General features: G+C 41.3%; 1 protein-coding gene across 3 annotated transcripts; it reads left to right on the forward strand.

Moving 5' to 3' along the window:
- The first annotated feature begins 29295 nt into the window (after positions 1–29295).
- NAMPT (nicotinamide phosphoribosyltransferase) lies at positions 29296–59857 on the forward strand. Of its 3 annotated transcripts, XM_086474169.1 has the most exons (12): positions 29296–29369; positions 40720–40876; positions 42351–42454; positions 45820–45948; positions 46424–46582; positions 46922–47058; positions 49122–49347; positions 50551–50670; positions 53190–53207; positions 55944–56084; positions 56242–56376; positions 58050–59857. In XM_086474169.1, exons 1-12 carry the CDS (start codon positions 29310–29312, stop codon positions 58161–58163), a joined length of 1500 nt encoding a protein of 499 aa, XP_086330295.1. In that variant the 5' UTR covers positions 29296–29309; the 3' UTR covers positions 58164–59857. The 3 variants fall into 3 exon arrangements, with proteins under 3 accessions (XP_086330295.1, XP_086330286.1, XP_086330303.1); XM_086474160.1 differs by lacking the exon at positions 53190–53207; XM_086474177.1 differs by lacking the exons at positions 53190–53207; positions 55944–56084.
- The last annotated feature ends 4965 nt before the right edge of the window (positions 59858–64822 follow it).

Here is a 64822-nt window from a genome sequence, read left to right on the forward strand (position 1 = left end):
AGGTGCAGGCTGGCACGAGTCTGGGTCCTAGCTGGCTCTTTGGATGCAGCCATCTGTTTTGGTGATGAGAGAGTTTCACTGCACAGACACAAGCCAAATCATGCCAGAGGGCCTCCAGGCCAGAGAACAGGGTTTCATTTCTTAGTATAAACATAGCCTCAGCATCAGGAAAGCCTTCAGTGTAGCCTACAAACTCTCGAAAACAAGAAACACACAACAGCCTCTTCAGTAAAGTGCAATATGGATATAGTATGACTTTACTTTTTGCAGATCACAAGCAACTTCATTCCAGGATTGAGTCAAGGCAGTCTAAATGATCTCCCAAAAACTGTGAGTGATCGTTGCATCCTCAATTTTCATATGCAAGATTTTATTACTCTGGGATAAGCACCTTCCATGCCACGGAAGGGGATTCTGCATCTCCATAATGCCAAGCAATGACTTTGCTCACATCATCCGTCAAATTACTGTTGCTGCTCCTTCTTCTGCCACATCCATTTCTGCATCTCCTCCCATTTTGTACACAGCCCTAGGTCAAACTGTCAGACTCTGGCAGATCCCAACAGATCCTGACTACCATACATGTCAGGATTAAATCTAACTTTAGGGTTTAGGTCACTGAGATAGTAAAATGCTGAACGGAAAGTTCATCGTGTCTCTGAAAGGGCAGACTTTGAAACGGCATCTCTCAGGACGTGGAGTGAAAGCCAGCTGGATTCCTGCTGATGTGCTGAGCTCAGCATGGCGGAATTTCTTGAATAACAGGACGCACTCGGAAACTTGGTGTGGCTAAACCTAATGCCTACACTTGAAATGGAACCCTGACAAGGAAACAGGATTAAATTAAAATTAAGTCAATTTTTTTTGCATATCAGCTGGAGGCAAATATTCATTCTCACTTAAAAGTTGTCTGCCTACTCGTAGATAGTGCAGAAAAAACTAATATTTGACTACAGGTGGGAAAATCTCTCTTGGCACGACTTTTATTCTGCATCAACAAGTTTGTTTTTCCCTCTCTGAGCACTGCCCACTATGTCTGAGCAGAGCTGCAAAGCAGCGAACACTCTTTTACTCTGAAATCCCCTCTCCCTTCCCAGTTGGAACATGTAGCAGCTTCACCACTTCAGCTTGGTTTGGTGAAGGATACCATGAACGGTCAAGTGGCATAGGCTGCTTGTGGCCGGGGGCTCCGCGGCTGTGTTGTTCAGGCAGCCTGGGCAGGCTCTAGCCAGCCAGAAGCACATGTGGGGAAGGAGGATAGCAGCTCACACCCCTCTGTTTCCTAGCTGATGGCAGGAGCATTATTAGCTTGAAGACTGAGTATCTGGAAGAGTCAGGGAACAAGCCTGGAGCTTGCTCTCGTGTAAGCACATGTATTAAAAAGAGGCACCTCCATTTACTCTCGAAGTACCTAACTGAGCAGGTGGAGCATGAATCTCAAAGGGTGTTGACAAATAGCAAGCTATTGTAAAGGAGAGGCAATAAGCATTTGCTAACTTGATGGGATGAATAAAAACAATTCTTAATTCATTCCTATCTTTGAGAATCAAGTGCCTGAAAAGTTGGGCGTAACCTTTATGAGCTCTTAAAACTGACTGTAACTTCCCAAGGCTCGTGGAGAGTACATGGTATTGCTCACTGTCAGTCTAATAGGCAGCCACAAAATACCAGCAAGCCAGCACGGTGCCCGGCTGCTCCCCCAAGCCCTTTGGTGACCCTGCCTCCTATCAGGGTAGGTCAGCCCATCCTGAGCTCCATGCTGCTCATATCCATTGACCACAAGCCCATACCTCAGCACAACACTGCCACCATCATTTCTGTGTTGCTGCAGCATGGGTTGGCCCTGACTCCTGTTTACTTCTAAGCATGAGAAAGGGAGAGGGTACGTCTATATTTGAAAAATAAGAAATTGGTTTCTTCCACGCCGTTTCATTGTTCCAGCTCCTGATTCGGTTCCAGCAGCTTGTCATCCCTCAGCAAGGATAGTCCTGTGACAGAAACAAAGTCTCTTTGTTCGCTGTGGGTCCCTGGGCCCTTCTAGGACCCATCTCCCACTGAACTGCCTCAAACGCTTTTTCCTGCAGTAAGCTTTGAGGTGGTTCCATTTCATCCCACTTCCTTGGGGAGTCATCCTGCATAAAAATGCTGTAGCTCTTTTCCGTGACAGGTCCTTAAGATATATTATAACTATATTTCATACGAATGCAAAGAGGCTGGCAGCATTAAATTCAGATGGAGCCATTCATCACTGGAGGTTAGCAAGAATGAACATAATTTAACAGCATGATGAAATTCTTGTTCTGTTTTTGCTGGAACCCCAAAGATGTGGGTGAGAACTTTTATGGCCTGAGATCCAAACCTTGTCACTCCTGAGTAACGGTGGGCATAGCCCTGGGGGCATTGCTGGAAAGAAAGACTGACGTAAGATGCTAGTCTGACAATTCTGGGGGTAGCTGTTATTTTCTGAAACTTTTGCATCTATTTTATTTTATGCTGATCAAGAAAGCTCTGAGCTGAGACCAGATGGTACTGATTTGCTCAGGGTTATTGCTGGTCAAAACTAAACAGTGCTGTGCCCCATTCCCACAGACAGCTATTAAACTGGAGATGATTATTATTTATTCATTGGTGTTTCAGTGGTGTTCAGTTGGGAGTGAAGCCACTCTCAGCTGGGCACTGTCCACTTACACACACAGGGAGTTACTGTTCTTTGTCCCCAGAAACCTGAACCTGAAGTGAAAGCCCCAGATGCAGAGTGCCCTGACCTCAGGCTGTTATCAAATATTTCTCTCTACTATTTCAAAACCCATTTCTCAGCAATATTGTTTCCTCTTTTTTCCTCCCCAACTTGAGGAGACTAGATGTCGTATTACAGCAATGGCTGACCAGACTGGCTGAGAAGAAATCCTGCAAGGCACTGCTGAGGCTGCTGCAGATCTATTGCTGGTGTTGCTGGGAGTGGCTGCTCCTCTTTTCTGCATCAAAACATCCTCCGCCACGTTATCATCCAATCTAGGTCTCCTGCACCCATTTGAGAGCTGTTTGATTTGGTAAAACATTGGCTAAACTGCCTGTGGTCACACTCTTGGAGATGTGGCCCTTGGGCAGCTTTTTCCTCCTTATTGAGGGAAAGAGAAACTGCATGAGGTAGCGTTGGTAAAGAAACATTTCCCTGAAGCAATTCTTGATAAATCCACTACCCTTCTTGAAGTCTGTATTAAAACTACTGATTCTGAACACTATGGTCTAGCAGAGCTCAGAGGACGTCAGCAGCTCAGCGTCCAACATGGCACATCTGGGGAAGACCTGGATAATTCTTGGTGATGGGGGAAAAGAGCACTTCAGAAACACAAAATGTCTCTGAGGACCTGGAGAGCAGAAGAAACAAAGCCACAATGCAACCCTCATTCACTTTTGCAAAAGAAATCAGCAGAGTGTAATCTCAAGTGGTTTTGTGAAGCCATCTTGCTTGCTTTGTTAGCCTTGACTGCTTGATGAATGTACCTGTTGTGCTCCAGTGCATGACAAATCCACTGATGGCAAATACCAAGATGAAGAAAAGCTTAAAGTTAATGTAGTCATTGCCATAATAATTTAGACCCATTTACAACTCATTATAAGGTTGTCTTGCTACAAATGTGACAGAGGCCAATGAGTCCCTTAAAATGGTAGAGCTAAGTCACAGGTTTGGATAAATAAAAGCTCATCTGCAACACTGATTGATTGCTTTGGACAATATCACCATTTTTCCTGGGAAGTTTTATGATCTAGAATGAATTGGAAGTATGTTCTATTTGAATAAATTCTTTCTATCAGTAATCCAAGAACAGAGATTTCCAGATTCTGAAGACCAGGAAAATATCTTGGAGTGGCAGGAACTGTCAGACTTAAGTTCTAAGTATGAAACTCAAGTCTGCCCCATAGTTATAACTGTGGCAAAGCTGGGTATCAGGGCTGTGCCCCTCAGCACACCCAGTGCACTTTGGTTGTTAATTCCTTGGGTAGTCCAGGAACACCCCAGCTTGTCCTGAGCACAGATGAGATAGTAGGCTGGTTTGAGACAACAGACTGCCTTGAAAGCAGGTTTGAAGTCCTCACCACCTCCATAATTAATTGACACACAGGAGCTCTCCAGATGGGAATTTTGGACAGTTCTACATATTCCCCCAGGTACCGCATGCTGTAGTTCATCTTCTTTGTATACCTAAATGTGTATCTGTTGACTAACATCCTGGGTGGAGAGTCCCTGAGATTCTCATGCAGTTCTGCTGCTTTGGCAGTTGCAGAACGGATCAAGTTGTACATAGATAAGACATTTGCAGTCAGTACAAACTGTTCCTGTAGATGCAAAATTACTCATGTAGGACAGTCTTTTGTACACAGATGAGATATTTAAACTAGTCTTGTATGTAGCTGTCATGGACAAAACAGTACAGAGTCAGGAAATTTTACTTGAGTTAATTCGTTGCCAGGCCACGCAAGCTTCTGATTCCTGATGTGGACATCAAGGGAAAGAAGAACACAAACAGCTAGACAAGCACTTACACAAAACTCCATTCTCCCTCCTTCCCAGTACCAACTTCCCTTATTTTTGCTGCAGTTACAACCAGTCTGTCAAAACTTCTCTAGTAACAGGACGGGGGGGTGTAGGAAGTGGAAGTAGTGCACGTGATGGCTTTCCGCTGTCCTGCATATAACTGCTTCTGTCAGGCTGCACTTCTTGATTCCTGACACTCTTTGTGTAATGGTTTCCACTGCGCTGCACATCATGGCCTCTGAGGCTCCCTTCCTCAGCATCCCCGTGCTGTCATGCGCCTCTCACAGGTGTGTTTTTCATCATACGGTTTTCACTTACTTCAGGGCAGTCTGAAACATTTTTTGGCAGACAGCAGGTCATGGGGTCACCATAGGCAGGTCATGACTGCAAACCCATGCTACATACAGCCTGCAACATCTGCCCATTGCAGCAGATATGGTAAGAGGAACGGATTACGCGTAGGCATGCAGGATGGTGGGACAGCTTGCAACCGAGAACTTGTATGACCATTGCAGTGGGGACTCCCGTTGGCACAGGACAGTGAGAAACCATTCTGAGAGATTTGATTCCCCTTGTGAGAGTTACCTTACGATAAGATTGAAAGAATAGTTTTTATTTAAAAAAACCACTGTGTCACTGTCTATGCAACAGCGGGCTGCATGAGAAATGGTTATTAAAACATCTTTATAGCACTCCCTCTGAAAAATGTGCAGCTCAGCAGCTCTGTGTATCCCCAACGGCATGAACGTGAGGGTTAACTGCCTATCAGCAATTGGCTCACTTCAATTAGAAATTGTAATAACCATCTTAGAGGTAGAGCCAAAGACTACCAGAGCTGAGTTTTTTGTTTATGCTGCCAAATGAAGGGAGTCTGAAAAGTGGCTGTCTATCCATCGCTCAGAAAGCACAGCAAAGGAGGAAACCTGACAGCCTGATGTCTGCCGAGTAGCGTTGCTACTTTAGGATGAGTTTCAGGCCTATAATTGTCATGTGTGCATGCGTGCGTGTGTAATGGGGAATCTGCTGAGATTGCAGAATGGAAGTCAGAGCTCTACCCACAGTCAGACTGCAGTAGCTACCACCCTCTGTACGCTTTAAATAGAGATCTGGGACCACTGAGACTTACATAAAGTGTCTCAAACAATTCCTCTGTGTACTTACACTCTGAGCTGCGAAAACAGTCTCTTCATATCATGTAAGAGCTGCACAGGCCTAGCCCAGCTCTGCCCATTTTGGAAAAGGATTAAGAGAAGTTTAAGTGTCTGGGGGCAGCCTGCAGAGCTGGTGCGTCCGAATGGACTCTGTTGTTGTCGCTTCTGCTCAGAGTTTTCACACTTGATTGTTTTTCATACCAATGCTGCAAAGGTACAATGATTGCTATAATTCAGTCACTTCATTCTAAATAACTTCTGGCAGCTGTATTTGTACTTATCTAAATTTATAAAGAACAATGTCAACTTTGGTAGTAGTTACAAAGTCCTCAGATACCCTCAGATATTGCTGTCCATAATGAGTGCACTGTGAAATCTAAAGATTCTTTTCAGAATATGCTTTTAAATTAAGAAAGCCATGGCAGATTCTCAGGGAATGCTGTTTGCAGTGGCCAGGCACTTAATTTTAATGCTGATCCCTAATTCTACTTCGAGTAAATCAAAAGTACAAATAAAATTGTACTATTACACAATTGCCAAGGCAATCAGTTCTGCTGTCAGCAGATGCAGTGGTTAAAGATCCCCTTAATCACAGACACAGGATGCCTGAGTGATACACCCCTGGATAAGAGAATAAATACAAATGTGAAAGTGAAACATTGGCAAACATTTCACGTAAAACCTAAGTTATGTATTGTGCAAGAGGGTCTGAGTCATACATACATTATACTGTAATATTAAATGTTGTAGACTGAAAATGTCACCATTAGTACAAGTTCTGCCCCTTCATCAGGCAGAAACAGTATACATACATGCCACACAGTGCATTTTTTTTTACTATTACGGCAACAGTAAATATCTCCATTGAATTCCTATGTGTAATTTATCTCAGGAATAGATACGTGAATAAATATACATTTATTTAAAAAAATACCAAAAATCTATATTTAAAAGAATATAATTTTTTTTTTTTTTTTTTTTGGTATATGGATCTCACTTCTCCACACAGTTGCAAACTTCTACAATCACACCACAAAGACTTCTCAGGGGGACTCACATATTATTGATGTTTACCCCAGGGTAATTACTATCACTCCATGTGTATCTTTCATCTGTCAGATATAGTAAATCAAGATACAGTCTGCCAAATGAGGAATGCGTTTTCTCAAATTCCTTTCAAGACGCTCAACCTTTAACTGTTCTTCTCAGACACCAGAAGAAAGCAGCGTTCAGCCATTCAACAGCTGAGTTTTGCTGCATATATTCTCCCAAGGCCAAGAGAATGGAGATTCCTTGAGGACATATGAAGGTGATCTCTGACAATGTATTCTCGGCTGGCACGTACTTCAGCACATAATAAATACCTGGAATAAATCCAACTTTTGGGGGGGGAGTTGTATAAAGACTAATCTGATTCAGAATTCCTGTGCAAATGTTGATAAGTAAAATGGCATAAGATAATTTTAAATATAGGCTGTCTTCCTCACTCCTTCTGCACTCCCTTTCTATTATTTTTTTCCATAAACTGTATTTCAGTTCTGAAGTCCTCAATCACATTTTCATAGCACATGATTATATATGTAAAAATCTGGAAACTGAAAGGTTGTTTAATTTCAGTGTATGCATATGGGCTACACTAAAGTCCATGTAAGTTACTATATTCCTCCTGAAAGCCTTGGAAACAGCAAAGGGCAATATGTTACTGTAACTCGTGAAGGGTTGCAGCTGTCTATTTAATTAGTCTGAGATTGCATTTTTCCAGAGTCAGTTGAGTTAAGAAGCTGTGAGCTGTGGACTGGTAGCTGATGAGGCTGTCATACCATGGCTTCAAGGGATTTGAACCTTGAATCTCTCCACAGAAGCAGCAAAGCCTTTTCAAGGCTGCATATGAGCAATGTCCTGTACAAAAGAAGACTTAACACTGGTGTAGGTGGAGCCCTTAGCTCCATCAACCCCAACGAAGCATAGTTTTCGAGAGACTGAATGTCCAACCTTATGTAAATACTTCTCTGCTTAGTACCTGCTGAGTGCAAGTATTATGTACAGATTGACTGTACTCCTGTTATAAGGCGTGGGCTGCAGAAGATCTGGCTCAGATATTGCTTGTTGCCCAACTTCCCCACTACAGAGTTATCTGTAGTTCAAAGTAGGTTTCAGGCAATGTCAGGTCTCTCAATGTGATGGAAAACAAATGTTCAGCTAAACGTATGTTGGTCTCTGGGTACATCTTCAGCATGTGTTTACTACATGTTCGGAAGTGAACTGCTGGGCTCAAACTTCTGTCAAATTGCTATGTCTCACTGGCAGTTAGTGGGAGATTGGAGATCGTTATTTTGGTCTGGAACACTATCTAGATTGGGCATGTCTCCACTGCAAAGTGGCTCAAGAGCCCTTCCAGGAGCATTGCACCCAAATGGTGTGGACTCCTCTAATGCACACCATAAACATCATCCATCTTCTGCACATGGGTCTTAACAATGTCTTTAGTGGCATAGGATCTAGAAGTTGCAATGGGGTCCTGTCCTCCTGTCACACTCAGCGGAGTGTGTTTTGAGGTAGGTGAATCTTTTGTAACTTCTCTTTTAAAGGGTTTCTCCTCTGCATGGCAGAGATCCTTTGCTTGGCAAAGGTAGTGAGTTAATAACCCTCCTTGGTGAGTAGATTGGCAGCAATAACCCACTTTAACAGTAATAATATTTCACAGATCAGATAAAGGTAATGTCTCACAGATTGGAGAAAGCATGGCTTTCCCTAATTCTACCTAATAATATGGAGAGACAAGAAAAAAAAAAAGTAGAAAGAAAGAAAGAAAGAAAGAAAGAAAGAAAGAAAGAAAGAAAGAAAGAGAAAGCGAGAAAGAGAAAGAAATCACCACTCCTGGGGTCCAGTGACGTCTCACAGGTCTGGTCTGATCTTTGGTTCTTTGGTGGTGGGTGCACACCTGTGTCTTGATTAATTGTATTTTTATTGTTCCTTTTCATTAATATTTATAAGTCCTGTTCACAATATCCCCTCCTATTCTCGCTTTCCACGCTAATTGGGACACAGGCACAGTATACAACATTTTGGAGGGTCCAAGGGGGTTCTGTCCACTATAGATATGGGAGTGGACCTCCTCAAGTCCAGTGTACACCTGTAGATAAGAAAGTGGGCCTTCCCAAGTGCAGAAACACCCCTCTTCTACAGGGTTTGTCCGTTTGGATAGGGGGTGTTGGGTAGCTTGCTCCAACTGAAGCCCCCCTTTATCGATTGCCTCAACTAAAATTTCTGAAGAACACCACTCCACCCTCCTGTCTCCAAGGAGGGAGCACTGCTCCACCTTCACGGAGCTTGTTCCCTCCCTGGAGCAGGCTGTACTGCAAAGCACGCTGTTCTTAGGGCCAACACCTAAAACTTGCACTGTAAAACAGGTTTGTTCAAGACACATATATAAAATCTACAAAACATGTTGTTTAAGGCAAAAATTCAGACTGTCTTTCACAGGTCCCTATGGAATAAGTGACTTCTCCAGGAAAAAAGTGACACTGGGGCCTCTGGAGCGGAAGTCTGAAGAAAGTGTTCTAATGGCAGAAAACTCATTGGCTCTGATGGTTACTCTGCAGAAAAAGGAAAGTCTGGGGCTGGAGGCTCAAAAGCATGCTCTTGAATGGTCTTAAAGGATTTATCAATCCTGTTCCCACTCTTTAGACTGCTGGTGCTACTCCATTAGGAGTTGCTGCTCTGCTACCCAGTTCCTATGTGGCCAACAGGCACACTCTTAGTGGATGTGGTGCTCCCACTGCAGATCAGTGGCAAGTCAACAGACCAGTTCTGATTCAGGGTCCCTGACAGGTGAGAGTCACTAGTTTCCATTTATCTCTAGGCCCTGGGTAGAAGGACCAGTCACGGCAGCAGGGCAGCAGCCAGTTTCTCGCCACCTGAGTGAGAACCTTGAGGAGAGAACATGTGTGTCAATCCCTTCAGATTTCTGAAAACACACAATACAATGCACCACTCGTTTTGGCTCCCTACAGTGCCCTCAATGTCGAGGTCTACATTTTCAGTTGTGGAGCAAGAAACCTTGGAGAGACTTATTCATAAGTTGCCTGTGTTGTAAGAGGATTAGGCCATTGAGTGGTAAGGCTCTTTCAACATATCCAGCTCAGCAGCAGCCTGTGCTTCAGATCACAGAGAGAGGAATTGAGCAGGCACAGGCAAGGGGAGGGAAGGGAAGAGTCAGTTTATACACAGTATATGAAGGACACCATGGTAAATGCTCTTCTCTGCTGGGACTTTATAATCAACTCTAACTAGTGAGTGAACTGAGCACCTCTTGCTGATTCAGGTAGTCCTCTAGGAAAGAGGATGATGCCTTTGAGTACAGAGACAAAGCCCTTCCCACACTTGCTGTTCACCTGCCATAAGCTATGTTGTGACCCATCCAGACCTAGAACTTGTCTGGTCTAGTATGTTTCTGAACACTTCAACCAACCCTTATTGGCAGTCAAGTGGGGATTTGGCTTTTACGAAGACAGGATGTTATCTGAGCATTGAAGACTGCTGGGGAGTGACAGGAGACACCTGATGAAGTGGGCCAAGAGCATCTTTGCCAAAAGGCTGGCCATCCTGGTAAGAAGGGCTTTAAATCAGAAAGACTGAGAAATGGAGGTTATGACACACAGTTAGGTGAGGAAACAGGGGTTGGTAGTGGAAAGCAAATTATGCAAGTGGGTGGCAACAAGAGTGATGTCAGGAATGATAAGACAGGGCAAAAGGACACCCATCTCAAATGTATGTCCACAGCCTGAAAAACAAGCATGAAGACCTAGAGCACTACATGCAGAACTGCAACATCACTGGAACAACAGAGATGGGTTAGGAAAGCCAAGTTCAAGTAGAGTTGAAACTTGCAAAAGATGTGGAGGGTAATAAGAAGAGCTTCTACCACTACGTTAGTAGTAGAAGGCTGAACAAAGGAAATATGGGACCATTGCTGAATGGAGTAGGCTATTTAGTAACAGTGGACACAGAAAAAGCTGAGGTACATAGTGCCTTCTTTGCCCCAGCCTTCACTTAGAAGGTCTCTTGGGCATCTGGGCTGAAAAGCAGGGTTCAAGGAGGAGAACTATCAGAAATCAGGCCAGGGATGTTTTGCTAGAATTCAGTCCATCCAAGTCCATGGGACCAGACAGGTTGCACTCAATAGTTCTCAGAAAACTGGCCAACATCGTAGTAAGGCCACTAATATTTGAAAGGCTGGGGAAAGTCCCCAACAAGTGGAGAAAGGCAAATGTTACACCCATCTTCAAAAATGGCATGGTCAGTCATTTTCACAAAGGGAGAATAGTATCTAACCAATCTGATTGCCTTCTATGATAAAACAACTAGATTTGTGGTGAGGGGAGAGAAGTGATGCCCCTCACTTTGAGTTTAGCAAACAATGGCTCTTGAAGAAGGGAAGACCTTTTTTCCTTCATGTTTGTGCAAAGTTATCTGTTAGCTATATAGGTTTTAAACATATGTGTGCAGATGCATATTTGACTTATGGTAGCACATGCCTATATTACAGTAGTTAGTCATACATTCATCCAAAATCTTGCTTGCATAATTGTATGTTCAAAATGTTAGGAAATTCAGATCTAGTATGTCTTTTCTTCACTGTTCATACAAGAAACTGTGGTTTACATAACCTTCTTCAAAGGTGGCAACATCAGTGTCACATCTTGCTGTGAAATTTAGTTTATAGCTATTGCCAAGTGAAACTTGCTTTTGTTATTCTTAATGTCCAAATTAACTGACTTCTAAAATCATACAATTTTAGAAGAAGAAAATTTCTCCTATGAAAGATTATCAAGAAATATTTAGTATTGAAAGAGATTTGTATTTCTTCTCTGGTATCTTTTTTTTATTTTTCTAGTCTTCTGATCTTGATTGATGCTTTTGTCTTTCTCATCTTTTTTCCTTCACTCATGATGCCTTAATCTTCTACAGCTCAGGTCTGTGCAGCTCTACCCGGCACTTAGTGGCAATCATGCAAGTACAGATGCTCCAGTTTTTAAGGGCACTACTGGAGCAGAAACTTTTATTCATTTCATACATACCGATTACATACAACTTAACTGTGTGAACAGCGAAGAAGAGTCAAAATACTTGGGCTTTATTTAATTCTGTTACATTGATATAAAATAGGCATAAACATATTGAAATCAGTAGTAATTACTGCGATGTAAAACAGGTATAATGATTACAGAATTAGGCAAATTTAAGCCAAAATTTTCCCCTCTTCTGGTTTAAGTAAAATGGATCATCAGATGTGAACTCTGATTCAACAAAGGCAAAATACTTCATTAGCACAACACTTCAAAATGTCTTTTTTTCTGATCCATGTCCAGTTTGGTTAAATCCTGAAAATTAAATCCTTCAAAGATCAATAAAGACCTGTACATTAACAAATTTCTTTTAACATATTGGATAAAAGCAGATTTACAAATACTGAACAAAACCGCTGTATGTCACATTAGTGTACTGTATATCATATCAGTATCAAGCCTGTGACATTTAATCTGATTAAGCTTACAAGGACTGGGTTTCTCAGTATTAAAAACACCATCAGAAGCGGCAGTAGATTCTTATCTTCTATGGTCTAGCCAGTGGACAAAATGAAAGGTATGTTCTCTTACTAAATAGACTGCATTTTTACTTTACAAGTATCAGTCACTGATTATTTATGCCATTATCAGAAGGTCTCGTATTATAGAGTGAAATCGAAAATGTCCACGTCACTATATTGTCGTGTACAAATTGTTGGAAGGTGTTGCTAATGCCATCAATGCAGTTAGATTTTGAAAACATACCTTTCTTTAAAGGAAGGTTGATTACATACATTCCTTGGTAAATGCCTTTTTATGTACCTCACACAGATTCTTTTTTTAGGTTATTTCTCCAAGAACTGAGATTTTACATTTTTCTGTCTTCTACTGCAGTCAGATCAGGAGCCCAAAGAGATTTGAGATGAGAAGAATTCATGCTCTGTGGATGTGGGTTTATTACATTACAGAGCCTTACTACTTTTTTTTTTTTTTAAAGTAAGAATATTAATCCAGCATTCTGAATAAATTTCCCATGTCTTTAGCTTAATTGGAACAAAGGTCTTCAGGTTGTTTTTCACATGTAGTCAAACACTGCTGTGTGATTTTGAAAAGTCACTTCAATTCAGGAAGAATTTCCAAATATATGAGAAATTTTGATCAATAAGATGGTAATCAAAAAGAATGTGTTTTGTACTTCTGTATCAGTCTACCACCCTAAGATCTTAGAGCCCTTTGAACATCAAAGGAATGAAGCCTATAAAATATATCAAGTAGGTAACATTATTTTAATTTAATAAATTGGGAGATTAAGGCATGCACGTTTGTAACCATTTTTCAAATGTCCACTGCGTTTTTTTTGGGCAAACACTTTGTCCCAGGTACTGGGTTCAGAACAGTTTACAGCATTTAATTGTGTTCAGCCCTTGAATCTTTATTTCCATGTAGTCATCTGGAAGAGCTAGCATTTTTTGTGGTGCCTTTGTCACTGTGTGTACCTCATTCTTTGATCACTCCACTTTGTTTGTGTTCCTCCATGGCATGTATTGTAGCTCAAAGAAGCTCTCCACTCAGCAACTTGCTGCCAGGGCCCATTGGCACGGGCACTGCATTTTGCTGTTGTTTGCTATTGTTCCTTCTGTGGTTTTCTGCTGTTCTTTCTGCTATCTATATTCTTTTTCTTTGTCCAGTTTAAATGTAGGCTTCTACTTTTTGCTTTTTCTTCTTCCTTCTCCTCCTCAACCAAAGGTAGATGTCCCAGACTTCATCCTCCTACAGAAGGGAGACACGGGGTCTAGAAACAACATTGTTCATAGGAGGCTATGCTGAAACAGGGGAGAGGGCAAGTTTTGCAGCCAGGAGGACTTTCCTAGCAGTAGTGCTGGAAGGGAATGCTTATTAGCAGCATATTGGTTCAAGATTTAGGGCAGTCAGTCTATGGTCAAGGGCTTGTCAAAAATGATCTCACTTGAGATGATCAAGATGAAAGCTTTGACGAAGGGTTCAGTGTGGTGCCACATGTAGTTTGGCCTTCATCTAAGGCCTGTCATGGTAGAGGAAGCCTGGGACACTGGCTTGTCATTCCCATACAACGTCAAGGACAGTGATCTAGGCAAAGTCCACCCAATGGAATCAGGAAACAACTTCCTTCCTCTGTTACCACCACCCTCAGTCTTCATGCCATGGTTCTTGACTACTCAGAAACTTAACACGGTGAATGTACAGTTGGTTCAACCCTAAGGGAAGGGAGAATGAGTGCAACACATTGTGAATGCAAGCATTTTCTAAAGCTGTCCGAGCCATTCTCACTGCTGTAGACCACCTACAGACAGTAGAGCATACCGGGTTTGTTAAACAGGAGTTTCCCTTGTTTGGCATCAGCTGCAGAGAGCTTCTGTGCAAAAGCCACTACATCACATCAGTCACTCTGGTTAAGACTGTGTTGCAATAATTGTCTTGGTTGCATACGTTGCGATTGCAGTTCTGGGAGGAAAAATTGCTCTAAACAGCATCCACTTTCGTTTCCTGCAACTGGCCTGGTGTCATGGTGTTATGGTCAAAGTGCGATTGCAGTTACATTTATTCTTCTTACATGGGAAAAATCAGTGCAGCACCGTCTTCTGCATGCGCCCTTTTTTCCTTTTCTAGAACTTCCCGGGCTATAGTGACTCTTCTCCATCTTCCACTAGCCTTGGAAAATGTCTACCTGTTGTCAGGCCACACTGGCATTCCCAAGAGTCCAAGCAGTCATCAGCAGAACCTTTCCAATGGTATGCTAAAAGCAGGGGGAAAGGCTGGAAGAAATAGGTGCTTTCTGGTAAAACAAAGCAAGATAGGAACCTTTTAATTCTTCAGATAAGCGAGCCCCAGGATGCACACACAATTTTAAGTCAGCATGAGACCAGTCTGTGTTGGAGATAACTTCCACTAAAAGCCATTAGAAATAACTTTTCCAGTCCCTACCTGAACAAAGAATCCATGATGTGTCACCAGGCTTACTGGGAACGGGGCACAGAGGCAAAATCCAACAGCAATGAGAACTCCATGAAGTATATAGAAACATAGAATAATTCAGATTGGAAGGGAACTCAGGAGGTCTCAGAGTCACCTATGGGATCAGGCTGTGTTGCTCAAGGCTTTATCCAGCTGGGTCTTGAAATCCTCAGAGGACAGAGGCTCCACAACTTCTCTGGACAATCTGTTCTAATGCTTAATTGTCCTCATGGCGAAAAAGTTTTTTTCAATATCCAGTCTGGTACAAACTCTCTTATTGCAATTTATGCCTGTTACCTTTTGCTCTTCTGCCATGGATCACTCAGAACCTTCTCTTCTCCAGGCTGTAGAAGCCCAGCCTCTCCTCATGGGGCATGTGCAGCAGCCCCTTGATCATCCTGAACCTCCACTGAATTTATTCCAGTTGGTCAACATCTATCTTGCATTGGAGGGGTGCACATTGGATGTCGTATTTCAGACGTGGTCTAATGAATGCTCATTCTACTTGTGCTGCTCATGTTAATACACCCCAGGAGGCTATCAGCCTTTGCTGCCAGGGCACACTGTTGGCTTATGTTCAGCTTGCTGTCTGCCAAGACCTCCAGGTCTGGTTCAACAAAGCTGCTCTCCAGCCAAACACTGCCCAACCTGTATAGTTGCAGGGGGTTCTCCTGTTGCAGGTGTGGGACTTTGCACGTGTCCTAGTGGGTTTTCAGAAGGTTCTTCCTGGTTCATTCCTTTAAGCTGCCTAGGTCCCTCTGAATGACTGATATGCCCTCGAGCATTACTGTCTGGTTCTCCCTCCTGCCCCATCAATTTAGTGTCTTGAAGCTGAGATCCCTTCCTCAATTTCAACATTTTTGAAGACTGTTTTTAACAAAATACTTGTATTTATCTTAAAACAATTATTAATAAGTGTTTCCACATCAAATATTGACATTTCTACCTTTGTTTCTAACATAAAGAATTTTCATCACACACATAAGTTACCCACAAGGCAAGTATTTCTCTTTTCGGCCTACTCTGCTGCCAAGTATTTAATGTATTTATCATTATGATACGCCGGTAAGAGACAAAAGTGTAACATCTGCGTGTTACAGGGAAGGAACAGGCAGCAGGCTTGCTAACTGGTAAAGAGGACTTCAAACAAGATGTACCATCACAAGATGGTGATAACAGCTTGCAGCTAAGCAAGGGATGTCCAGGTAGTAAGTAGGTGAGACAAGGTGATGGGAGCAAGAGAGCCCTTGCGAAGGATAAAATGGGTGTAAAGGAGACACCTCAAATGCCAGTACACAAACACATGCAGCCAGAGAAACAGGAGCAGCCAGAGCTCTGCATCTGGATACAGAGCTATGACATCACTGGAATCACCGAGACATTATGAGACCAGTCAGACCAGCAGAATTCTGAGATGGATGGATGGACAGATGGGACAGACAAAGGCTCTCAAAGGAAATACTAAAACATTACCCAGGCACTCAAGGATGCCAGGAGAGCCAAAGCCCAGCTAGAGTTGAAACTTGCAAAGGACATCGGGGACCAGAGCTTCTACTGCTACATTAGCACTAAAAGAATAAAAAAATGTGAGCGTCCTGCTGAATGGGGTGGGTGATTTAGTGCCACTGAGCACAGATAAGGCTGCAGTACTCAATGCTTCCTTCACCTCAGTCTTCACCAGCAAGGTCTCCCAGGCTGTTGCGCCTAGAGAGAGGAGCAAAGGAGAACTATCTTCTCCTTGGAAGAGGATTCAGGCAAGTGTGTCTTGAGAAATCTTGACTCACCCAATGTGATCAGACCACACATGCCCTATGAGGTGAGCCTGAGCTTGTTTAGCCTGGAGAATGGTTTAGAGAGCATCTAATAGCAGTCTTCCAGTGCCTAAAGGTTGAAACAAGAAAGGTTCCAGCTGGATATAAGGGGAAGAGAAAAATCACTAGGAGGATAATTAAGCATTGGAACAAATTGTGCAGAGACATGGGAGAACCTCTGTCCTTGGAAATTTTCAAGACCTGACAGAACAAAGCCCTGAACAATATGGCCTGAATGCCTTATTGACCTGCTTTGAGCACCAAGCTAGACTAGAGCTCTTCCATGGTCTCTTTCAACCTGGACAGCTCTATGAACCATCACAGAGAGTTTGAGTTGCCTGAGATCCAGCAGGAAATGGTGGGAAAATAAATAGATTCAGGATTTGCCAAGACTTCAGCTCACCTTTTTCCCTTCCTGATGCATCTCCTCTCTCACCAGCTCACAATAACAATGTTTTTAGAGACTATACGTACACCACTGCATCCAGGAATATCCTCTAATTCCCAGGTCTGAATCTGGAATCATACCACCTCCTGACTGCATCTGGAGCTCTCATATCACTTTTATGAGACTGGAACTTCATAGCCATCCTCCTTGCCCTAACACTGCCTTTTGCACCATACTAAATAATCTCAGGTACATCTCTTGGAAAGCTGATAAGCTAGAAGAGATGCTAAACTGTATAACCAGCAGCCAGAACACCACTGTACCACACTGTGACTCAACATGTAAATTAGGACACAACTCCTCTGTTGATTTCCTAATCTACTGGAACTCCTGGGTACTTCCCAGTAGCTATGACTCCAGCACTGTTTGCATAAACAAGGATAACTGACCACTACTTCTACATATATATTTTCACTGTTGTCTTCTGGATCGATTATTTTCAATCTTTCATTTCACTCCCACTCTTTTCCATTGCTCCGTGCTAGTTAGTTGACCCTCACTGTCCTCTGAATGTTTCCCTTTAGGAGGAAAAGTTTTGACTCTTTAGTATTTCAGCATCAAACTGAACACTGTTTCTTGAGCTACACACCCAGACATTCCCCCCCTCAAACTTCCAGTGTTATATTTCCATTCTCTCTGTAAAAAAGACCTTTGGGATTAACAAATATTGCACAACTTTTATCAGTTAACTGTTATTTAAATCTTAAAAGCCTTCTAAATTTAAATCTTTTAATTGGAATCAAGTTGTTATCAAATGGTGTATCTTCATGACAGTATAATTTAGGTGACTGGATAATACATAAACCCTAATAAATATAAAGTGACACAGAAATAAATCCTCTCAACAGGAATACGGATTAATTTCCACTATAATGACCAGTATATAAAAGAGAGAAAGCATTACTATGTAAACCATAAAAGGAGGTATCTGCAGAGAAAAAAATACATCAGATACCTTCTGCCTCCCTGTCAAGAAGAAAGAAACTCCTGCTAGAAGCAGCAAAACGGGTGTTTTCGATAGAAAGACAAAATGAATGAGAAAATGAAAATATAGGGAAGGGATTGGTTCAATACAGTAAAATGAACAGAGGCCATGGAAAGGTTCACATTCCATTTGACACCAAGGATTGTTGCAAGCCAACTATTCACTTCACTGGGTTCATTGGACCACAAATTTCCCAAAATATTTGTGGAATGATTCTTACTTGTTACCTGATAAGCTAAATGCCAGATTTTTATAATTTTTTGCTAAAGATTATCTCATTTTCATGTTTAAAAAGCAATACTGCCAGAGTTCTGATTATTGTTTCATCCCAACTTCAGTGCTGTTTTGACACAAAAATCATACCTCTAAAAATTAGCAATCTCAATTCTCACTCCTGTTTCTGCTAACTTTTGAGATCTCAGGATCAAATTTACAGAGAGAGAGAAATAGAAAAGAACCTTGCTAATAAGCCCGGAGAAAGGACTAGCTATAAACAAGTGTGGATTTCAGGGGTGTGTTTTAATTATTTGGTTCATTTCTTGAGAGCACTGAGGAATAAGTGAGACTATAGGCAGGAATTGAATTTAGGGAGCTTGGCAAACCAAGAGGAGAAGCGAAGCTGACAAGAAAACACTGTGCTGGGGGCCATGCTGTAATTCAGTTCAATACAACTTACAGATTAACAAACTCTCCAAATGTCACCCAAGTGAAAGGGTAAAGCCAGACTCTACAGGTATTTGTTAGGTAGGTGTAATCCAAATCAAATAGTTCAAACTGGGATCCCACATTGATTCCTGACGCAGCACAAGCTGTTACATACTATGCCTGCCATCTCTCTTCCTACTACGCTTAGGCAGCTTTTCCTTCCACTTCTCAGCACCTCTTGTAGTCCCTCATAATTTGAGGTAATGCAGTTTTTTAATTTATGCATCAGTCTGATCTGTATTAAAATTGATGCATAAACTTCATCCCTGTCTCCTCCTGCCACAGTAGGCTCCGATCTCCAGTTTTCATTTCACATTTAATTACAAAGCACTAAATGAAAATTAGGTCAAAGGTGAGTAAAGTAGTATTTAACAGGAAAAAAAAAGACCTAAATCCAAATGTACTGTTCATAGAAAACTCTGTATAATGTAGTCAGTGCCTATTTGTTCAGCCCAAAGACCTTCTTGGTGCCTATCAGTTTAATTCTGTACATGCCCACAGCCTGACTGCTTCCGTGCCTACCTCTTCTCTTCAGCCCATCAGCATCCACAGACAACATCCCTCTGCTCACATCCAGAGAGCATTTCTAGGCCATGCTTCATGCACACTAATGGGATTAAGCTCTTCGCAAAATGCAGCTGCAATGTTTTTCCATGCGGAGAGTGAGAGCAGAAAACTGCCCACGCATTCAAAGCGCAGCACCGCAGAAAGGGGCCCTGCGGACACTCCCAGCCTGTGCCCTCCAGCACAGCTCCCTGCCCAGCTGGCTACGGGCGAGCCTAGGCTGCCTGCCAGCCTACCCAGGGCTGTGCACTGTGGAGAGAACTGAGGATGGATTGGGTCTGAAAGAGAGCAGAAGAAACCTGCGTCTCCTCTGTGCTATAAGGCTTGTGGGGCACTGCTATCTAGGAGGGTGCCTGCTGCTCCAGTGACTCTGCATTTCATATAAATCAGTCCACAGAGGTCTTGGGAAGCACAGTGCCCTGCACACAGTGCAAATATTGTGTAAACCCACTTTTTTTTAAAAAAGTAAATTTTTTCAGAGATTATTTCTGTTTGAGACATCAAGAAGAAAAATCCCCAGCTCCGCAAATGAGCTCACAAACGCACTGCTTCATCACTTCTACAACTATTCACCAAAACTGCCGATTTTAATCCTGCTCAAGTCAATGAACTGTTAACTCCTAAATTTAAGCACCTGGGTTTTGCTGATTATGGGTTTGGGCTAATATTCTAAATTCAACTCTTCTCCCTTCATTGTTACCTTAAAAAGCAAAAAAATACAAACCTAAATATAAGTTTCCATGAGGATTTCCCTGGTTTCAGAGGTGTTCTCCTATAAAATTCTATTTCCGTCTCTGCCCAGAAGCACAAGCCATGGCTCAGTCCAGCAGCAGTTTGCATGCACCAGCACTGAGTGAGCAGAAATGATCCTGCATCTGTATGCCGGGTTTTCTCACCTACAGCTAGGATGACTTAGCAGAACAGCCCTGCATCCTTATGCAGTACCACAGCTTCAGCCACAGTTACAAATACCCTTGCTGACTGCCTGAAATGGTCTTAATTTGTTTCCTAGTCAAACTATCATCTGTAATGAATTGTTATGAAAATGGACAATGCTTGGGGCTCTGTCCTGATCCCTAATAATGTAAACATTCACTCCTCAGGAACAGCAGGAGCAAGGTCTTTGCCTGATAAACCTCAGAGTTCTCCTCTAGAATGGTGCAAGGGAAAAAAAAAATCACATTTATTTAAACTTATAGTGAGACAAATTTTGTAACCTTGTGATTTTCTTTGCCAGAAAACTGTCTGTTCAGTACAGCTTGCCCTCCATACCGTTCTTTCTGAGAGCATAAATAAATTATTCTTTTTTTTCTCTCTTTAAAGAAACAGTATACAAGATCCTAAGCATACTAAAGTCAGTGGCAGCTCAAAGTGCTCACTGGAGAAGCCCTGCATGTTAAAGGATCAAGCCTAAGTAGAAAGTGTCTGAGCGTGTTAACAGAACCCCAGAGAAAAGACAGTTCAAGGCTGAAGTTCATGTGAGGAGACTGGTTGATGTCATAGCTGTGAAACCGCAATTCCTCTAACTGATCGGTTGTAGCAAAATGCTGAGTGTCTGGCCCTCTACTGCCTTTTAAAACGTGTTGATTTATGTTGTTTTGCTTCAGGTATTCTCCTGCAAAACCAGCATGAATATTACAGAAACTAGGCAATCACTAAATATATATAATCTTTCATGTTATCTACACAGTGAAAACAAAATTTCTCAGCAATCAGTGTTTCCAGGGGGTTCCAGGTTTTTTCATTATTTCCTGGGTGGGTAGCTAGAAATCAGATGAAGAGAAATATAACCTTCAGCTTGCTAGAATGAACATGAAGACCTGGATCATTAGAACTTCATCTTCTGTCTTTTCAAGTTGTACAACTGTCATTTCATCTTCAGACATAACTGTGGCAGGGTGGTTGAACTTTGCATGTTCTGCTACCTCAGTGGTGTAGCAGGTGTCGTCAACATTGCATTTTTAGTTAGACACACAACTGTACATCTCTCCTCCGTATTTGAATACATACTGTGTATTGTGAAATATACACAAAAATCAATCAGTTTGGCTTCAGGTCTCTTATCCCTCCCCCATAAAAACCTCAGTCACGCCCACAGACACTGCGCTTGCTGTTGTTACTGCTTTAGGGCAGAGGCTCCGGTTTGAATCAGTCCTCACCACGTCAGGTGGTAAAGACAGAACTAGAAATGGTCTCAGGTCCAAGGGACTCATTATTTATTGTTTTACTCCAGAGCAGTCAAACCTGATTAAATTAGAAATGTTATTCTAGACAAATGGCAGTAAAATCTTCACATTATGTCATAACATCGCAAATTCTCCGTTGGACAAACACTGATGAAGAAACTATTTAGAAGTACTTCTGAATCCTAAAATATATTTATTGGAAATACTTCACTCCTGTAAAAGCCAGATGCATTCATTATGATGAACTCTACTTGCCCAAGCTGAGCCTTAGGGCACTGTAATGAAGTGGAGGAAATTTGGCTTGGGAGGCAAAGAAAATACTTTGTGCTTACTTGACTTAAAAGAAAATGAAACCCAGCTGTTTGGATGTTTGGGAACCTTGATGTGTGGGCAAAGAACAGGTGATCCAGTCTAATATTCATGTCAGCTCCCTTCTTGCACTGCATCCCACACTCCACAGCCATCGCTTATCCGGCTGTAGAGGGTTATTTCAGTTGCACATTAATTGTGTGATGGACACATTCTGTATAGCTCAGAGGTTATTAATACAAAGTTTATTGGCTCAGGTGCAGCACTGCACAAACAAGGTTAAACAGCTTTCGGTGTTGATTCAGATCTGGAATTGGTTTAGTCACTTTTATATGATCTGGAACATGAAGAATAAGTTCTACCAACACAAGCCAGCTCCACTCACTGTATGTCTGGATCACAGTACAAAACCAGGAAAACACAGAAGTGCAACACTGGCACCTTTAACTTCAGGGAGCCATGTTAGGTTCAGCAAGCGCCTGCTCAGGAAGGCGTTTCTTGACCCAAGCTAGTGCTAGACAGATGCACTCAAATATCCATGCGCAACACTTACTTGCCATCCAGCTCATGAAAAAATGCAGAGCAGATCTACCTGAGTGGCTCTTTGTGGAGGGAGCCTCAGGACTCAGCCAAAGCTGGTAAACTGTGCTGGATCGGCAGTGACTACACAGATCTAGTCAGGCATCTCTGTGCCACAGGGCGTCCTGTGGCCTTTGTCCACCTCTATAACAGCACTTTCATGTTATCTCAGCTTCACATTAGTCTGAACAATGAAGCAATTGAACTTCTGTCACTCTTTGGAGAAGATGCAAAAACCTCAGTACTGGTTATGCAATGCATGCCAAGAAATAAAAATTTACATGCTGTGATACAAAGCCATACTCATAATCTGAAATTCACCTCTCCCAAAAATTAAAGCAAGAAGTCTCACAGCAGGTCTGGAAACCTAGTAATCTAACTCCCAGCAGAAATACACACATTAACTTCCAAAGATAAGACCTAATGGGGAGATACAGTTCTTAAGAAGGTATGAAGAAAAACTGACTTGCTGTGACTCAGTACAAAACCTGACAAACATTTGAAGGTTAGATGCTGAGGTGTGAATCTTGCTGACCCAGGTCCTGCAGTCATATAAACACCTCTTGGCAGTTGGTGTTCAGAAAGGAGGTGCTATGCCATGGACTGAACTTCAGTAGACAGACCATCAAGCAGTATTTCAACAGAATATTGGGGGGTTTATATATATATATATACACATGGACAGACAAAAAGATGTAAATATCAAATTACATATAGTCTAGTGTGATGGTTTATCAGAAGAATCTGTCATCTCCTGTAAATGGAATCTTGCACTGGATTTAACCTTGTCCTATATACTGCATAGATAAAGCAATTCCTCTTATTTTTCATACATGTTATGTCAGTTATTTATATAGACTGCATAGCACATAGTTTTTAAAGAGAGACTTCTACAGAAGCCTTTGGATAAACTGCAAGGCACAAATACTAGGCTTGCTTCATTCACTGAATATGCTTTAAAATGATGTGTCAGGACTTTTTATTCACTTCTATGCAAAATAATCTACCTCTCCATGATTCCTTGTGATTGGGACACTATTTAACAGGACTATTGATGGATATTCTTTATCAATGAGAACTAAATTCTTGAGCCCACTAAAATCTACTTAGATGATCTTAACCAATTATGCACCAATTAACTCTGGAGTCCCAGCTAGGTATCCAAGGTAAAAGAATGCTACAAGACCACAGAGGAAACACTGAGATCTTGCAGAATGGCATAGGATGGGAAGTTCATGGCAAGCACAAGAGCCTGCCAATTAATACCTGAATAGCAGTAACAGCTATAAATTTGTTCTAGCACATTCCCATCAAATCTGCTGTTATCTCAAACCCTTCAAGCCCCATGCTGGGTGCCAAAAAGGACTGTCGTGGTTTAACCTTAGCCAGCAACTACGCACCACACAGCTGCTTGCTCACTCCTCCCTGGTGGGCTGAGGGAGAGAATCGGAAGGGTAAAAGTGAGAGAACTCGTGGGTTGAGATAAAGACAGTTCAATAGGTAAAGCAAAAGCTGCACACACAAGCAAAGCAAAACAAGGAATTCATTCACCACTTCCCATGGGCAGGCAGGTGTTCAGCCATCTCCAGGAAAGCAGGGCTCCATCACGTGTAACGGTTACTTAAGAAGACAAAAGCCATCACTCTGAACGTGTCCCCCCCCTTCCTTCTTCTTCCCCCAGCTTTATATGCTCAGCATGACGTCATATGGTGTGGATTATCCCTTCGGTCATTTGGGGTTGGCTGTCCTGGCCCTGCCCCCTCCCAACTCCTTGTGCACCCCCAGCCCACTCGCTGGTGGGATGGTGTGAGGAGCAGAAAAGTCTTTGGCTCTGGGTAAGCACTGCTCAGCAACAGCTGAAACACCCCTGTGTTATCAACACGGTTTCCAGCACAAATCCAAACCATGGCCCCATACTGGCTACTATGGACGAAATTAACTCTACCCCAGCCAAAACCAGCACAGACATTTAGGATACTTAGCCTTGAAAAAAAAAGGCTATAGGCTCCAGTCTGTTTTCCTTATAGCACCGCAGTGAAAAACTGTATGCACTGAGATGGAGAGTGGCAGATGTCTGATAAACTCCAGCAATACCAACCTGGCTGTCAGGCACCGAGGGACTTGTTGCCAATCACTATAAGCTTAAACACTGCTATACCTAAAGCACAAAGAAGTAGAGCTAAAATTCTGTTCTTCAACCAGCATATTTGAACAGAAAAATAACAGTATTAAGAGATAATGTTTATATTTTATCTGTCAATATGCCTTGGAATTATCACCAAGATAAAGGGGATTGGTTCAGGCTCAGAATTATTGACCAAAAGAACCAGAAACTCTTTAGGGGGAAAAATTCACCCTCTGTGCATAACCATGGCATGTGCAGAAATTTCAGTCACATGGATCTTCTATGCATCTGTGATGGGACTCTCACAGCTAGATGAAATAAATAAAAAATTTTGCAGTAGTGATCGAAGAACAGATGTAATGTAATATCCATCTCAATTTGGCTGTCCTTGTATACCTCCTAGGACATCAGCCTGAGAACACATTTGCAGGATAGCTTTCCTCCAAATACAGCAGCAGACTACATTATAGACTTTATATACAAAAAATGCTGACTGGACACTTCTGCTACGCAGAATATCATTTATTATCAGAAATCCCTGGGGGCCAAGACATGGCCCCAGATTGATATGAAATTATTAAACCCACCATTAGAGCTTCGTTTATTAAAAATATCTAAAATTAGTACCTCTAAAAATCTCTCATATACCAAAGAAAAATGTCAGAAGATAATTATTGAAGAACTCTGACTCTATCAGTAGGCTAAATGGTGTCAGAAACAATTTAGCTGAGCATGCATTTAAATTGCAGAACATGATTTCTTGGTGTGGTTCCATCCGAAGACAGAAGTTAAGCCCCACATATAATATAAATCCTGGTTTCAATAAGCCAGATAAACAGTCCAAAGTCAGTTTCACAGATAACAGATGACAAATACAGCACAGGAATTGCGTGTTTGAGGTTCCCAGAATTATTTCTTTTTCGCCATTGTAGCTATACTCCCACCATCTACTGCTGCAAGAGTTGTATTTGATTTTTTCTAAACTTAAAATACGTTCTCTTCACCTACAAGCTGTGATGTAATATAGTTCTGTTCAGCGTAACACCATTTTCTATTAATACTCTGAATTGTCCTAACTACAATATTTCATTATAGATACAGCTTTAGATATGTTCATATGAACTAAATTAAACCATTATTCAAGTTCTGGCATGTCTTAAGATACAAGAAAGAGCCAGAAGGAGGAGGAGGAAGATGCTGACAAAAATTCTGCCTGAGAAAATCATCATTAACTATTCTGTTGAAGGCTTGAAGATATATCAGCAGAATTCTATAGTGAAAAAGATCATTTAAAAAAAACAACACAACAAACCAAGCCCTGTAGTACTCACCTAATTTTTCTAATTTCTTGCAACAGTTGAGATAAAAGACCGATCTGATCAAATTAATTTATTTTTTCTTTTTACTAATCTGTCTTATATTAAAGTAGACTTTCCAAACCAAAGTTAAAATTTGTCCTTTGAGGCAGAGAAATTTCCCCATGAAAAATGCACAGATAAAGGACGTGGTAAGGGGGGAAATTCTGATGTAAAAGACATCACAGAAGAAAGTTTGGGGATATTTGTATATAAAGATAATTTCAAATTATCCCATAATCATGTTGTCACATTGATGGGACACTCTACGAAAGGAATCCTCAGAAGGAATTAAGGAGGAGTCAAGTCCAGACAACTTCAGAAAAATAATTTCATATTTAAGGAGGATGTGGAAAAAGGTGGGGCAACTTTCTAGACCAGCATGTAAGTAGCACTTTAAGATGTTTTGCCAATAGAAGAGGGCAGACTGAATTGGTTACACAGCAACAAACAAGTCAAAGAGGTAAGAAGGGGAAGAGCTACAGATAGCCTTGAGAAACAAAATGGAAATTTCAACTTTTTTTTTCTGTGATGGAGAAGCAATGGTAAGAAGACAGCTTTGTGTCGATGGGACTGAACAAGAGTAAGTGGAAAATCTAAGACAAAGAGAAGAGTTAGTCGCAAATTCATGGTGGATAATAGCAATAATAGCAATTACCGTTGCTGCTCCCAAGTTTTGTTGCAAAAGAGCACACAGATGAGCTGGCAGAGGGAAGCATACAGGAAACTCCTGATACACGTATTCTCCTAATGTTTCCAACTGCTTCATTGACTTTTTCCTGCTCCATGGGAACCCCTTTCCCTCCTGAGAAAACTAATGAAAGTAGTTTCATATACCTTGATTATTGTTAGTAGCTGTCAGTGTTTACCTTTTTTTTAAAAAAAAAAAAAACAGTAAGTACATAGTTTAATACTAAGTAGTCACAATTAAACAAAAGACCTGGTACTTCTCTCACATGAAATGGCATAAAGCAAGAGCACGCTGAAGTCAGCAGGGGCACGCAAGCATAATCAAAAGGAGAATATGGCTCACAGTGCAATTATGGATCAACTAGGACCAATGTAGAATCAGGTCCAAAATATCTGGATCCCATTCCTGATCTTATTCTTCACAATTTTCTTGGATATCCCTATTTCTATGATAATCTGACTCGTGAATACCATCTTTTCTGAATCACCTTAATAAACAGTTATTACTTATATAATTTTGGGTGTGGATTTATGTATCATCAAATGTCAATCTAATTGTTAATTCACCAATGGTTTTACAGAAGAGGCTAGTTAAGCAACTTTTTTTAATGCAGTACTTGGTCAGTAGCACGGTCAATATTTAATTTTATTATTTTTCCAGACATCTAATTAGTAGAGAGCAAGAAGACCATCTCCCCACCATAAAACAGCCATGATTGTGGAAAAAAACATTTACTACTTGCTCCAAAAGCAGCAATGTTTCCCATTGTCACAGAACAATTCAAAAGATAGATAAATATGATTCAAAACCATCAAGTATTTACACAGATTAGAATTACAATGAGTATAAAAGAAAGCTTTTGGAAGACATATGTATCTTTACGTGTCATTTCAGATCAACACTTACTTAAAGAGAGCGAGGAAGTACTGTTCTATAGAAAAGTACCTTACTCTTCCACTGCAGAAACTGGTTCTGAACAGTGGAGACAGAAACGGAAATTGTGGTGCTCTGGAGAGCCAGGGAGTCCTTTCCCTACAGCAACCCCAGCACCTTGGTAAGAAGAGGCCTGTCTGGAGCAGCGTTCGGTCATCACCCTCCACACGGACACTGCAGCTCCTTTTTGAGTGCTCACATCGCCTTCCTCCTTTCTGCAAGTTCTCCACCTGGTTACTCAGTCTCTTTCCCTGAGCACATGTGCTCATTTCCTCTCTCCTCCTCATCCTGCATATCCCAGGGCCCTCACCCTGCTCAATAGGGACAGGGAACTGCTGGAGAGAGTCCAGTGCAGGGCTACAAAGATGATGAGGGGGACTGGGGCATCTCTCTTATGAGGAAAGGCTGAGAGACCTGGGACTGTTTAGCCTGGAGAAGAGAGGACTGAGAAGGGACCTCATCCATGCTTATAAATAGCTAAAGGGCAGGTGTCAAGAAGATGGGGCCAGGTGCTTTTCAGTGGTGCCCAGTGACAGAACAAGGGGCAACGAGCACAAACTGGAGCACAGGAAGTTCCACCTGAACACGAGGGAAAACTTCTTTACTCTGAGGGTGACAGAGCACTGGCACAGGCTGCCCAGGGAGGCTGTGGAGTCTCCTTCCCTGGAGGTACTCAGAACCCACCTGGATGTGATCCTGTGCAACCTGCTGTAGGTGAACCTGCTTTAGCAGGGGGGTTGGACTAGGTGATCTCCAGAGGTCCCTTCCAAGCCCTGCCAGCCTGTGGTCTGTGACCCAAGCTTGGATATTGCGTAACCAGCAGCCGCCGCAGCCGTCCCCTCCCGGCACGGGGGCGGTGGCAGGCACGCCGCGTCCGGTGTCCGTGTCACCCCCGGGGGACCCGGCCTCTGACCCGCCTCATTCCCACAGGCTCCGTCCCGCCCACAGAGGGCCCTTCGCCCCACACGGTCACACCCGCGGGGCGGCCGCCCCTCGCAGCCAGCCTTGCCCTCGCTTCAGCCGGTGTCGACCACCCGTGCAGCTGCCGGCACCTTCCCCCGAGGCAGCTCCCACCGCCCCGCCGCCGGCTGACACAGCCCGGCACCGCACGGGGCCCCCCACGGCCCGAGGAAGCGGGAAGGCGGGCGTGAAGCCGGCGCTCCCACACAGCCGCCGTGCTCCCGGCAGAGCAGCCGGCCCCTCGGGGCACGCCCGCCCAGGGCCAGCCCCCGCAGGGGCTCAGCCCGCCGCCCGCCCGTTCCCGTAACAGCCGCGCACACGCCCGCACCCGACGGCCGCAGAGAATCGAAACCGTTCCCTCCCCACGCATACGCATGCGCACGCCGCCCCCATCCCCCTCCAGCTGCCCCCTCCCCGCCCGCCGCCGCCCGCTCTGCCGAGCACGCCGCTGCCCTGCTGGCCAATAGCGAGAGAGCGCGCACCGGCCGCGCAGTGATGTCACCGAGCCGGCCCCGCCCCTCCTGCCCTCCGCCCAGAATCCAACGAAAGAGAACGTGCAGCACGGCGCTCTTCCCCGCCTCCCGTGACGTTACAGCCACCGCCTCCCTTCCCCTGTACCGACTAGGCGGCGGGCCCAATCCGAACCTGCCTGGCGCCCTGGCCCCGCCCCGCCCGCGCGGTGACCTCACGGCCCCTCCTCCGGCGGCTGAGACGTGCAGCCAACCAGCGGTGCAGGAAGCCGCGCGAGGTGCCCGCCCACCCCCCCCCGGCCGTAATCCCCTTGTCGCCGCCCCATCCCCGTCCCCCCTTTCTCCTCGCTCCCCCCGCACCGAGCGCCTGGCGGCGGCGGCGGCGGCGGCGCAGCCCAGTCCTGTCCGTGCTGGCGGCGGCGCCTCCTCGGGCTCGGCGACATGGAGTGCGCTGCGGCGGGGGCCGAGTTCAACATCCTACTCGCCACCGACTCCTACAAGGTGGGCGCGGGCGCGGCGGGAGGGAGGGAGAGAGGGAGGGGGTCACCTCTGCGGCCACCCTGGCGCCGCCGCACCGGACCCGCCGGGCCTGGCGCAGGGGCGCTCCGTGCGCGGGGCGCCGAGCCAGGCCGTCCCCGCCGCCACCGGCTCCTTTCCCCTGGCCGGGGCTGGGAGCCCCCCCACGAGGCGTGAGAGAGGGTGCCCGGCCTCGGGGCGGCGCGGGGGGGGGGGTGGGGGGGGTGAGCGGCGGCGGAGGCCTGGCTGGGGGCTGCCCCCCACAGCCCGGTGCCGTGGAGGGGGCGGCCGAGCCCGCTTCCCCGCGGGGTGCAGGGGGCCTCGCTGCCGGGGGAAAGGGGGCGCCGGCGGCGGCCGGACGAGAAAAGAAAGTGAAAGCGGGCGGGGTGGGTCCCGCCGGCCTGCAGGCGCGGAGGGCGGCCGTGGCGGGCGGGCTGGGGGTGGGGGCCGCCTGCCGAGCATCCTCCGGTTCGCGGCGGCCGCCGGGCTGCCCGCTCGCCCTGCCTCTCTCCCGCGGTGGGGACGGGCGCTGGCACACATGTTGCCTCGGTAGGAGGGTGGAAAGCGAACGGAGCAGTTGTTGGGGTGTTTTTTTTATTCTTTCTTCCGTGTCTCATTTCTCCCGCTTTGCTGAACTCGGGCGGCGAAGCCGTGCCGGCGGCTGGCTGCGCGCAGCTTTCGGTCTGGTTGTGATGTAGAGGAACCGGCTGGCTCAAAATACCTATTTTTGTAGCCCTCGGCTTGGTTTCTGGTCGTTGCGGTGTCAGATTTGCTAGGCGAGGTGTTCATTCGGAGTAGGGAATCGCGCTTCACGGTCCTCCCTTCCTTCCGTGAGACGGGAAATAGCGTTCCTGGCTGGCGATGGCCCAGTGCAGTCGCGCTGTCCGCGCTCCGAGCCGCTCGTTTCCGACCCACAAGCTCTTGACGTGCCTCCCAACGTGAGTGTGCCCAGGCCCAAGTCCCGCTTCTGCGCAGCGTTGTGCTGAGGTGAGCGTACAGCTTCGAGACACCGGGCAGAGCCGGGGTATGACTTTCCGACTCTGGTCGTGCGAATGTGCCCTGTGTCTTCTAGACTGAAAACCTCACTTTTTTTCCTTCAGGAGCAGCGTTGCAATGTCGAAGAGATTGATGCCCTAAACAAAACTACAGTAACAGTCGTGATTATTGTTATAAAACATTTATTATGTTACGGCTCTTTAAAGATTTGCCCGCTCGGGTGGGGTTGGGGAGGGGGGTACTTCTAGCTAGAAGAGTTGAGGAAAGCAAATACAACGTTATGGCCAGGTCTTGTTACTGGCAAACTACCGAAGTACAAGCCTCAGTATGTGCTCTGATGGCTGACTTGGGCTGCTGTACCTTTCCCGGCTCCTTGGTGATATTCTTGTTATAACATGTTACATCAAGATGCTTTTTGTAAAGAAATTCTTAACGTTTATTGTTGCTGTTTGTGGGAAGGTGTGTTGGAAGACTGGAAGATGGTGATAAATCTTAGCGCAGCTCAGTCAGAGCATCCCAACGCAGCTATTGAGGGCTCACAGCACTGCTTTCATTAAGAGCTTAATCTAGCTACGGTGCTCTTTCAGATCTATGTTTAAGTGTTCATTATCAAGCTTATTCAAATATGGAAGATCCACTTTTTTTCCGTGTCTAAGACTAATCACATTAAATACTCTAGGCCTGCATGATATCAATTTTAAGTCTAATTTGCACACTACTTTTCCTAAACTCACTGGATCTGCTCTAGGATTTGTGGTAGTGAGGAGTATTGGAGTGACACATGACTGGTTTGCTTCTGTTTTGTTTGCTGTTTCATAGGAAAGGTGATTTGGTAACATTCCAGGAGTGGTAGAAGTCTTAAAGAGGTCAAGTAAGGGCCTGAGGTGTTTTTCCAGTTTAAAATTGAATTTGGATGAAGTTTTCTGTGGCTGCTAGGAGCATTTTGTATTCTATTAAAAACAGTTGGAATTGTCTGCTTTGCTTTGTTAGGACTATTCAATTTGTCTTTCTTCCTGTGTGCTTTTTTCCAAATCTTAGGAACTCCAGCGTCTTAGAAGCAGCTACTTGTTTAAGCATTGTTCAATCTCGTTAGGTAATACAAGCAAAGGTCTCTTATCTTCTCCCTGGGTGATACTGTCATTTCCTAATCAATGAAACATGCTTACTAGAGCATTTTCAGTAACAATTGCACTAAAATAGCTGCTAGTTTGCAACTTCAAGCTTTCTGCAGGAGTTAGCAAACACTCTTACTAACAATTAAAACAAAAACAAGAATTGATCTCGTGTGTTGAGGGTTTTTTTAGATATTTCTGCTGTAACCACAATTGTAGCATCTGTTCGTGTGCAGTGCTGTCCGTATATAACGTTCAGACTGGGAAAAAACATGCATCAGTTCAGAAGCTTACTTGGGGATCCTACTGCAGCAGATGCCGAGCCATACAAACTGATGTTGGTGACAAAAGTCATGTGGATGCAAACAGCTCAGGGAAAAAAACCAAACCCATGCAGACCATCCTAAACAATAGAACCTTAGCTTAGCAGCTGTCCGTGAGTAAAATTTCTGGTATCTCAGGGTCGTGTCTGTCACAACTGATTGAGTGTTAGCTCCAGCGTTCCAGTTCTTTGTTGCTACAGTTGGAGGTTTGGGGTGGAGAGAAAATGGTCACTGGTTTAGTGCCTATAAAAATTCAGAAACAAAGTAATTTGGTAGGCAAAGGTTTGCCTGTTGACAGTTAATCCAGCCTCTCCTCACTCTAAACTATTTTCCTGTCTCTGTGTGCGTCATAGGACACTTCCTCTCAAGTCATAGAAGATTATCAAATACTCGGTTTCAAAATCTTAAATGCCATTTTTTAAAAACAACTGAATATCCTGCTAATTTCTAGCATACTCAGTATTTCTAGATGGGAGTAGTTCCCAATGGGTAATCTTCAGAGACTTGCTACACACTGGACCCAGTACTGAGCTTCCCATTATCAACTAGGCCTCACTGAATTGTACAAGTGCTCCAGGATTTTGAGGTTGGGCTTTAAATTGTGCAGTCTATCTTGAACCTCATAACAAGATAAATGTTTTTGCATCAGTTAGTTTTTTTTTTCTTCCTGTGTACTTTGTTGGATATTCTTAAGCGTCTCCAAATCCCCCACAGTGTAATTCCCCCTGTGTGCTGGGTGTGGTGTGCCATCCCCTCAGAGTCTGGGTGTGGGCGCATGGTGTGGTTGTGGGCATCTGGCTGATAAATAACAGCGGTCTTTTTGGTTCTTTGGGCTGTAAGACTTGCCAGAGATTCATCAATGCGGTGTTATCTGGGGCACCTCTGTATGTGAATGTCCAGTAAAGCAATGACACTTTTAATGATAAAGTTTTCTGCTAGTGACTCAGTATTACTGAAAACGGGAAGCATTTGAAGGCAGAATCCTTGTTGCTAGAAAGCTGCAAGCGAGGGGATATCAGCAGGCTCCTTGAAGCTCCTGGTTCATGCTGCATGATGTCTTACTCTTGTGTCTATACCAAGCAGTCCCGGCAGTCTTCCCCCTCTGTGACTGTGCGGGTTCTGTTCACTCATTGCACTGGCCAAGCGAAAGGGTCCGTGCCCTGCAGTTCCTCAGTCATCTGATGTTGACACATCACCTCTCAGTTTTATTTGATTCCCAGTGCTCTTTTTATTCCATGTTTGTTTATCTCTGCACAGGCAAGAAATCTTCCAGGGTATATGAAGTCTGAAACTGTACTGGAAGGATCAGCTTAGCAGAGCTGTGTTGTTCGGTCGGAAGATAGCAGTGACTGGTTTGTACCAGGCCTAGGTTGGATGGACCATGAGCTGCAAGTGGGGAACGAGGGCTGAACCTTGTTCGCTGAAGTAATAAGAGCTTATCTTGCTTTTACCGATGAAATGTATTACTATTGCTTGGAATGTTTCATAATTAAGCTGATAGCTATAATCTGCCACGCAATTACCCCGTAGGAGGAGCTGACTTGCTACTTAGACTGTAAATGTTTCAGAATACAGTTCTTTCTGGATGCTTCAGGGAAGCCTGAAAGATGTGGTTTATCTCTGTATGCCTTACGTGTTGAATTTTAAGTATTTTGTCACTTTGAGTGACTTCTTTTACTCTGCATGGATGTAGGAGAGCACTTACTTTTGAAGCATTTCACGTGAGCGTGTGTTTATTCCAGGCTCTGACAGCCTGCGTATTCTTTATTTAGAAGTCCAGAGGTATGCAAGGAAGAGACCTGGGTGTTCTATCTTATTGGTTTTGACTAGTGCTTAAAGACCACAAAATATTCTTTTCAGCAGCCCGTATATGTGTATATATATATATATTTATTTTTTTTATTAAAATGTTGTGGTGGGGGTGCAAACGTGTTCTCTTACCTCCTGTAGTTCTGTCAGTGGAAAAGCATTGGAAACTTCTGGCTCAGCACTCCTTGTAAGAAGCAGTCTTTGCTCTATCTAGGTTTGTTGTCTTCCAAGTTTTGATTTGCAGTCACACGGTCCTGTTACAAACCCCGAGTCATCGTTGCTCTAAAGGAACACTGAAACTGTACAGAATTCAGCCAATTTTTAAATTCATGGAAAGTAACCCCTTCCAGAATCATTGCAACTTCCATTGTTGAAAAGGTAAATGTTGTTTCTTTTTTCATTAAGGAACAGGAAACTTGTAGCAGTACGTGAAGTGGTACAGCTGACTGTTCATGAATATGTAAACAGTAAACATAAGGCATTTTGTCAGCTTTTTTTATGGTAATCTTGGATGCAAAACCCACAGAAATTTTTAGTGGTAAAGAAATAGGCTGTAAAGTGTTACCTTTTTTTTAAAAAACCCCGTATTTTCTCTGAGCAATTTAGACTCCATTCAGTTCTAGTGCTTACACTTGACCTTGTTTTTTAGATGAGCATGGACATGGTTGCTTACAGCATCTCTGCCGATAATATGCAGCTTCCACAGGAATTCAGTTGCTCGCGAGTGCTCTCCTTAGTTTTGTTAGGACTGACTGATCTCTTAGCTTTTTTTTTTCCTCACCTCTGGTCCTCTTATTTTTCCATACACATATAAGAGATGATGGATGATCTAGAATACATAGGCGATAAAAGTGGTACAAGATCAACCTGATCATAACCCGCATTAGCTTATCCCTCTTATCTTGTAAGAGCAGATCTCTCCCAATATTCTTGCTTTGGTTCTTAAAGATTATATTAATCTGCATTTGCTTCACTTAGCATTTTTTAATAGGAGTCTGGAGTCTCTCTAAGGCTACTTTCCCATGGTATTTTGAAGCTTATGTATAGCCACAATAGTAAGTTTTTACTTGACTCTTAGATTTTTTTTTTTTACTCACTTCAAGTGTCTTGAACTTTACCTGCTATTGTTGGCTACCCTTTTTGTTGAATTATTAAAGATTGATTCTTTTGACATTTCATCTTTTGTTCAAATAAGCTTATCACTTAACCATGCTGACTTTTGGTTTGGTTTTCACTTCCGCTTTTGTTTGTGGTGTGCATTCCACTTGTGATTGCTTTGACAGCTACAGAAGCATCCTTGTTGAGCATAACTGCTAATCACAGTTGTGTTTTTTGTGTTTTGTGGGTTGTTTTTTTTCCTGAAGGGGGTCAGCACTATATTATAACTGTTGTTATGTCTCACCCCAGTGAGGTTTATCTGATAAAGCATTCCCTTCGTTCCCAAGTACTGGTTCATCTCCTTGTTGTTGTTAACAATGTTGTTCTCCGTATAGGTTATTGGCAGCCTTTGCTTTTAACAGCTCCATTGGCTAAACCTCATAAAGGTTTAGGCAATCTTTCAAATCACAGTCTCTTTCCACAATGTTTTCAAATAATGTGTAAAACCGTAACTAATGGGAATCTTAGAAGCGCTTCACACAAGTCTCCCCAGTGTAAATGCCAGAAACACCCGTGCAGTAAAATCATCTAACTTGGTAAGTTGTATATGGGGGTGAGGATCCCCCAAATACATCTCTTTCAGCATGAACAAGCCATTCTGACGCTGCGCCCCACAACCGTGGCTCTCACTTTTACTTGTCACCTGAATTAGGCTGTGGTCAATTTTCACCTACCCTGGGAAGGATATAGCTCCCTTCGGCTCACGAGCAAGGTTTGCAGTACAGCGACCAACCCGTACCTTGGGCCGTGGCCACCTGCTGCAGACCTGAAGTGCCCTCGCTGAGTGGCCCAGCTTCTAGCTTCCAGGACCATGCTGCTTCTGGCTTATCTTCCACCTGTCCCTCTGATTCTTCATGTTAGTGGCTTTATGGTGCCATGGGTTCAGTAGCTGGGTTGTTCTGTACCCATTTTGCACTAAAGATTTTTCAAAATATCTCCAGGAAGTTCAAATAGTGTCTTAGTTGAACTGGTATCATCACTTGTAGAGTTATGGTACAGGCAAGATCTTGCTGGCTAGATATCTGGGGTTTTGAAGCATCTTTCTGATGGCTCATGTTCGTACCCATCTGACCCAGGTAAGCACCAGAAATAAACCATCAATGGAGAATTTGGCCATGCCTGACTTTTTGTGTCAGAGCTGGTTTTCTTGCGTTTTCAAATGGTTGGCTTTATGTAGACTTAAATAACCTTTTAAAGTCATTTCATTGCAATCTCTTGTCCAACAAAGCTTGTAGATTATAAGATTATTTGGCTTTTATGCCAAAGGTTTTCTTATCTAGCCTATAAAAATGCAGCCTTTACTGCAGTCAGCCCTGGTTTTGTGATGAATACCTGTTAATTCCTTTTTCTTAAAACTTAACTCTTAATGTTTGGGGTGGGTTTTTTTGATGGCTGATCTAAATACAATTTGTGCTTTGTGTTTTCTCAAATGACTGACTTGATTTAGTTAAGTAGATGTAGTCCTTGGGGAGGTATTTTTTGTTCAGAATATACTTTTATTTGGATTAAATTTAATAAGGAGCAGTCACAACTGGAGTAAGAGTGCTTCATTTCAGTCATGATATATAACCTTGTTGTAGGTGGTTGTTCCAATGCTGTTTGTCATGCGTTTTGTAGACAAAACCTAAACCACAGCTTTGAACTAAGTATCAAAAGGCCTTTGAAGATATTTTGGGGTTTTGTTTTCTTGTAAGGGTCTCCTAATCCCAGTAGGGGCTTTTGTTTGGGAGTTTTTGTTGTTGTGGTTGTTTTCTGTAGAGATGGGGTTTCCCAATGACTTTACTTACCAAGAGCCTGTCTGTACAGGTCCTGCTTCTGTCATCCCCTCACTGAAAGCATAGATTTATCAATAATGTCTTGTTCTGTAAATCGCACAAAATTTCAAATATTGTACAGCATCACTGGTTGTTCTTCCCACTCTTCTTTAGAATACAGGAAGATGTAAAACTTCATCTGACAACAAGGAAAGTTCAGGCATTTTTTTGAAACATAGTTTTCATTGTCCAAGTGCCTTGTAATGTTGTGTTGGGGTTTTTTTGTTTTGTTGGTTGGTTGGTTTGTTTTCAGTGGCATTCTTTGTGTCTTCTGTGAACTGTTCCCACTCCCTGGAGCTTGATCCTTTTTCAGACTGTTTTTTACCACCAGGCATTTCGCTATACACCAAACCTCCTGACCATCCCTCTCGTGGATGGGTATTATTTCCCCATGTCGTAGTAGTCCAGAAATGCCAGAGCTGCTGTGATGTTTTGTGGGCAGATGCCTCTGCTAGGTATGGTGCCCTGACTGAGAGCTTGGAAGCAAAAGAGATAGCCAGAGAAGTGAACAGGGGATGTAGGTCTTGTGCGTCACTTCTCACATACCTATACAGCATGCCTGGAGTGAGCAGTGCTTGGAAATGGGGTACTTTAAAATTGTGATTGTATCTTTAAATACTGAGTAGTCTGTGAGAAGCATTGCGGATGCCCAAAGGGTGTTTCAGCTTTATAGATAAAACCAATAGTGTTGCAGAACGTCAAAAGAAGTACAAGTTATTTAAAATTACAGATGGGAAGTTTGCTTAGATGTAAGTATCTTAATTGCCAGGGATGTGTATTTTTCACTGTTTAAATAGATTCTAACGTGTGAAGAACATAATTGAATCTTACACATGTAGCTGTTGTAAAATTAGTTCATTATGTCTTTCAAGTACTTGAAGCAATTTAATTGATAAAATTACATTTCTATCATACACAAAATTTTTATTTAGGTTTGAATCTGTAGAAATAACTATTTTCTAGACACTGGCTGGTATGTATTTCTGGGTTAAGATATGATCTAGTGTCACAAAAATTAGCTAAATCTGTGATTTAGTGTTTGAGGAACTTGAGTGGTTTTGTGCGGTTTTGGTTTGTTTTGTTTTTTTACATTGAAACTGCCAGCACGGTAGCCTGGAGAAGCTCTTTCCCCAGGTATGCTATATATAAAGGGTAAATCTGGCTGTTAGCATTCCAGCCTGATTTCAGCCCCCAAGTTCTGATTTGCAGCCAGAGCACCATGTTTGTGATCATGCTTCAAAGTGGAGCTAGAATGGAAGGTCCCTAAAAACCGCTGTATTTAAATGCAATAGGAAAAGGTGGCACCAACTCAATGTGTGCACTGTACACCTTAAGCTAATTTGGGCACGTAACCCATTTGACAGAGAAAAGCATTTAGTTGGAGGAGATGTCTTTGAACTGCAAAAGTCAAGTATTTATTTTTTAAAGATCATAGCTGAACATCACACAAATTTTCATTATAATGTAGGTGTTGGGTTCAGCAACCTGCCCATAGTAAGTTGTACAATTAAACTTTTTAAAGAAACCTGAGTAGGCAGTCTCACACAGATGTAGTTTTCTTTGTTTTGCTTGAACTGTTGTGGTGAGAAAAACAGCGTTACATTGGTTTGCTCTGGAGCTTGTCACAAGGAATTCGGATACTGAATTGGGGAGTTGTTCCTGGGACTTGTGCTATGTACACTTGAAGCTGGTGGGCTCTGTGTTGTGCATTTACTCTGAAATCATGAAGCTGTAGCATGCCAGTAGGATAAAGAATGAAAATAAAGTTTAACAGAGTTCCCAGGTGATACAATCAAATCATAAAGGAGCACCAACTTAAAGTCCAATCCCAGTCATAAAAAAGAGCAACGTTTTTTGTCCAGTTGTTGTAACTTCCTTAAGTGGCAACAATGGCAAAAGCAAGGCGTTTCTGCTCTCTGTGCCTTGCAGTGAATGAACCTTGTAATGATTTGTCACATGCTCTTTTTCTTAGAGTCCATTTAATACCATGTTGTTGTAAGGGTGGGGTGTGTGTGTGTGCTCATACTCCTATTAGTTAGAAAGACGTGTCAAACGGACCATATTTTTGACTACTCCACAGTAAGGGGTGGAGGAGAGGGGGAAGCTTAGGGGGTGTGGGGTTTTTGTTAGTTTGCCTTTAAACATGATGATATCCTGAAGAGAGTCTTCTGTGACCTGGTAGTGTGATTTACTTTTTTGGAAGTTCTGCATAGAACTAGGAAAGGACATGTTGTTATCTGTGGAGTGAGACCTTTACTAACAGCTAGAACTAAATCTAAAAGCCAGGTTTTGTCTTTGGGTCCAACATTGCTACTTTTAAGCATTCTGCTTTTGAGTGGCTGTGGAATTGGAATAGAATAGGTTTGTGCTCCATTAAATGCCTGCGTTGCAGTGCTTTGTTTGAAGCAAAGGCAGAAAACTTGCAATGACAAGCTTGGGTTTTATTTGATTGGCCTTGAAAACTTCATACAAGTAAAGACAATGGAAAGATCTGGAAATTGACCTTTTCATTATTTGAACGTTTCCTTGCAGCGCGGGAAGCACAACCGTAACAGCGTTGTGCTGGTATAGGAGAACTGAAAAATTCAGTTGAGCAGTCTAGTTCATTGTCCAAACTGGGTGAAATACCAAATATAAATGGCATTTGAGAGGAAAAAAGCCATTGTTTTTAAAATCTTTTAATGTACAGGCTTAGCAAATATTTTAATGTACAGGTAAGGGAAACTTTAAAATATTTTATTCTGAAAGTGTCAAGAGGTACATTTAAAAAAACAGGACAATAGGGATGAAGTAGTAAAACTATCCCTTTTCCAATTTCTTGGGATATTAGAATCAAAAATTGTTAAGGTGATTTGGAGTGAGAACTAACAGGAAGAAACTTATAATGAACTCATGCTCTAACCTATAAATGTGGGGTTTTGAGACAAATTCAGACATGACTTTCACACCTTTTTGAGTTTTGTTCTGATGTATGATGGTGCTTTACTCAGCCATAGGAACAGTTTTCCCTTATGGAATGTATGGACTTGTTTACAGATTTTTCTTTTCATTGTGGTTTAAGAAAACTTTTGATATATTCACCTTTGGGAGTGTCTTAAGCGGATTTATGTATCCTGTGATTTAAACATTGATAGTATGAAATTTATGTCATTATATATTCTTTGTGTTTAATATGGAATTACAGATTTTGCATGGAGTTTGCTTTTTACACATTAGGAGAGAAAATTTTGCAGGTTAAAATTGTTTAGAATGTACCTGTTTCAAATGATACATTACTCAAAGTAAGTTTCTGGGTAGATTTACTATCAGTAGCTAAAAAAAGCTGTTACAGGGGAATCCAGCATGACGTATGTTCATATGACCATTTTCCACATAACGCACACAGGCTGCGACTTTTCATGTCTCCTTTATGCTGAGCATGAACTTTTCTAAAGATTGGCAAAAAGTCCATCTAGCAAACTTTGTGGGGAGGTACAAACCTGAGGTAGATTTTAACAGCATTACTGACAGCAACAGGTTTGTAAGCTGGCTTTGATGTAACCAGGGCTTCAGAAACCCACTCTGCTCATGGCGAGTGAGATGCTTGCACAGAGGCCATTGTCAGTGCCTCTACCCAAGGCATAGGCTGGATGGCTTTTATTTGAACTACATGATTATAGGCTTCAAAACTTCATTCACATACAAGCAGGTACCTCCACTTTGGTAGTGGCAGGCCACTGTGTGGTTCCTGTAGCTATTAGGTTTGGCCAAAGTACAGGAGAGTGAAAACTGACCCGGCATGTTGGTGCTCAGTGCTGCTCCTAAAATCCCAGCCAATGTCTTTCCCAGTTAATCAGTCCTCAGGGAAGTGGAAGAGCTGACCATGGAGAAGATGACTTTAGGGGGAAGGGCTTGACACAGAAGCAAAGAAAAAGACAGGGAAGACAAATCTTCTGAATTGAAAATTGAAGGTGACTAGAAAGGGGGAAATCCCCAAAATACTTACTGTGTAGAATGTGAATGGATAAGTAATAGTAGCCCAGAAGAGTTGCAAATTTCTCTTAAGCTTTAACGTACAAATATGTTTTCTTTTGTGCCTTTGTGGTGACGTTTTGAGCTCTTACTGATGTTTTTCTAAATGTAGGTTACACATTACAAGCAATATCCACCTAACACAAGCAAAGTATATTCCTACTTTGAATGTCGTGAAAAGAAGACTGAAAATTCCAAATTAAGGAAAGTGAAATATGAAGAAACCGTTTTTTATGGCTTGCAATACATTCTGAATAAATACTTAAAAGGTAACAGTCTCAAATTCCAGTAAAATTTTACCTGTAAATAAATATCTTTATTTTTCTCAAGCCTCTAGTCTTATAGTTGAAAGGTTATCTTCATACGGTGTGGGCAGAGACATGCATAAGATCTTATTTATGTGATTCTGAAAATGAGATGTCCACCCTCTTAAAATGGTCTTGACTTCTTAATTCAGACACCTCTCTACTATGTTTATGCCAATACTTTATTAAAAATGAAGCAGTGTTCCTATCCCAACTTCAGTGGGCTAAATTGAAGTAAATGGAAATGGAGCAAGACTGTACATAGACTCACAAGAAGACAGAAGATTTGAGGGAAAATACACTTCGCATTTTGGACATAAACTTTAGTCACTATTTGCTGGTTTATTTACTGTGTAAACTAATAATGGTTTTAATTTCCCTTAAATTTTGGTTGTCATTTGGCTATGATCATTGAATACGGCAGCTGCGTGTGAAAGTGTTTTCAATATTGACAAGTTATTTAAGAGTAACATCTGGAAGATCCTTGGTGCCATTTAAAGTTTTGTTTGCTCTTTTGCATTATGTGCAAATATCACCTGTTCTGACCTGAATGCAAGTTGCTTTCTGCCAAGCTTTAGAAGGAAAACTCTAGTCATATAGCTTACATATCTTTGTCTTGATCCAGAATCCTGGATCTCTGCCAGTTGGTGAGACACAGGCACAGGCTGCCCAGAGAGGTGGTAGATGCCACATCCCTGGGTACACTCAAGGTCAGGTTGGACGGGGCTCCGAGCAATCTGATCTGGCTAAACGTGTCCCTGCTCACTGCAGGGGCTTGGGCTAGATGACCTTTAAAAGACCCTTCCAACCCAAACTGTTCTATGATTCTATGAATTCCACTGAAGATTGAAATTCCGCTATAGTCAAGACACTTGATAATCTTGTTTCTTTTCTCTTTAGCAATCTGACGGTTGTTCTCTCGCATTGCCAGTAGATGATTGGTCCTACAGCAATAGCAATGCTTATTCAAATCATGTGGTTAGTCTGTCAGTTCCTGTCGCAAGGTGGTCAATCAAAGACTGGTTGTACGGCCTCACCACAGGGGTTCTCCCTGGAGCAGTGTAGCTTAAGCTTTGTGCTAGTCTGGTTGGTGCGTGCCAGCATGCACAATCACCACATTCCTCTGGGAAAAGCACTGCTACCAAAACTCTTGACACATTTTTGACCATCGTAAAAGAGCAATAATCTTAAATTGTTCCTGAGTCACCTGAGAACCACAAGTGTATCTTATCCTGTTGGTTTCTTGAGCATCCTAATCTATATAATAAATGGAAGTAAAATTTGGTTTTAACACAGCTAGTATATTGCATTTGACATGTTCTCTGCATGTTTGTTGGAGGCAAAGTGACTTTTCTGTGTCTGAACCTTTTTGTTACTTATTTTATAAACTGATGAATATCATAAGTTTCTAAGCTTTCATCTGTTTCTGAAACCACAGGTAAAGTGGTGACCAAAGAGAAAATCAAGGAAGCCAAAGAGGTATATAGGGAGCATTTTCAAGATGATGTCTTCAACGAAAAGGGATGGAACTATATTCTGGAGGTAAAAATTTATGAAAATAGTATGAGATCATCATGAAGGATTTATGAATCAACTGTATAAATACAGCAGCCTCTTCTTTTAACCATGATAGTAAAGACTGAATAAATGGAGCTTTTTATGTTTGGTGTACAGGGAGTAGCAGCTGTCAAAGAATAATCATATAATTGTAATTCCTTGGAGAAAAGTAATTTTCCTCCTTTCAGATGCCAAATACAGCTTTGCAGGTAATAAGGATTTATGGCTGCCGTCAGCCAGCTAGTATAAGTGGGGGCTTGTTGGCAAGTCTCCATATGTAATATAATGCTTAGTGGTTGCTTGCATCATTTACATTGCTTTCTGTAACTAATCACAACCATTTTTATTCTAATGCGGAAAGCATTACAACTTCTTGTGTGTGTAAATGAACTATTTACAGAAATATACATATTTTTGTTCAATTGTTTCCTAAGTTTTTCAGATATGTTGAAGTTGAACTTTATTATGAAATACAAGGCTTGCACGCTTCTGACACACAAATACTTCCAAATTAAGTCTTTCCACAATTATCCTCTTTCCCTTTTGTTTAAAAAGGTGTCAGTCTTCAAGTAATTGCAAATGTCTCTTCTCTGTAAAGCAGCAGATTCAGACTAATAGCATTCATCAAAGCTGTTCTAATCACTGCAGATTAATTAAATGCTAAGTTTCATTGTGAGTTCTAACAAATGGGTGGTTTTGGTATTTGAAAATACAATTTTTAGTTCTTTGCATTTATTTTTCCCTGGATACCCTGACTGTATGTATTGTATGGTGGCATCTCCCTGTGAATATATCTGGTTGTCATCTTGCAACCAGGGTGGACCATAAGGTGTGCAAGAGAGAAGTGAATTTCAACTAAATGTTGCAAGTGGCAGCAAGGTAAATAAAACCACTGTTTTCTGAGAGGGAGTTACAGGGAGGTTTTTAAAGGACTTGCATCCATTTCAAATAACTACAGATGTGAATTCAGTCCATGTTTGTGTTTAAACTACATTACACGTTGTGAACAGCCTTCATCTGTATTTAAAGTAATCTTGATCCCTCTTTGGCTAGACTAAACACATTTTTAATGCTGCATGTCTGTCCACACCAAGTTTTAACGTGGTTTAATTAATTCTGTTCACGTTTTGGTTTAGTCAAAAGAAGCCTTTCCACATACCCCCTCTATACGTTTATTACTTGTTCAGGTTTTCTTGCTAAAATTGTGCATATATATAACAGATATGATTTCCACTTCTTGACCTGAGATGCTGATGGCTCTCAAACTGGAAGTGTATGTACCTTTTGGGTCTTTGTATACCATTATATGCGTACAGAGACCCTGCTTCTGCTCACTGAATTCCTGTATATATTCACATACCTACCACTGTTTGCTCTCTGGCTCTGTTTCCTAATGTGTAGTGTTAGCTAAAGTGGAGGGAACAATAGCTGTATAAGTGAAGTGCCAAAATGAATTTGAAATGTACACTCCTGAATTTGTACCAAGAGTAAATGAATGAGTAAATACTGACAGGGTGAAGGGGTGGAAGAGAGCACAAGGGGATGGTGTAAGGCTGGAAGTTGGCAGGAACTGATGATGAGTGATAGAGAATTGTGCAAGTTGATTCTACCCAAAAATTTTGAAAAGGGCTGTAATATAGTGCTATGGTATGACCATATTGCTTTTTTCCATGGACAAAATCAGCACCTATACCAACTTTGAAATCTGTTTGCTTTTTCTTTTAACTATGCTTTTGTCTTTATTGGATCACGAATAATTTATTTTGAGCCTTTTTGAAGGCTTCGTTGTCCTTTGTTAATCCAGAACAGACATCTCAAAGTCTGACAACTAAACCCTGTGTGGTATAGAAACACAATTTATAGAATCATAGAATAGTTTGGGCTGCAAAGGGACCTTTAGAGGTCATCTAGTCGAACCTCCCTGCAGTGAGCAGGGACATCTTCAGCTAGATCAGGTTGCTCAGAGCCCCGTCCAACCTGACCTTGAATGTTCCCAGGAGGGATGGGGCTTCTACCACCTCTCTGGGCAACCTGTGCCAGTGTTTCACCACCCCCATTGTAAAAAATGTCTTCCTTATATCTAGCCTAAATCTGCCCTCTTTCAGTTTGAAGACCATTACTCTTTGTCCTATTGCAGCAGGCCCTACTAAAAAGATTGCCCCCACCTTTCCTGCAGGCCCCCTTTAAGTACTGGAAGGCCACTATAAGGTCTCCCTGGAGCCTTCTCCAGGCTGAACAACCCCAACTCTCTTAGCCTGTCCTCACAGGGGAGGTGCTCCAGCCCCTGATCATCTTCATGGTCCTCCTCTGGACCTGCTCAAGCAAGTCCTTGTCTTTTTTTGTGCTGGGACCCCCAGAGCTGGACACAGCACTGCAGGTGGGGTCTCATGAGAGCAGAGTAGAGGGGCAGAATCACCTCCCTGGGCCTGATGGCCACGCTTCTTTTGATGCTTCAGCATATTACACTTTGAAAGAAACTTTTAAACTGTAGTGTAGAAGAGACTTCAGATGTGTTTTGGGCACTGTAGAATACATTTTGATGCTACTTATGAATCTGTGTAATTCCTCTGAATTGATGCAATTTTTGTTTGCTTTAAAGAATATCTGATGAGAAGCTTTCTGTCAAAAAAATTTAATATGGAAAGCATTTTAAGTATCAGTTTAGCTTGCAAAGCTGTTTCAGAAAGTTATTACAACTCTTTTAGAGTTGCTCTTTGCAACTTATTCTTTTTAAAAAGGCATATTTCATACAATGTTTAGTCCTTCAGGGATGAAAGACTGAATTTGACAAAAGAATGACACTTCAACATTAGATTTCATGTTTAGTGAATAACTGAGATGATAAAATACTCTTTAACATAGATATCAAATGAATACTGCTCTAATAAATTAACGAAGCATCTATACCAAGCAAAACTAGAGATTTTTTCTGAAGACCTAAGTAGTAGCTAAACTTTTTTAAGCTTACTTCATGTGAAAGCAGTGAAGAAAACTGAGTAGCAAGTATCTCTTATTCTGTGGGTAGAACTTCCGTATTTTTGTAGGATATTTAAGCCTTCCTGACTCAATTTGCACAAGGAATACGACTCATAACCATAATTTGGTTTGATAAAGAGACTGTCTTTTAGGTTACAAGATTTTCTTCCTTTTTTAATAAATGTGGAAATTTTTTTTTATTTATTTGGGCTGATAAGTGTGCAAACAGATGCCATTGTTTTTAAGGTTGAAAGAAATTAAGAAGGCGGCTTTATTAGCAAACACATAGCCTGACTCTTATCCATTGCAGTCAAATAAGAGAAGTAGGCCCTTATCTTTCCTGTTGTCTAACAGTATTAATGTTTCTTACCCAGAAATATGATGGTCATCTTCCTATAGAAATAAAGGCTGTTCCTGAGGGCTCTGTAATTCCCAGAGGAAATGTTCTTTTCACAGTAGAAAACACAGATCCAGAGTGCTACTGGCTCACAAATTGGATTGAGGTCAGTTTTGGAAAGTTAACATTTTTTTTCTAAGTAAATAAATGCACTTAAATTAAAGACTGAATCCCTTATTGGTTTAAGGGGAATCTCTGGCAGCTTTCATTTTCTGCTTTAAGTAAACCTGGATTCTTTTTTTAGTGCTCTTACACGGACCTTTTACCCCTACCTGGTAAGATGATATAATAATCTTCCAGGAAATTCACAACAGTGCTTTTATCCACAAGGAAAGGAGGATGGGGGGGAATTATATGTCTGTAGCTTGGGAGGGATAACTCCTGAGATGGTCAGTACCTGGCCTACCTTGTAAGGGTATTATAAGGCTAATTACTTCAGCCCTAAAGCAAACTGTTGGAGGCATCAGTACTTTCTGAATGGGCCATGAAAATAGACCTTTTCATGCCTGATTAAATGCCAAGTGGGGATTTTTAAGTCCTGAGCACCCATACATCTAATAATGTGATGGGTTTTGTTTTAGACTATTCTGGTGCAGTCATGGTATCCAATCACAGTGGCTACAAACTCTAGAGAGCAGAAAAAGATTTTGGCCAAATATTTGTTAGAGACTTCTGGCAGCTTAGAAGGACTGGAGTATAAACTGCATGACTTCGGCTACAGAGGAGTTTCTTCACAAGAGGTAATACTATGTGTCTAATAATTTAAGAAGCCTGGTTGTTCTTAACTATAAAGGATTTTAGCATGTATCGGTTAACAGTTGTGTCACTGTTCAGCAGTGAAATTGTGAATGCAGAAAGCACTGTGTTTGGACTTAGTGTGGAGGGAGGAGATCTGGGGCGGGGGGGGTATGTGGCTGAACTGTGAGCACTAGGAAGCTGCCTTTGCTGTGTAAATTTATGAACAGGGTATTGGTGAAATGGGAACTGAGTCAGTTTTGCTGTTACAAACTAGTGCTAGGCGGTGACTGAATTTAGGCTTCTATATTTGGAGTGGCAACTGAAAGTTGCATCTTTTTCAGACTGCAGGAATAGGAGCTTCAGCTCATTTGGTGAACTTCAAAGGAACAGACACTGTAGCAGGAATTGCATTAATTAAAAAGTACTATGGTACAAAAGATCCGGTTCCAGGATATTCTGTTCCAGCTGCTGAACACAGGTAAGATACTGGGCTATTAAAGCCTTTTTATAAATATAGCTTGACAAAATGTAATATTTTCTTATCCGTCTTTTTATCCAGAAATATTAAGCTGTTTCACTTACATCGTACAGTATTAGCCATGACTGATCCAGCTGTTGAGGCTGAAGTTCAATACTGCTGCCTCTCTACATTCTAGGGGCACAACAGTGGCATGGCTGTTCTTAACTATAAATGTGTTTTAAATGTTTTTAACTGTAACCTCCTTACCAGTGTCCAAGTATATTTGGATGATTCTTTTTAGAATGGACTTGAAAGCTCATAGGTTAATGTAGATAGTGAGGATTCACATTGTGAACTTTAAATTTTGTTTTAAACATAAAATCATAAAATGAAAAACCATGTGAATTGCAGTTCTGGACTCTTCCCAGAACATGCTCTCCCTCCAGAAGAGGCAGCTGCTCTAAAGCATCCCATCAGCATAACTAATTCAGCCAATGGTAAATCCTTGATATCGCACTAAGAATTGTGCATGGGTTTTTGAGAGTAAGGAACTCATCTGAAAGAGACATTTGAGATGAAGAGCTCTCATTTTTTATATCCAAGTCCTGTACAAGGTCAGGAGTGAATGCAAATCCTTGGATTTCACTTGCATGTCTGCGTACTGAAATGAGCAGCGTATAAAGGAAAAGGACAGTTGCTTGTTTTCTTATTGCGTACAAAAATCTAGTGCTTTTAAATAGTGATTATTTTCACTTAGGATTGCAAGACAGATAATGGAAAGGCTTATGTGAATAACCCTCATAGGGTAGTGACCGTCTTTAAAGGAACACTGCTTCATATAACTTTCTGGACCATTGCTGTAGTGCTGTTCTGGAACTCCTGCCTCATTAGTAGAAGTGACAAACTTTGTCTGAAATGTCTTCTCTTAGTTTAGGTTAACACTACAGTTAAATCAAAAAATGATGGCCCAAGCAGCTATAAAATTCTTTATAATGAAAACAAATGCATGGAATTGGAGAACAGTCATCTTTTGCACAGCATATTAAAGTGGTGGTATGAGAGCAGACACCTTAAACTGCCCTAGTTAAAAGTCTGCATTGCCAAATGCAGACTGCAGTCACCCTTTCCAAGTTAATACACAAAAAGTCTCATGCAAGAGACATGAGTTTTTCTAGGGTTGTTCTACTATTCTGCAGCCTCCAATGTGGGCTTGTGTTGTGTGGTGCTTGCCTCTGGCACGCCACCAGGATTGTCCTCGGACTGCCCTAACCTCCTTGAAACAAATTTTGCTTTGTCTCTTCACCACTGTGATCTGAGGCTTGTCCACACAGTAGTTAATGGTAGCATTTTATGGTAAAAATTCAATGCCCACTAGCTCTTACTGCACACCTATGCTTTGCATGAGATCATTTTTAAATGTCCCCATGCAACTTGCTAAAGTCAGTTATGTCAGCTGGTCTGTGACAGCCACGTACAGAACAGCTACTGCATATCAACTGGCATTCAATAACTTATTACCTCTCAGCAACTCTGTTTTATGTGCTTGCCTGTACCCTTGTACCAAGGGTAATGCCCCGAGGTTCCTGGAGAAGAATGTTTGTGTGAGTGAGCATAGTAGGTTTATATCACTATTAAAAAAGAAAGTAAATGGTGTTTTCTTCTAAGATTTTTCTAACATACAGTGCTAGTTCTCTACTTCCCATGTTGTAGTCTGAGGTTGCCAGAGCGGATGTTCCTTTCTTGCATCTGTAGTTCCCTAACTGTCTGAATCGGAGATTTAAAAGAGAAACTCTCTCACAAATGTTTAAAGAAAAAAAAAAAAACCATCACATTTGCGTGTCAAAGAAGTTTTGCATGTCAAGTGTTTGTCTGAGTTGTCAAAGATAAATCCAGGGTGCTGTTTATTTAGTAAAGAATTATTTTACTATCCGTGCAACACAGAGCTGATAAGCACCTAGTTTATGCTGTCTTGTAATCATATTGACTGTTGTTATCTTGAACTGTTGCTGATAGGAAGTACAGAATCTGTGATTTAACATGTAAATGCTGCTTTAATATGGGTTTTTCAATTGACTTTACAGTACCATAACAGCTTGGGGGAAAGATCATGAAAAAGATGCTTTTGAACACATAGTGACGCAGTTTTCTTCAGTGCCTGTATCTGTGGTTAGTGACAGCTACGACATTTACAATGCTTGTGAAAAAATATGGGGTGACGACTTAAGGCATATAATTGAAGCCCGAAGTCCAGAGGCACCACTTATTATTAGACCAGATTCTGGGAATCCCCTTGACACTGTTTTAAAGGTAATCCTTTCTTAAAGTTATTTGTATACAAGTTTGGGAAGGGCGATTGTTTGCGTTGTAATGATTGGTTAACAAACATAGGAAAGATAATGCTCTAACTTGGTATGCCTAGTGTATAGTTGATGCTGGATAATTTGGACCTATGAAAAATGTAAACGTTGACCTCATCACAGTATAGATATGGAAACTCTTTAGCAGTCTGAAGAGTTTAATCTTTTTCATCAAACCCATTCTTGCATAACATTCTTGAAGCTTTTACAACAGTTACCAGTTTTGCTGGTCTAATGGTGTTGGAATGATTCCATAAAGAGAAACTTTTATCACTTAATAACAAATAAAATGGCAAACAAATTGAGTATTAATAAATGCCAGGCCAATAAGACTTCTTACCACCAAGTTTAGGTATATGACATCCTGAATTAATGTAATTCACTGTTCTGTGGTACAAACACAAGTTTAGCAGTCTTCTCCCTTTTGTAAGACATGCATTTAAGTCAGTGGCACACAACCTCAGAGTTGAAAAATGCTTCTTGCCTCATAGCTTTTGAGAGACCATAATGATTGTTGCAGTTCTGTAATAAAAGCTGTTGATACCTCTGAATTTGAGTAGCTGTCACCACTGTTTTAATAAGAAAGTAGGGGCGATTTTAGTTATGTTGGTACTCTTATCAAATTAGATCCATACAGCTTTAACGTTTCCTTCCCCGCCTTTGGGACAAGTGACTTGTCACAAAAAAACTTTGAATGATCTTTATCAGAGCTGATAAGAAAAACGCCTAACTGAAGTGTTTCATTTTAATTGTTGGTGGCTAACAAAATTGTAGAAAACTGAAAGCCTCATCCACTATCTTAAGGGAAGTCAAAAGAAGAGCAGAATCTTCAGTTGACACATTCAATAGCAAAAACTCACAGCAACCAAAGAGAGAAAGGAGGGGAGCATGGTTCTGATTAGCTCTCGGGTACAAGTTCATAAAGGCCATATGGGCTGTGACTACTTTAATCTTAACAGCTTCCAGCACAATGGCTGGCACACTTTTTGTTTGTGTGCCTCTATGTGGATAGATTTAGAGCAGGATATGTGGGTATATTTATAGATTTTCCTTTTTTTGAGAGAGAGAGAGCATGACTCAAATGTGGAAATTGTATTTCTTTATTGGAATGGCAGATTTTTATTTTGACCTGTCTCCCTTCTCTTTTCAATAGGTCTTAGAGATCTTAGGGAAGAAGTTTCCCATTACAGAGAACTCAAAAGGCTACAAGTTGCTGCCACCGTATCTCAGAGTTATTCAAGGGGATGGTGTGGATATCAACACGTTGCAAGAGGTAGGAGATCCTGTTCATGTGTCAGGGTGACAGTGCCAATGTTGATATTTAATCCTGACTCTGTTGTGACTAGTCAGATGTTGCAGCAGAGACTGCTGACCCCACCCTGCCCTTCATTCCAGACACTGGCAGGATATCCTAATGCGTAAAACAAATTCATTAAAACTCCACGGGGAATTATTAAGATGCATTAAAAAAACCCAAAAGGCATTTCCTAATCCCCCTCTTGTAACGCTTCTCCTCCCACTGTCTCTCCTTTTGTTTGCTTTCATCCTGCTTGTCAAGTCTAATTCAGATCAAAATCTGGCAGTGTTTTGTCCTTTCATTGATATTTAAGGCACACTGCATGATTGCTGTGCTATAGCAATAGTAGTAATTAACTGCTTTGGCTCATCAGTTGTGTTCCATCTGAAGCGTGCTCGCACTCAAATATTGGAGGTGTAGTTTTGAAGGAGACTTTTTTTAAAAACAAGCGCAAGGGAGGCAATGTCATTGATTTGGCGACTAATGGAATAAAGATTGTTGAAAGCCCTGAAAAACATGTATAACAGATTAGACTAGTCTGAGTCAAAAATGCAATTTTATTGAGACAAAAATTGGTTATTTATTAGATGCTGCATGCTTGAAACTAGTTATAGATTCACCACTATTGACATGGTTACTAAGGTACAGACTGCAGTAACTACAGGTGATGAGGAGCATGTGAAAGGAGCAAGACTTGACTTTATCAGGTTTGTCCTAGATCATTCATCTTCAGCTGTATTAGAGTTCAAAACCAGAAATAAATTGGATAAATTTAAGATGAATTTTACTTGATTTTATTGATGCTTGTCTTAGCTTTCTAGATTCACACTTCCTTAGATTCTTCTTAACAAAGTTGACGGCTGCTTCTCAAAATTAGGAGAAAGAGAAACATCAGGCTTGGTTTTTAGTTAGTCTGAAACTGTGTGTCTAACATGGGCACATAACGTGAACCTCAATGACAGAACTCATATTTGTCACTCAGACAAATGCAGTCACACACTACAGTTTTATTCTTCCTCCAATAGCCTCTAAAGCAAACTATTTTACTTTATTTTTTTGTCCTATGTGGCTTTTTGATAATATACAACTGTGCTAATGTGCTTAACAAAGTATGAGAGGTTAATAGCTGGAGAGAAAGATACTAGGGCAACAGACTCTCAAAAAAAAAAAAAACCCCTGAAACTTCTGCTTGTTCTCAACAACAGTTTAACAGGACTGATGCTTGTGTTAGACAAAGTATGTGATGGCTGAGATTTTTGTGAATCATGATAGGAAAGAAACTGCACTATTAATTCTTTCTTGTAAGGAACTCAAAGGTTGCTTTCTATAAGTTATACTGGACGAAATTCAAGGATCCTCATTAGCATTGATTGTAATCAAAATATTAAAATTAGTATTTAAAATCTGTGCATTAGAGGAAAAAACACACTGCTCTCAAAGTTCTAAATAGAGCAGGAAAAATAATTCCAGCAGCTAATGGGAGAGGATAAGAGGCAGAAGGAGCAGTTCTTTGTTCAGATGATCTGCCTATTTACATATTTTCCTCATCAAACTGTAACTGATTATGAGGAAAGGTCTACCTGTAATATGTAGTAGAAGAGAGCTGAAGATCCACTTCCACAAGGCGTACAGAGCAGGCATAACTCACTGCTGCCTAGCTGCCGCCTTCTTGTCTCTTCCTGACTCTGTAGCCTTGCTGCGCACCTCACGCCAGCTTTAATCATTGAACTGCAGGTCATTAAAATAATTTAGCCCATGCATGTAGCAGCAAAGTAACTCAGCCAAAAGTGATAAATTTTGTGGTTTAGTGAATTAAATTGACCCCAAAAAGGGGCCAGAGCTCACCAGTGCAATACAGGAGAGAAAATAAGCTGTTTTGAGCTGTGAGAAGCAGGCAGGAAGGAAAGAAACCCTTCTCATTTGAGAGCAGCAAGTTATGTTGGAGCAAAAAGATCACAGTCTTGCAGCCTAACTTTAGTTATGTTTAAATTTCATGGATCTTTTATCCTCTTATGTCAGCAAAACCAAGGTTACCATGCTGACTTTTGAAAGACTGCGTAATAGCTTGCCTTTAAAAAAAAAAAAAAACCCAAAACAAAACCCCCCACAAAAAGCAAACAAATAAGCAAAAAACCCACCCCAAAACAAACCCAACCCTGAAGTGTAATTCATCCTTTTCAAAAAGGTGCTTACATGAACAAATATGAATGTATCATTGTGGCCATCTCTTCTTTTTTTTTTTTTTTTTTTTTTTTTTTTTTTTTTTTTCCCCCTTTTCTAGCGTATACAAGTGACTATGCTAATTAAGCCACATCAGTCTTAGATTCTAGGCATGATTTATTGTTACGAATCAGATGAAGGGAAATGGGTACAGCAGGAAAATCTAGAATGAGTAATGAATGATCAGTCTCATTTAACTATCCAAACTAGTTGAAACACAATATAGAAAACAACTCAGAGTATAAACTGGATTTTAAAATTCTTTGTTTTAATAGGGGATGCTGGTAGAACAGGTAAGGAACCTTTTCTGACTTTCTTCTAGTATTTTCACTTTTTAAAATCATCCCAATCTGCTAACTCCACAGTATACTACACTTTCAAAGGATTTTCTTTGAACATTCAATTTCCAGATGTCTTTAAATTTTTATGCAAAGAAAATCCTCTAATCTGGAGTCACAGTTGATATACTAATCATGCTCATAATGGTCAGAGGAAGCTAGTCAAAACCTTGGCACCTGAACTGTTCTCCCTGTATAGGTTTGAAACTGTGAGACAAGAAATTCTTCTGTGTTGTTTTCCTTCAAGGGAGGCTTCAGTTGTTTCAGACCTCCCCTTTTCTTCCCTGTTACTGCTGCTGTTTGCCACCTCTTCCCCATACCTAGAGAAGCTGTTATCTGGGCCTCTCCTGTGGGTCACTCGTAGTCAGAGCTGTCTTTCAATTTAGCCTCGATTTCCCTTCCCTTCCACCCCTCACCAGTCAAAGATCAGTCTGAGTAAGGAAATCCCTTGGGAGAGAGTAGAAAAGTGGAAGCCAGTTCTTCACCTGAGGTAGATGAGGAGTTGTGCCTGTGGCACGAGAGGAACAAACCATCTGTAAATGAGAGCAGGAACACTAGCTGAAAGGGGGTTCACATTTCTCCTTACCCAGGCAAGAAGGTTAAGCAGCCGTGGCCCAGCTACGCTATACTTATTCCAGCATCTGTTAACCTACAGGCGTCAGTGAACATGAAGTCTTAAGCATCATGTGCCTTGGCAGGACGTTGTTTATCCCAGGTCATTCATGCTACGTCTTGCAGGTGTGTTCAAGCAAGCTCAACGTCTGACCTGGTCTATAAAACTGGATGAGGAAAGGAGTAGAACACCAAGTTGGCTCAGGCTTGGTCAGTGTCTGGACTGAACTTGACCAGAGTCCAGGTGGAGTTTACCTACATTTGCCTTTTCAAAAGACAGTGTAGCTAAGCAGAATCTCTATCCAGGCCCAGTCAAGTCTGGTTTCTTACAGTATTGTTGGGCCTTATGCTTGAGAAGAAGATATTAAAAATCCCTTTTCTTACCCTTCCTTTGTCATCATCAGTTACTTCTGAGATGCTTAAGGGAGAATTCCATTCATTTCAACCCTTTATCCTCCCTGGGTACCCCTTTTGGCTGCCTCCAAGAGAACCTAATCACCTGGAAACATGGATTTCTTTTGTGCATAGTCACTGTCTGAAAGGATGTGATGGCTATTGCTAAGATCCACAGGACTGTCAGTATTGGGGGGGTATTTTTTCAGGATACAAAGTTTCCAAAGGGTTCCCTTAAGTGAAAGTCATGGTGGTAGGGCCCGAGATTTGTTTTGCTTGGCTTCTTGGATGAGACTGAATAAGCTGGTACCATTAGAATTCTGGAAACTTACTGATGGGATTTCTACTGGGGAAATCTCTGCTAAAAATGTAGTGGGAAGGTGTTCGGGGTATACCCTCAGAAGGTTATAGCTGTGCAGTCTGCCTCTCCTGTTGGCTGGCCTTTGTCAGGCATTCAGGCTTTGAGAGTATCTGTGAAGAGACAGTCTGCATGGGACTAAATAGGTAAACAAAATACTAATATACCCTTTTGTTTACATTAGTTAGCCATTTACCACTGTCTGGAACTGGAATTGTCCCCCCCTTTTTTTTTTTTTTTTTTTTCTTATGAAACTTTAATTTTGCCTTTGCTGTCCCTTACAGTGCCTTGACATCAGTAGCTCCTGAAACAGTCCTGTTCAGTGTTTCTCTGGCATTTCCTTTTGATGCAGGAGTCTGAGACTGCACAAAAGATTACCAGATTTCTGACAATGTTGATTTTTGAAACCTTGCACTGTTCCTCATAGATTACATCCTTCCGTTCTGCTTCTCACCTTTGTTGTTTTCTGGATGGATGGGATTTTGCCATTTTGCCCACTCCGAAGTTTTCTCACCCACTTTTGTTAGTAAAATGGTTAGGAGTTCAAACACTCTTATTGGAGCTATAACCATCATTTCAGGCTGTCATTAGTGCAACAGGTCAGGGAAGCAAATCTTGGCCATGTTATGAGCATGACAAAACTAGCACTCATTTCTCCAGGCTAGAGGATGTCATATTTGTCTGGATAGAATGAGGGTGGGGGGAAATGATATAGTAAGTTTTAACTTGACTGTTGATAGCAGTGCAGTTCACATTGATCTGTATCTGCCTGAGAAGGTGGCAAAGCAAACTTTTTGAGCAGCTCTGTGTATTTCCATTTCCTTCGAAATTGCTAATCTAATTCTAGTCAATGTGATTTTCAGGAGAACTGCTCTGCTGAAGTCATTGGTCCAAGTGGGTAATAACTTTCTGCAGTTGATAAGCAAGATGACTGCTTTGTTTCAGGATACATGCTACGCTTTGAGGTCTTCCCATAATTCTGAGAAATTGGAAGGCTCCGAAATACTCCCATGAACTCTTATTTTCTTCAGAGCTCTGATTGTCTGGGTATTGCATTACTATGCTACCCTAGTTTGGAAAATACATAGGCCGGCATAGTAATAGTTTTACAGCAAAAACTTCCTATAATTATACCATGCTGGAATCGCAAATAAAAATGCAAACAGTGTGCCAAGTGTTGACAGAATTGTTATGTGCATCTCCTGGAAACTGAATGTTACTTGGCTTAATTGTCTGTAAAAGCATCTTGTTTAAGTAGTATAATATTTTTACGGAAAAATGGCATGGCCTAAAAGTATGCTCCACCATAACTTTCTTTTTCTTATTAGATTGTGGAGGGGATGAAGAAGAATAAATGGAGTATTGAGAATATTGCATTTGGATCTGGTGGAGCTTTGTTGCAGAAACTAACCAGAGATCTCTTAAACTGTTCCTTCAAATGTAGTTACGTGGTGACCAACGGTCTCGGGGTATGTCTTTGTACAACTTCTACCATTATGTTTTCAATAGAGGCCTCCCCACCTGAAAACTTGTTTGACGGTTCCTGTTACGTTATCACCATCTGCATTATGTTCACAAACCCCACAAAGCCCTTTTCTTTTAAAAAAAATATTCTTTTCATTTTAGGTAAATGTCTTTAAGGATCCAGTTGCTGATCCGAACAAAAGGTCAAAGAAAGGACGACTGTCGTTGCACAGGACACCAGCTGGAGATTATGTAACGCTTGAAGAAGGCAAGGGAGATCTTGAAGAGTATGGACAGGTATGAATTTCTATTCTTCATTCAAAAATAGTTTGAGAAAAAGCAGGTTATAACTAAATTTCAGAATTTAATTTTGATTGTCTTTTTGTTCATCTCCCGCCTTACTACCTCAGAAGTGTCCCCGGTGCCAAATTCAGAATGTACAATTAGAGATCTTTCTCTTTTGTTTGTCTTCAGAAACAAGAGAACATTGCTTCTTTTTCCCAAAACTACTGTCTCAGTGTTGCAAAATATATGCTAGCCAAGAAGTTTTGTATGGGCTATATTGCACAATTTGAGTAGTGACCTGAGTGGGAGGTGGGAGAGGGAGAGACATAAGTAAAACTTGTTTCTACTTCCCCACTGAGATTTTTAAATAGTTCCTTTGGATGATAATGCTCTGTATGTGTAGTAGTTGCCCAGTTTTCGAAGACGTAAATTTAAACCAGGAATTCGATTACCCTCTTAATTCTTTACAACTGCAAAATGAAATGCTATTTCAGTAAACAAGCACAAACTTTATTCCAGTCTCAGGCTTTTGGTTTGATCTCTCTTACATTTTCAGTGTGCAAACAATGAAATCTTTAACTGCATGTCGAGTCTTCCTGAATTATGAGGACTGAAAATAAGTTATCAAATTGCACTTCACCCTTTAGAAGCTGGAAATTTCTTGAGTTTTCTGGTATACAGAAGTATGTTTCTGTGCTACTAGGCAGAGGGGTGCTGATAGGCATGCTGTTTTATGCAACAGTAAGCACAAAACTGAGATCTCTCTGAGAAATTTCAAGATAGAAAATAAACTGAGTTACATGTACTGTAGATAATGTGCTCTGGATGCAAGGATTTAAGAAAAAAAACTTTCGAAGTTATATACATCTGTGTGTGTGTGTTTGTACTGAACATTCAGAGAGAAGAACCTAATGATGAGAAATCTCTTCAAAACAAATCATGAGACTTTGACTCTGAAATTAGGCAATATATCGTTCCTTCATTTTTTTGGCAGGTGAAAAAAATCAATAAAAAATTTTTCCTGGGCTATTAGAGAGGGTTGTTTGTGTGGTACAGGTTCTGGGGCTCCCTGGGAAATGACAGGGAAATGTACTCTTTTGTGGGCCCATTTCCCTAAAGCCACAGGTCCTCGCAGTAGGTCATCAAGCGTAGTGACCACTCAACGTTGCTTTTGTGCTAACTTTTCCACACAAATCTGCGCTTACTGCTTTTTCAGCGTGCTGTTTGCAAGCACTTTTTGATTGGTTTACAAAATATATGTGCAAAGGAGACTGTGAAGAAAGGGGGGGGGGGTGGTGTTAATTTTTTTTTTCATAGTTGCTCTAGAAGAAATAAAGATTTCATTTAAACCTCTGTAATTTAATTGTACTTAATTGGTTGCATGTTGCCTTTCTTACTAGCTGCTCTAGCAAGGTATATTTAGTGGGTGTGTATTTGGCTTTGGCCAGCTGTGCACAACTTGCTTTAGGGACTGCTCAGCACAGAGCTTCTGTGTGTGCACAGGATGGCCTAAATCCTTTCACCATAAGTGAAAAGTGTCAGAAGAAGATGTAAAGATTCCAGTATCTTGACAGCCTAAAGCTGTTACCAGGCTTGATTTGGGTGCTCACTTTTGGGTTTGTGTAACCTACATTGTTGGTTCATTTGCCAAATCACTCTTGCTAAAACACTGGTGTTTCTTGCAGGATCTCCTTCATACAGTATTTAAGAATGGAAAGGTAACGAAGTCATATTCATTTGATGAAGTAAGACAAAATGCCAGGCTGAAGAGCAGTGAACTAGAAATGGCGTCTCACTAAGTTTCATTCCATGTCTCTGTATGTGTGTGTGTAACAAGTACGTACTGCATAGTTACTGGGTTTATTGTACAGATTTGTGTGTTTGTGTTTTATGACATTGTAGCCAAATTATTTGTTGGTTTATGGACATACTGCCCTATCTTTTGCCAGTCTTTAGAAAAGATGAAAACAGGAAATGGTACTTACATTGTAAAACATATTTAATGCTAAAGTGTGCTTTTTAGGGCCCTTTGCCAGTAGTGATTCAATCTGGTATTGATCTTTTCACAAATGAGACAGAGCTGAGAAACTTTTTTATATATAACAGAATATCACAAAATGGATTTACATAAAATTGTCATGATTGCTTTATGTTTATATTTAACTTGTATTTTTGTACAAACAAGATTGTGTAAAATATATTTAAAGTTTCAATAATTAAGTCTTTCCAACTTTTCATGATTTTTATGAGCACAGACTTTCAAGATAATATTTGGGGGGAGGGGGGAATCCATCACCTTTTGTCCATTAATCAGCAAATAAAACATGGCCTTAAAAGTTTGTTGTTACTTTGTACCATTTGACGACTAAATCGGGACTCGTATCTCCTTAAGATCCCATAGAGTTGCTGACCTCACTGTTTCTTGTAGTTGTCTGTATTAGTAAATCTGCATTAAAGAAAATTATTGTTCTTACTAGAAGGTTTAGGTACTACAGACCTTGCTGGAACGGTAAGGTGTGTAAATGAAATGCCAAATTTGAAAGGGTTCTCTACTGCAACTTAACTTGCCAAGTCTATCCTACTTGGCATATGCACCTCAATATTTTAAGAGTAAAGTTTTTAAGAGATTTCCTCTTCCACTATAGAATATATGTGTAAAATACTGAAATATGGAAGCGGTGTATTTTAAAGTAATTACACTTCTGGGTTTATTTTTCATATACTGTAAGTGACATGACTTTAAAGCAAAATACTGGACTGGGTAGTGCACTTTTTTACTTTTTTTGTATTTTTTTCATTGATTTGCCTTTTGTCAGACTGGATGTTAAATTGTAAAAATGTTTAACTATTTTTGTTAACAACTTTAATAAAACTTTATGCTAGCCAAACTCCTACATGAATGGCAGACCTGTTTCCCCTTCTCGCCCCCACTCATTGGGGTGAGGAGGGACTTTTATTTTGCAGAGGGTAGCTGTAAAACAGTGTTTGAGAGATACTTTTGAACTGTCTGCACTTGATTGTATTTGCTCTCTGCCTGTGCTTGGTTTGAATATCTGCTGGAAAACAAAACTGTTGAGGATTTTATTTGAGGAAGCTACGTAGTAACCTCTGAAATGTTTGACAGTACTGTAGGATGGCTCTCGCTAGAAAAGTACCTCCGTTACTTAAAAACAAAACAAAAACAGCAAAAGTAAACAGCTCCTGTGTTATGCTGGTGATCAGCTATCTGCCAATGGCTTATATAACGATGTAATTAATTGTTCTAATTAGTAAATGATGTTATAGAAGAATGTTGGGGGTCCTCTAAAATAATGTAAGCCTACAAAATTTTATAAAACGTGCTTTTAAAGGAGGATTGAAAAGCCATACTTCGTTGTTCTTACTCTCTTGCCGGAAAGGGCCACATCAAACCACCCATAATATTTCCAGGGTTTGTGGTTAAGACGTTTATGCCCAGTCTCAATAGTTCTTGTTAATAAAAACTTGTTTTCCACTTGTAGTGTACGTAATTATACATTTAAGTGATGTATTGTTTCAAAAGTAGTGCTTTAGTAAGACTCTAAATGCTAACCTTTCACACAGAGGAACTGCCTTCCCTTTGCTATTAATGATATTGTTTGTATTTGGCCAGGAAAGATTTTTAAATCTGGACCTAGGATCAGTAGCAGGTAAACAGTACAGAGCCTATTTCACTCCTCCACATGTGTACTAGGGAATTTTATCATGTATGGTTTAAAAAAGTAAATGCTGCTTTCATTCTGTACCAATAAAAATTTTGATAACTATTGAGTACCCATAACTGATATTTTTGTACTTGAGAACTGAGGATATACTGTGGAAGCACTGTTTTCTTGTATACCATTAAATACATTAGTAATTGTTCAGTATTGTCTAAAACTTTTAGCTGCTTAGTTGGAGACTTGAAGAAAATTGTCTACTTGTGCATGTCACTTTCAGAAAGTTGTCACGTCACTCATTTTATTAAATGTTAATATCTTACAAAAAAAAAAAAAAAGAAAAAGAGAAACACCTGGTGCTATTCAGACCTGACTACATGTGCGTCTGTTTGGTGGTTTGACATTCTGGGCATCAAGGGGTTGACAAAAATTACTGCAGTGCTTGAACCATACAGTATCCTGATTCGTCCACATGAAAGCAAACAGCATGTTTAAGTTTGCTTTAAATTACTAGATTTGTAGTCACTGATATATTTTAATTGCCCCCATTTCATAATATAATACAGTATTTGTATTTAAAAATAGGAATTGGGAGTTTTGTGTTTAATACTCTTAATTTGTAACCATATTTAGCATAAGAAATGGATTTTATAAGATTTTTTTTTTTTTTCTTCGGCTGCATGATTACAAAAAGATGCTTTTGAAAGACTTTTGGTACTTTGAAAGATCTGAGGAGAGAACAGAAGAGTACTTAACTGTTTGGTTTGCCAAAATCAAAACAAAGCTTAAACAGTTTTTTCTTATAGGTTTTTACATTCCTTCTTAACCTGTTTAGTGAAGAATAAATATTCCTCACTTAAATCCTCTGTTAAAGTAATTTTAATGTACTTGACATCAAATACCGGTATGTAATACACATGGAAATAAAGTTTAGTTCTGGCAGTGAAAATAATAGCCATTTGACTGTGTCTTAAAGTTGTGATGTTGGGCATCAGATTTCATTCCTGTGCTCTTTGTTGCCAAACACAGATCAGATCGGAGCATAGTTGTGCTGTCACTAGTCCTCTGTAGGACAGCTGCTCAGTTGGCTTGCATGCAGCTTGTGGTTACATGATCGAATTTGTAGTCAGCTCAGTTCTAGACAAGAGAAGGGACAACTGGGCTCTTTTTTTGCATTTTTTGCCCCCCCTTTTTTTTTGGGGGGGGGGGGTGTAAGCACATCTGTGCTTCAGCATCTTGCCTATTTATGCTTAAAAGTGAAACACCTGTAGGTGAATTTGATATAAGGAATTATCCTCTATTTATATTTGACATTATCCTTTCTCAAATAAAGATTCATTATTGAAATTTTACCTCTGAAGCCCCTAAAAATGTTTGTTTAGAAGCAAATTAACCAAAGATGTTGCAGCCTTCAGTTCACTTCAGTATCTGTCAAAAAAACAATGTCAGCTCTTCAACAGAGAAGACATCCCATGTCCCTTTGGACAGGATTCTCATAATGAGAAGTTGCATTTTTAACTCCTACATAACTAAATAGCATAGGGTACCTTACAAACACAGATGCTGCTAGTATGGGTGTGTAAGGCATCTAGCATAAAGATTATTTATTGTCATTTGTTGCTGGTCCCTTCAGGCCATATTATAATGTAAAAAAGGGGGTGCTGTAGCCTACAATAATGGCCTTTTAGCACTTAAATTTGAATTTAAGGTCTCTGTTACATCATCTTTACAGAGAACATGCACAGTCTAAGTGGTCAGCAGGCCTCTTCCTCTGCCTTTCCATGCCGGTAAAAACCTCAAGTTAAAACACTCCACCTTTTCTTACTCTAATCAGCCTTTATGCAAGTTAAGTGTGGTGCTTGGAGATATGGTTTAGGGGTGTACCTGGTAGAGTACGGTTGATGGTTGGACTTGATGATCTCAAAGGTCTTTTCCAGCCTGAACTATTCTATGATTACCAATGGTGAGCATGCAGTGGTAGGCTCCCAGGTCATCTCACAAAGGAGTCTGCAGGGAAATTCCAGGCCTCAGGCTGTGCAGGAGAAGGCCAGGGACTCACAAATGTGTCTCTTGCTGTGTCCTCTAATTCTACTGTAATAAATAGAACAGTAGCATGCTGAGCTGCTCAAGGCAGGAACTGTGAGAATGCATTTGAGCAATGGTAATTGCATCTCTACCTGGTAACCTACGGGATTGTTGTCCATGACAGCCCCATCAGGGTCCTGTGGGTGCGCACCTGCTCGGTGAAATTTGTAAACACTTGAGTGAAAGATGATCCTCTTGTCTTAAACCTGGTGGATAGAGGCACCTTACGTGGAAAGCTGCATGCCTTATAAATAACCTGATGATCAGAAATCAGGAAATACTGATATTAAAGATGCTCTGTAAAGTCATGCTTACTGAAATCACAGTTGTTAACCATGGATTTTATGTTCGTTTTTTCCCCCCCTTGTTTTACTAGTACACAGCTGACCTTGTTAATGACTTTAAAACACTCTTTACAGTTGTCTAACGATGTTTGGTTTTAATTTGTGGTGAGGGGTGAAAAGCACTTAGCAGTAGGGTATTTCTTAAAAGTATTTTCCTCTGGCACAGTATTTTGTTGAAACATACCCTGATTTCTGCTGTAACATAATCCAGAGCAATTCAAAGGATATAGGAGTGAAGTCATCAGGCTTCCTCTCAAGTAGCATATTTTTTTGTTCCATATAATTGTCTTGGTAATCTTTATCTGAGTACTCCTAACTGCTTTTCTAATGAATTCCTAGAATTTTCAATTCATGGTGAAGTTTCCTGGAATCAGAATTGCAGTCCTCTCTCCTGTTCCTGGCTGGAGCAGAGAGATCTCTTTAAGAACAGATAGGGAATTATCATGCCTCCAGCAATGTTTTTACTTCCCTCTTATACAATTCCTCAGAGTAGAACGACAAGTTTATTGTTTGTTTACATTTGAGCTGAAAAAGCCAGAAAATTTGGGTTGTATAACTCCTTTTTTTTTCTTCCCCAACAATTTAGACTGTATCTAAATCAGTTCAAGCTGTTTCTAGATCACCAGATGTATTTAAACAAGCATACTCTAATTTATTAATATATGTAGCTATTTACGTTTTCTTATGCTTTATTGATTAATATTGGTCTATGAGATCTGAGGATCTGATTCATGGTAGTTGTTCCACTGCTTGTGTCAAGTAAATGTATGTAGCCAGCTAATTATAAATTATTGAAAATGGTTTCAGCGTTTTCTGTGAAGTACTGAAGAAATGCAAGTGGGGTAGATACAGAATGCATGGAAGGATCTGATGGCTGGACATTTTTACTTCTTTGTCACTAGGTTATTAGTGTAGCAATTTAAAGCTTTCACATCACCTCTTTTATACAAAAGGAGATGAGGAAACTTATTTCATAATGGCTGAGTATTCATATCACCAAAATATACATTCACTTCAGACCAACTTTATGGACTCAAAACCTTAGATCTGCTAAGGTAAAGTGGAGAACATCCATCTCAAACTTCCTTCCCTTTCCCACAAAAGGGAGAAGAAAGAGGCTTTTTTCTCAGAGCATTTGGGATGCGGTTCCTCAGCTTTCTGACTGTAAAGAATGCAGCTGGCAGGCTCTTCCCTTTCAGGGAAGTTTTCACTATTCCAAAAGAACGCTACCCTATTTTAAGCATAAGGAATTGCAGCTTGTTGTTGGATGTGTCAGAAGGATGACATACCCCAGCAATTTAAGAGGATAATCTCTGGGTGAAATGGCTTTGGGTAGAGATATGTTTGTAAGTCACAGAAAGGTCAGGGCATGACAACTAATCTCCTTCTGGTGAGGGTGCCTCCCTGAGATCTCTGTCTCAGCTGAGCAGGTTTGAGTCTATCCTACAAGCTGCTGTGAAAACATTGAGGGTGTTCAACCAAAACAGAGCGTGGCTGTGTCCTTGTGATAACAAAGCAGTGGTCTGTTAATGTGCCCCAGACTAACCTTAATCCATTTTTCAAGGCTTGTAGCTACGTATTGAGCCAAATGCCAGTGGCAAACTTCATTAAAGCTACTGTTCTTCCCACGCTGTGATTTTTGCAGCCTCACCTCCAGCATTGTTGTTGGAAGACCATTATTTGCTTTTATTGCAACTATAAATCTCTAGAAGATAAAAAGGAAGACTTCACCTCTGTACGAGGTTTTGCAATCTTTACACCTTCAGACAAAAGCAAATAGATCCACACACTAAAACCAAAAGAGAAAACTGTCCCTTTGCTGCTTTTCGTGTCCTGAGCTGTGACCGTGAAAATGTTAATAGACACGTGAGAATCTGGCAAAACTAAGAACTTGTTCTCTTAAAAATCGGTTTCCTTATAAAAGCCATATACTGAAATATACACTTACAATCTTTATAGTCATTAACAAAATCTAGCTGAACAGTCAAACACTTCAGCTTGGTTTCTGCAGGTGCTTCTTGACTCACCAGTCTCGGCCAGATTCCATGCGGTTTACACACAGTTAATCCCATCAGAGAAGCTGCACTGGCATGCAGAACAGCAAGACAAAGTACTCAAGTATATGGAGACCACAATGCTGGGTCTTTTGTCTGCTGAGAAAGTCCACTGCTATATGAAATAACCCATCCTGCTGCTATCCTGCACCCCAAAAGAAAAAAATGCATTTTTAGTGGGTTTGGTGAGCCTAATTCAGCTCCAGCTCTGCTTATAGCTGTGGAGACTATTCCCATGGCTGTTTTCCTATAAGAAGGCATGCATGTGTTTAATCCCTGGTCTGTCTTTCACAGCCCG

This window comes from Leptosomus discolor, chromosome 1, assembly GCF_034619465.1.
Source record: "Leptosomus discolor isolate bLepDis1 chromosome 1, bLepDis1.hap2, whole genome shotgun sequence".
NCBI classification, from domain to species: Eukaryota; Metazoa; Chordata; class Aves; order Leptosomiformes; family Leptosomidae; genus Leptosomus; species Leptosomus discolor.

Excerpts from the sequence above, each read along its gene's own strand:
- NAMPT (XM_086474169.1), top strand. The coding sequence starts at position 29,310 with ATGGAGTGCGCTGCGGCGGGGGCCGAGTTCAACATCCTACTCGCCACC. Across the intron at positions 40,877-42,350 it reads TCTGAATAAATACTTAAAAG|GTAAAGTGGTGACCAAAGAG; the intron begins GTAACAGTCTCA and ends CTGAAACCACAG. Across the intron at positions 56,085-56,241 it reads TGGTGACCAACGGTCTCGGG|GTAAATGTCTTTAAGGATCC; the intron begins GTATGTCTTTGT and ends TTTTCATTTTAG.